At 39.6% G+C, this 72,089-nt stretch overlaps 1 protein-coding gene across 1 annotated transcript; it reads left to right on the top strand.

The window, feature by feature from the left end:
* Positions 1–32,075: 32,075 nt before the first annotated feature.
* Positions 32,076–61,475, top strand: MMP2 (matrix metallopeptidase 2). The gene is made up of 13 exons (XM_066327858.1): positions 32,076–32,651; positions 36,088–36,314; positions 37,750–37,898; positions 39,993–40,121; positions 40,853–41,026; positions 45,734–45,907; positions 47,782–47,955; positions 49,012–49,167; positions 50,914–51,061; positions 54,893–55,029; positions 56,814–56,973; positions 59,622–59,731; positions 60,458–61,475. The coding sequence occupies exons 1-13, from the start codon at positions 32,508–32,510 to the stop codon at positions 60,559–60,561; spliced, it is 1,986 nt and encodes a 661-aa protein (XP_066183955.1). The 5' UTR covers positions 32,076–32,507; the 3' UTR covers positions 60,562–61,475.
* Positions 61,476–72,089: the final 10,614 nt, after the last annotated feature.

The raw sequence follows: 72,089 nt of genomic DNA, 5'->3' as shown, positions 1-72,089 counted from the left end.
GAGAGATGAGGATACATTTTACTCTGTTCTGACACTTCAGTATATGCTTTCCCTATATATGCATTGGCTGGAAGCACTGGACTTCCACCAGTAACCACTTTAAAGCTGCACCCCTGAGAAAAAGCAAAATCAAATCAAACCTCAAGCTCAGATATGGCCCTGTCCTCAATACTGAACTTGTCTCTCTCCCCACTCAAGTCTATTTAATTCACTGCTGTCAGTTCTCAGACAAAGTACACTCATTAAACAGTTCTGAAATTACACTTTTCTTAATTCTACAGAGGTGGTGAAGTCCACCCTGTGGCAGTTCGGTGCTGGCTTTCCAGACGTGGCACCAGAGGGACACTTGCTCTGGTTTAGGCTCCCTGTCCTCCCCAGGTGTGCTTGGGAGCTGCTCCATGCACACTGCAGTGCCACACCACTTCACCTTCCCCAGGATGATGTCCAATTTCACACGCAAATCAAAGTAATGACTTTCTGAACTGCAGCAGAGAGTTCAGAAAACACAAATTTCTGAAGTTGATAACTGTAGCTTTTACTTAAAAACACCTTCCTCAAGAACAGTCAGAACAGGGCTGTGAGAGATCTCTGCAGCTGTGCTGCTCCTCAGAGTTTACACTCTGGTTGTAGTTGCACAAATTTCTTTAGGAGCTTCTTTTCAGGTTATTTCCTCGTATGCACAAACTTCCTGGGAAGAATGCCTGGCAAGTATTACCACATTCTGACTGACCTCTGCTCACCGTACTGCCAGAGCAGGAATTAATGAACTGGGGCAAGAAGGATCATTCTCAAAAGGTGACCTGGCTTTGAAGCCTACTTTTCTTCCAGCTGGCTTTATCTCGGCTGCCTCATCCAAAATCCCATTTGTCACTAGAGGGCACCTCAAACCAAGCTGTCATTTCATATTAGCAGTGTACAGATGTGGAGAGTTATACCAGCCTACAAAAAAGTTGCTCTGGCTCCATGCAAGCATTCACAGCGTATCTAATATAACTTTTCTTATGTCAGACAAACACGAGTTCTAACAAAAAAAGTTTCCTACGTTTAGAGAGTAAAACTGAATCCAGACCATGTCTTTTTGGGAAGTCTAAACCAAGCTGTAAGGAGGATAAAATAGCTTGCTTTGTTTAACATAATTTGCACAAAAAAACCCTCCAAACCTTTACAGTCATTGCTGTTTAACAGATTCTGTCTTACTACATTAAGCAGTGCTTTTTTGGTTTTTTTTGACTTTCTGAATTTCAGAGACCAAAAAATACGAATCAGATATGAAAACAGTTTGAAATAAATCTTACTGAAAAGAAATCCTAGAACCACTCAAGTACTACTAATCTGTCCACATTAGGCAACTGATACCCTGATTTACCACAAGCTACTCACCAAAAGCTGCCTTACTTCTTGACAACTCTAGGTCAACCAGTTTGGCCCCATGTATTCAATGTCATATTTGCCAAACCCTTTAAAAACCTGGAGTTCAAGTGCATGAATGCCCGACCCAAGGTGTGTCCCAGCCTAAAGCAAAGATAACTTTCAAAGTCAGAATAATATCTGACCTCTTGTCACTACATAAACAGGCAGTTAATTCATAAATTTGATTGACACTATGGGAATATTTGTCTCCTATGATCACCTATATTCTACGGCTATGTAATCACATAAGTCTCTGGTTTAGCTGTTGTTTTCAAGGCAGTTAAAACTTCAATATCTGCAAAAATTTTAAACTTATGAAGACCTGGACACAAGTTACAAAAAATATACTCTAAGTTCCTTTAGGATATTCAATATGACTGTTCAGTATCAAACTCACAGGATCTGTGCTTCCTAATACCAGTAGTTTACACTCAGGAGTAGATTTATATTAAAATAAGCTTCTACAAAACCTGCTGCTGCCTACACACCTTTCATCAAATTCAAAACCAGTTTGCTTCTATGCTGTCTGACAGTGCCCCTTTAAGAGCTGCCTGATCAGAAGTAGGAAACAATGAGGAATCCCAGGCAAGGAGACAGCAGTCTGCTGCTCTGACAAGGCTTCATTACAAAAGAGAGCTGCATTTTGCAGTAGAAAACCTAATTCCAGTTCCAAATTAAGTCATAAAAAAAAAAAAAAAAGCCCACAAACCACCACAACCCCACACCAAACTAAAAACATTCACATCAGGGGAAGATGTGAAATATTTTCAGTGTAATATCAAATAGCTCAAATGTAATTTTGTGCAAAAGTTTGCCAGTTTGCAAATTGAAGGCTGCTGAAAAGGGACAACTAGAGCTGCAACTGGAGGTGAGTGCTCCCACATCAGTGATGGAGTTCAGCACTGGAAGTGAGCTAAGAGGCGCTGCAGTGCCTGCCAGGACTGATATGTGCACAAAGGGTGTGGCCTCAGCTCCATCACACGCAACTTGCACTGAAGACACTCAAACAGCCCTGCACAGCCCTTCAGAGGCTGGGCCAGCCGTGCAGAAATCCTGACAACAGTAAAGACACTTCAAGCCAACAAAAACATCACTGTACACATTTAAAACTCCAGAACACATTGGCTTCTTGGACAAAGGCCATGAGCCAATTGCTAAGGATGGAGGAAACTGTAGTCTAAGAAAATACCCAATTCAACTCTATAAAGTCAGTTGCAAATAACAGGATTTTGGCCTTCACTTGTCCTCGTGAACAGGCATTTAATGAAGGGTCAGCTCCTCCCCATATTCTCTTTATTTCTGCTATGACATACCCATGGCATTTACAATTCTATCCTAGGACCCCAACTAGTGCAGTGATAGTTAACTACTGCACATTTTCAATCATTGCTAGAGTGATTGCAAAATTAACTGGTTTTGGTTTTCTATAATACAGAACAAAAGCATGTGCTTCTCAAGAGCTAATAACATAGAGCACACACTCAAAATATGTATTAGCTACCTCTCTACAAACTGCAAATCTGCTTCTGAGAGTGAGAAGGGAGATCCAGTGCAGCTCACGTAACTGATTTGTGCTTTAGGCTGCAGCTAAAGGCACAGGATTGTATAAACAGACATTCCAGATGGTCTCATTCCTATGAGATCTGCAGCAGTGGACATATGTTTCCATATAGCAGCAGGAGTTTTGACATAGACTTGTAGAGAAATTCTGAGAAATTCTGAAATCAACCTGAAAAAGATCCTAAGATTATTACCATCTCACACTTTTCTTCATCCTACCATGAACTGGTTTTACAACAATCAAGGGTCTCCATTTTTTATAAATTCAGGAAAATATCGCATTGAACATGACATAAAGAAATAATCAGACAGACAGACTAAGTGTGCATCAAAGACTGCAGGTATCACCAGTCTGGTGGTCACTGAGCTACCTAAGTGCAGAGTAAAAATCCCTGTGTAATTCATGTGTAAATACAACACCTTACACTTCCTACGAATAAAGTCTTATCAATTTCTAATATTTCAGCGTTTCTGGCTATCCACAGAGTGAGGAATTTTCCTGTCCCACCACAAGAGGAGACTCACTGCAGCTTTTTCTCAACAATACACTACATTCAAATCTTTCAGGTAGATTTCTTTTTTTTACATTTATATTTATACTTAAAAAAAAAAAAAACCAAAAACCAAACAACCAAACCTAGGCAGATACTCAAGGAATGTGAAGTGTGATTCTACCACACACATTGATCACAGATCACTGATTTTCCTGCAAAAGCTTTAGATCACACCCTAATCTCTGTTCAGTTCAAAGAAAGTAGTCTTTGTAGTTAACCATTTCTTATCTCAACAAAAGTGAATAGAGATCAAAAATCAAAAATTTTGACCCAAATTTGAACCAGACCTTATTTGCAGTTCAAAACTGTCCAGCAAACTACTGTCTTCAATTTCTGTTCCTGGTTGTGACTAATCTGTGAGAAAGAATATCAGGATAGACTACAGAAAATTACCAAGTTATTCTGGAAGATCAAATTGATGTCTTTCAAAGAGGAATCCCAAATGTTTGTTCTCATATCTTTATATCAGATATTCACTTGTCATTAAAGGAAAAATATCCCAGTAGATGAACACCTTGCAAAAGATGAATCCTTTAAGCAAAGCCAAGACCCTAAACCACTCCATGAGTGGCTTTGCAGATACATTTATGATCTCATCATGGCTATTTAAGCTGAACCTGTAAATTACCAAGTCCTTAAATTTCGGAAGGAAATCAAGGAACAATAAAAATTGATTTAGTCATATAAATACTGGAAGTAATAAAGGCTTCATGAGATATTTGACCTTCTGATAAACTGTGCTGCTAAATGAGCAGCATTTCCTAGTTTCCTAGTTTCAGAGCAGTGATAACGTGGTTTGGTAACTAAGAGATTGCTTCTATAACATTTCCATGGGTAAAATATTTCACTCACTGCTCAAAAGTCAAACTTTTGGGAGAGGAGTCATTAGACTTAAATGTTCTTTCAAGCCTGTATCTATCCAAAGGATGCAATGATTCCTCTGATGTGACCCAAGTATACAAACTGATAAATATAGTTGTCTTTACTCCTTTAAAATTTTACTTCAAATCCCTATGGCCACTAGATTTTTACAACACTCCTCTCTTATACACAATGGTCAAGTAGAGGTGCTTCACAATCTCTTGCAAGAGGTTCTATTATCTTTCTATTACAAGCCCTACATCATCATCCTGACAACATGAGCAAGAAAAATGTTGAAAATTTCTTCAGAGGAGGAAGGGATCAGTATAGGGAAAAAAAAAAAAAAAAAAAAATAAAATAAAATAAAATAAAATCCACTATCAAATACAAGTAAGGAAGGAACAGGACGGGAGAAATTGGAAGTTATGTAATATCTGTAATAAATAGAGCATAAGACTTGAGGGTTTCTTTTCTCCTTTATTTTTATGGGAACAGTAGTTTGTGTTTCACAGGAGGTCCAAAGCATTCCTTTCAATAGCCAATAAAATTATTCCATTTTCAATTCCAAAGGGGAATCATTTTAGAACAAAATGCAGTTCTACTATTGAGTGGAACACAACATGTGACCTCTTAAATGAGCTGGACCCAAACTAGTTCTCCCATGCCCACAAATCCTTTCATAATCCTGCTGTAGAACACAACTACTATAAAGGTACACACTGCAACCTCCAGTCAGGACGAATTTCTGGACAGAAAATCTCCCACTAGCCAGAACAAGCAACACTGATGCCAAACTTCTTCCTTGTTCCCAAATTTTTTTGTAATCTATTTCAACATTTTCTGCACTTACCTCCTATGCTGCCACTTTCTGCAGCTGCTCTTGAGAGCCAAACTCTAGTGAATTTCAACAGGGACTCTGAAAAGAAAATGTAAAAATGTATTTATCCCCAATAGAGGCAGCAGAAGCATCCTTAAAAATATCCCTTAAAGATTTCAAAATATTTTATTCTCTTCTGTAGCTCAATAAAGTAACAGTAGGGGCAATAGGGTCTTCATCCTCTTCAAACTTCTACTAGAAGTTGACCAGATCTGCCAGTTTGATACTTTATTTATTTGAGGGTTTGTTAACTACTTTGAAACATGTCATTAGTGAAAGCCCTAGAGGATGTGCAAAGAAGAAAATGAGTTAATGGAGGAAAAAAATGAAACCTGTACAGTTAACCTTCAGTCAAACAGTGAAAAACCTCAGCTTCATGATGTCGATTGAGGGATTACAGCATTGACATGTGCACACATCAAATTTTATTCCCCAAGCTGAATGACTAATATTGAATTTAACAAATGTTGTGAAGATAAAGTTATGCTGTGCTTTGATGTCTCTCTTTGTTATAATAAATTCCTTAAATTCATACAGATGACCTTGATTTCTTTAACCATAAAAAAGGGGCAAAGCTGCAGCCTTCCCTTGTCTTTTAGCCCTGGCACATCACCGTTTAACATGATGTCATTTCAGCTGGGAATTCTCAGAATACCAAAAAAAATCTCATTTACTAATTCAAGGGTGCCCTGACCAGTCACTTTTTTTATGGTAGGATTCAATTAGGCAATGCTCCACAGGAAGACCAACTTAAGAAATATTTTACAGCAGAGTTTTCTTCCCTCCTCAAGAAGTGTCTCCCATTTGGTTGTCTCCCAACCAACAACTTTGAGAATTGGTAGTAAGCCATCTCCTTTTCCCTTCCCTTCAGGATAAAGCTGACTTGTCAAACTCTAACGAAGCCTTGTGCACAGTTCAGGTAATTAGGGACAAAGCAAGAGCCTGACAAAGAGAGGAAAGGAAGCTCAGCATTGATGCCCCCCATGTGGGTGGGAGCTGTGAGCAGAGATGTTTGCCACAGCAGGAGAAACACACCAAGAGCTCCACCAGATCTGTTAGGGGTTATGAGCTTGGCCATAACCCAGCTCGGTGTGTAGGAACATCCCTCGTGGCGTGGCATTTCTACCCAAAAGCACGAGTGTCACAATGCTTCTTGACTGTCACTGAGCTTTAAATGCCACTCCCTCTCTTCCCCTCGCTCACAGAGGGATCCTCCAGAGCCACATGTCCATACAGAACCTCACAGTGAATTCACAGTGCCACTGACATGGCACATGGGGGGTTGGGTTAGTTGGGTTTTGCTGGGGGATCGAGCATCTCACATGGAGACAATTTGAAGAATGAGACGTTCACATTGCAAATCCTGATAAGAAGTGAAATCCTACAAACTTTTTTAGGACAAGAAAGTCTAACTAACTAACTCTTTTACACCATACCATGATGCCTGACCATCCTCATACTTGAGATCAAAAGCCTTCCCAAAACTTTGTTGCTTTTTCTAGTCAGGCTGTTTGCAGTTATTGGTGAACCCTGAAGATAAGAGTGGGAGAGTGAGAGCAGGCTGCTCATAGAAGGGTTTCCCTGCCATGTTTGGGGCTGGGATTGTGCCCACCAGCAGGGCCTGCTCCATCCTGCTGCCCTCTCAGCTGCAGATGCAGCAGTGCCACTTCTCAGCAAGTCCAAGTCTCACAGCTACTTACTACAGAAATGATCAACCACCACTTGAAATGCAACATCCCAACCAGCACTTAGTTCAAGATCCGTGAACACTTCCACTGTCTGTACCCAGATGGCAATTTGAAAACTAGGAGAGCTGCTCCTAGCAGAGTTAACCCAACCCCAAAGAAATACTGCATCACAGTTACCAGGAGTTACAACTCACTGGATCTACTGAGGCACTTTAAAAACAAGCCTTTGGTTTTTCACACTCATTCTTTCATGTCTGTGAATCACTCTGGAGCTGACTGCAGATATCTGACCTTAGCAAGGGCACTTTAGAGCATTTATGATGTGTTAAATAACACTGCACAGACCTGCCAAGCCATAGACTTTCTGTGCTGTGCTAGCAGGAAACTCCACAGCAAACAGCAAAGCCCTAACACTACTTCTTGTTCTCATTCAGCACTTACCTGCCTGCCTGCATTTGGTATCAAGAGGCTTTTGGAACAGAACCAACCACCATGACAAGAGCAAAGCAGAAACTGCTGCCTTGCAGCATTTGAAGCACATTTTACTTAGATTTTATTTTTTCATTTTAAAACAAGTTCACACAAAACTTTTTGCTTTTAAAGAGAAAATAAGTACACAGAAAGGCTGTTTAAAGGCCACAGGAAAATACCCCACAGAAAACAACTGTGGACTGTACATATTTACTCAAACAAGACTGTAGCTCTATAAGGCCTTTCAGCCTGGGATCTCAAAGCACTGGCCCCCATGGTGAGCATTGCACTCTGCAGTGTTTCTTCAAGAGCATCCCCATTTCAGCTGCCCAGTTTGTACCATGAAATACCTTAAATTTAAAATGTCTTCATAGCTGCTTTAATAGCTTTTTGAAACAGACACAAACAAGCTGCATCTACTGCTGGAAGTAATAACATAACATTCCAGCAGAGAGCCCTCTAAATTTTGAATTCCATTACAATCACTATGAAAAATATTTTCCTCTGTGTTGTAGTAAAGTATTTAAAGATGGCCTGTCTTTAAAATCAGGAATACATATAAAATAATTCTGCAGATAAACTCAATCCCTCTAGCCAACACTAGTTTTACACCAGAAAAAAAAATCCCATCTGACTTGAATTGTCTGCTGTGCAGAAATAAACTCCAGAAGCCCAAGAACAGGTCAAAATCACAAGATTTGGACTAGACATTAAGCAGAGCCAAAATTCAGGGTGCTCTTTACCGAACACCAAGCCATCATACACTGACATAAATTTCAGGGAAAAAAAAAAAAAAAAAAAAAAGAGAATTGTAGTTGTACTGGCCAATTTCTGAAAATTCAAAAGTATTATAAAATATCTCAATTCCTCCATCCCCTTCACACATCAACAGCCATGGCAATGTGTCATTTAATTTCCCTCTCCATTTTTTTTTCTTTTCCCTGCTGTTGATAAAACAAACTTTTAACACTTGTCCACTTTGCAAGGTCCCCTCCATGGCTCTGCCCCTCTGGCAAGCGTGGCCAGTTTCTCTCACAGACATTTATCACACATTGCCTAGAGGCTGCTTCCCACCAGGACATTCCTTCCCAATGAAATACTGTCTTATGCCTCCCACCACAAACTGCAGAGACAGCTGCAGGGCAGAGATGGTGACACCTCAAGCTGCAGCTGCTGCAAGGCCAGGAACCAGCCCAGGGCTGTGGCACAGGGCTGGTCTGCATTAACCAGAGCCTGGAGCACACCTCCACATCATCTACTCAAAAGGGTTTAAATTTCTCATGGACTGTTAGGGTCAAATTTAATTATGGCTTTCCCTTCTCCTCATTGTGTATGTGAGCAGATACATCTAGAGTTTAGATTCACTTACTAAGAATATTCAGACTTCTTTAATGAATATGGCCATTTGAGAAATTATCTTTTTTTTTTTTTTTTTTTTTTTTTTTTTTTTTTTTTTTTTTTTTTTTGTCCCACTCCCCATTTTTCCTTTTTTCCTTAAGGGAAAGAAAAATTCTACAAGACATGTCAGGGCATGTCATGGCCATTTAAACTCCTCTGACATTCAGACCAGTAATAAAACTGCAGTATAATGCTCAAGAGTGATTTATGTGTAAATCTAAATGGATTCACATGGAAAAAGCAAAAATTGCTAAGGTACCATACAGATAATAGAAATTGCACAGACTATCATGCAAAATACGAATAAACAACTATTAGTAGCTCAGCAACAGCAATAAAAAGATGCAAAAAAATCCCAGAGGTCATGTCATGTGCTCTGATGTACACGAAGTGGGTTAACTTTCCCAAACTGGGAAAAGGCCGCAATTAACCTTCTAAAACACATTTTTAGAAGTCTAAATATAGAAAAGCATCATAGGAGTGTTGGTTGGGGATTTTTTTTTTTCCATAAAGAATTATGTGATTTCAGTGGCCTTTTGATTAATACCATCAGCAAAATAATGCAGGAATACAGCACATTTATGTTTCCAAGCTTGACAATTTTGTTTGAAGAATTGTACTCCAAGGTATTTTTGATAGGCAAAATGACCAATATATGCCAGAGAACCTGCACTATTTGTAAACTGAAAATAAATGTCCACTTAATAAATCTGTAAATTAAACACAGGAGAAAAAAAATCCCCAGTTTTCAGATGAAAACTGAAACTCTGTGCTGGGGCATACCAGATGAGCTCAGGTATAAAACAGAGGTGAATCACATAAGCTGTTTGTATGTCTCGGTACACTTCCAGCCTGGAATGACCTTGGAGTGTGGGGTGGGAGATGACATGATAACAATAACACACAACTGAAAAAGTCATCCAACCATCAAATCTACTGACTGACTTCACAGATACAAGACTGGATCATTTATTGCCTCAAGAGTAAAGGATTTTATTTAGACTCAGAAAACTGTTTGCAACTGTTTGTCAACTTTCAGACCCTGGAAAACTCCCACTCCTGAATTCTCTCCCTCTCCACCAACTGAGTTTCGTAACTTCTGGATTCAGGCAAAACAATTTGAAATGAACCAGCAATATATCACATTCTAATCCTCTTATTGTGAACTGCATCTACTACCAAACCACATAGAGAACACCCCTGAAGTCACTGACAGTTAAACTAAGCAAGCTTAGCAGAGATAAATACTCATTCACTGTAAATGGAAAATGTAATAGTAACACAATCATTTTCAATACTATTTTTAAGACAATGCCAGAGGTACTCTCAAGACCTTCTGGTTTTCCAACTGAGCTGGCACAAAATACTAATTTCAGGTCCACAACTGTAGATATACAGTTACTGACAGTGGTTTGGGCAAAGTTGGCCTCACAAGTAAGCATGTCTTCCCTTATGTGTACACAGAAAAACTGAAAATAGAGGCAGAAATTCTCTTTGTTTTGCTTACCCAGCAATGTCCAATGGTTTTAGGAAGTTAGTCCCTTATAGTCATGGATAAATACACATTACATTTATGCTTTCCAAAATCCTGAAGTAATTTATTATCTTCTCTCAACAGAAATCTGAGTCTGGAAAGCCAAACTGGCTCATAAAGACACAACAGGCTGAAGGCAGAGGAGTCTATATTAAGGCTTGAAGCAGTTGGAAAAATAAATTTTAGAAGGCCTTTATCATAGTGTCTTTTATACTATCCACATAAGCAGCCTAGCACAGACACTCTTATTAATTCAGAAACCCAAATAAACCACTTAGAGAAAATGAGGAATTGTTGCTAATCAAAACACATGGGCTGCTTTGACTAAAGTCTGAACTTCTTTATGTTGAGATTACATCAATCCCCACTACAAGATACCTTTCCTAAACAGGAACAAAATACTGGAGACAATGTATTTTATTAGGAAGCATTCCATCCCACACATTTGTTTTCTTTTCTTCTCAAATGTTGAGGCCAGATACATTGCCTGAAGTACCTCCAGGGTCTCCTGGCAGAACTGCAATGCCTAAGAATAATAATCAGCCCAGGCTCAATTAAAAGTGCATTAAAAAAAAAGCCACAGTCATGACATATCCTTACCCAGGCATACACACCTCAAAAGACTCAATTAACCTAATGGAAAAGCCCTGCACATTTTCAAGTTGCCATGTGGGAAGTTTGGCTTTATTTTCAGAGGTTTGTTTAAGGTCATCAAATGGTCAGATCAGTTTATCAACAAGACATCCTAAAAGTACATAGGCCCAGAATTGCACAGTTAATCCTCTCTTCTCACGTATTTCAGGTTTATCTATGACATATAAGGCAAGAAAATGGTACAAAACACACACACAAACCTGACTCATAAAATACTTGCTGCTTTTTTGAGAGACAGAAAATTGCTATCAAGTTCCTTTGAGTCTCAAACACAGTTTATTATTCAATAGCCTGAAAGTATTAACTGTATTATTGACCTATAAAACTTATCACAGCCCATTTAATGAGATATCATGCAGCAATCCATTTAGGGAAGGATGGGCCTGCCTGAGACGACTGCACAGCTCAAAGTCAGAAGCCTCTCAGCCACCACAAGGAAGGCCAGAAACTGGAGTCATTTGTGCAGTTCAGGTCCTGGTCATGTTTGCTTTGCACATGTCTTGCTTGCTTAAAATCAATGCTTTGCTGCATTGTAAAAGAATTGTTCCATTTCTCCAGAGAACTACATAACAAAAGAAGGCATGGAAATTTTAAGCACATCTCAGCCCCCCCACTGAAAGCCAAGGATGCATTGCAGACACCACAACAGAATGTTCTAGGAGATAGAAAGCCTCTGTATTGCCTCTGGGAGGTTGCCTGGTCCGGTTTCATGCACCTTGCCAGAATTCATTGCTAGGAATGCAGCTGCCCTAGGCTTTCTATGATAGAAGTGACTCCAAAATTGTTTGGTTTGCTCCATCAGATAGCCCTGCTATCCCTTACTCTGAAAATAATTTTCTTGTTTTCTTAAGTGACTTCAGTGAAGCTCAAAACACCTAGATGGTTTTAATGCTTATATGAAACTATACAAATCAAACTAACAAAAGATGCTTTGTTACATTTCAATAAACACGACATCTGAGGCTGAGTGATCCATTCTGCCTGCAATTATCCTGATGTAGATGAAGGAGTTGGGGTATTAGCATGACATGACTAAATGTTAGCCTTGATCTGATCAAATGTAACTGAAAACAGAATTTGGCCTACAGCTACAAAGTGTTCAAGTTTAAAACCCCAGCTTTATCCTCCCAGGCAGTCTGCACTGCACAAATGCAGTAACATGTAGATTTGGCAAACAACGTACTGCTGGAGAGAGAAACGTCCCAGAGCAGCCTGCAATAACAAATTGTCACTGTTCAGGCTAATAAGAACAAGCACTTAACAAAGTTGACATGGAGAACTAGACTGATCTTTACATGGTAGCAGGTGACAGCAGCGACAGAGACATTTATGGAATTTGGAACAGTACATGGAACAAGGGGACCGCTGTTCCTCCCTCTGTGAGAGTGCCTTAGGCTGTACACAGAAGCATCAGGCTTTAATCTCCTCCATACTGCTCAGAACTGAGACCACAATCAGTATTAGATGAAGAGGTATTTTCATATTTATTTATATTCTGGATGGCAGAGAAACACATGCCATCATTTGAAGCTTTAGAAATTAGATGTACTGGTGGTTTTGTGCATGTGTCACCAAGCATTAAAGAAAAGTATCTCTCACTAATTTGATAAAAGCTATGCTAGACAGTTATAAAACAACTTTATAATCATCTGTTTGTGGTGACTGCTCCTTTTCTCTTTGATGCTGCATCCCAGATAGAACCCGACAGCACAGTACCTAGTGGGATCATCATTCTGCTGCATACCTAGAGTTCATCTGCTTGCTTTTCTCTCACAAGCAGCAAGCCAAGCCTTTGTTTCACTCTTTATTTACCCATGTTATCCATTAATTTCACTGGCTTTATACAGCAGAATAGAAGAGTCAGAACCTTTATTACCACAGAAGACCTGAAAAGACCATCACTCCTCAATGTCTGAATAAGAAGTTGAAACAGGAAAAGGATGAGAAAAAGGGATGGGGGAGGAATGTTTTTTTTTCATGGTTAACAAACACAAATGGAATGGCTAGAGATTATAAATGTTTGCATTTTTCTAACAGGGTGTTTAAAGGCATTTTAAAGGCATATTTTGAAGATAAATGCAGACATAAAACACCTGCTTTGAGGAGCACAAAATCCAAACATTCAATTTTGGATAACTGTTCAGGACAATGTTGAACTGTCCTTCGCATTTCTCCAGAATAAAAAGATCCTTCTTAACAACTGTTAGTATGTCCAAACATTAGGAGCTGATGTCCTGTGTTGTCCCTCTGGCCTGAGGTAGTGAATGCAGCAGAGCTGGACACAGACGTTGTACAATGCTCTCCCTCAGTGTGTCTGAGGAAGCCACACAGACTGGAACTGTCAGAGTGCCCTCTGGAAGGCTGACCCTGTGAGCCAGCCTGGAGGGGCCTGGTAAGTGCAGAATGCTGCTCTTGCACCAATGCAGTATGGGGTACCTGTCCTTTCGGGTCTGCTTCCAATTTACTGATTCATACAGCAGCAAATGATCTTGATCTAAAAAGACTGGTGTGGTGGGCTTCTGCTAAGTCTGAGAAACTGAATCTCTCTCCAGAGTGGTGTCATTCCCAATCACATTCTCTGGGACACACATAAAAAAAATTCCCATATTTATGCCAACAGGCAGTTCCTGTTTCTCAGCCCTGGTATTCACATTTCTTCTTGGACCAAAAGTTAAGTGTAGAGGGTGCCTTTAGCTTAAGAACATAAGAGAAGCCATAATAATTCAAAGCAAATGCCTCTGTTGGGGCTGTCCCTGCAGGTCAGGAATGCATGTCTAAAGAAGAACATGAGGCAATAAGCCCATATCATGACTTTTCTATGTATAAACTTTACAAGCTTATAAGAGTCAGTGGTTCAGGGGCCACCAGAGCAGGAGGATGCCTTTAGACCACTTTGACAGCAATGGATTGATCTCTAAACACGGTAAGTTTAGTATGAACTCAGTGAGTTTAGTATGAACTCAACAGGCTCAGTACTAGAATTAGGAACAGATCTGGCATTATTCATTGTATGTATATTCATTGATATTAACATTTTCTACCTAATCTGTGGGTTGCAAACACCAGCTGCAGAGTATTTCACTGCTTAATGCAAGTGAACACCAGATAGTTACACAGCCCAGCTTGACATTGTTATTTTGAAGTTGTTCATAACCTTTCTTGCTCAAGAGTTTACAGATCTGTAGCAGAAGAGTTTTCATCACCACATGGTCTTTGATGATGGTCTTCCCTCAGATGCTCCCTCAAGCATCTGAGGGAACAGAGCCTGTTTGGCAGTCCTGGAGAGCCATGACTCAGACCTCCTGGCTCAGTGACGTGGTATAGAGCACACTCAGAGGAAGCAGACTACCAACACAGCACTTGGGTCACAAGAGAGCTTGCAAAACTGAGGGACAGCATTTGCTGCTCTCCACATGTGTTTCTTTGGCTGTGTATAGCATCTGTATGGATTTACTCCTGCTGTCAGTTTAAGGGGCTTAAAGGTCATGTTTGCTTGGATTAATTTTAAGTTTGGAACAAGGAGAACAAATTGCAGTCTCCTACTTTCATGCTATTTCCCTGTCTCACAATGCCATGCACACTCAGCAGGTCTGACAACACTTAGCATGTTCCTCTCTCCCTACTCTTCAGCAAGGGAACTTGTCAGAAGAAAGCCTGACACAGGTACCTCCAGAGTGCAGGCACCAAAGCTGCTCACTTACACACTGTCCAGGTGATATGTTCTGCACAAGTGCCTGAAAGTCACTCACAGCTGGCTGTACCAAACTTTGCCAGCTCTTAGTGTCCCTTCAGATATTTGTGATGCCTTCATTAGCACTTACTGCCTGTAGAGAGAAAACTGCCTGGAACTGGTTGATACAGCCGACTAAAACAGATGATAATGCCAAACCTTTAGAATGTCTCTATTTCTGCTATTAGTTTAGATGATCTCTGAGACTGGAAAATATTAACTGTAACTTCAGCAAAATCTGTTGTAAAATAACAGAGATAACCCTTTCTACCTGCCAACTTCACACGTGTTGAAAGTATTTAGATGAAATTTAACATTCTTGAATTATTTGGGCTCCTTATTCTAATAAATATCCATCCTCAGCATGCATCCAAGAGAGTGTCTCCATCTAAAAATAGCATTCTGATTTGTGGCTTTGCAAATATGAGATGGGAAGTCAGAGCATCACAAACTAAATACAGCAAGTGTGTTTAATTATCCTCATTAAAACATTTTGAGTCAAAAATTTTCATTACCCTGGGATATAAGAGAAAGCAGGGCAGACATCCCCTGGATCCTGGTTCCAAGATATTTTTTATGAAGCCAACCTTAAACCTGCATTTCTAGCAATTTGCTCAGACTTTCAGGGACTTGCTTCCAGCCCTGAAGCTACAACCTGTTCATGCAGAGCTGAGGCAGATGCATGGCCACTTCCTGAGTAAATCCTCTGAAATTACTCCATAGGTTTCTAGGAGGCTAGTGGGGAAACTCTGGTCTGGGCTTGGAATTTGAAAAATCCTATGCTAAAACTCTAAGCAGGACATTTTAAGCTCTGGTGTTCCCCTACTTCATTGTTTTAAAAGCAATTTGCTTAACTACAAGCTGAGTCTTTGTTGTTTCCACTCAATGGATTCTGCCTACCAGTGGGATCTGGAAGCAGAAGTATCAATGAAAACATCACTATCCCATAATTGCAATCTGTCTGATATTTGTAGGTGCCTTCAGGAGAATGGACATTTTACTCTCATTCTCCTACCACCCAGATCAGTTTTTAAGCCCAAATCATCAGCACACATTTTCTCTCCTACCCATTTAGGCTTTTTACTTTTCCCCTCCAAACACCTTCCCAACGTTTCCCAGTGAACTTGGGATGTTTCTGCCCTACAATCTGACTGAGGGACCACAGTCCTTTTCACTTCTGCTCTGAAAGAAAGCACAGCAGGAAAACTCCTCTGGTAATGTTTATGCAGCTGTGAAATTCTCCTAGAGGGAGTTGCAGAATTCCTAACACCTAAGTCATTTTATCACCATACCCGAAGTACTGCAGAATCTATCCTCCACTACCAGAGTACAGCTGATCCTGCATTGTAAAAAAACTCCAAAAAACTCTTTGGCCTGGAGCAGAAGCAGAAATAAAAGATGGCAGATAAGGAATCCAATTCACATGGCTCCACAATGCCCCTTGCCTAACATTTTCTCATGTTCTTACCCATTCTCCACACATGCATGACAGCAATCCAAAGGAGGGTGCACTTACTGACTGCTCAGCCCTTGAAAGTGTTACTGCTCCTATTACTGGATTGTTAACACTGCAGTGGAACACATTTCAATTACCTATATATTTAACCTGTTCATTTTATGTTGTCATGTTGGTGTGAATGCATAAAGTTTAGATTATTGTTTGTTTGCTTGTTGGTTGTTTTAGTTTGAATCTTCAGAGTAAGAAACATCACCCCATTCTGTACTTGCTGAACCAATTCAGGCTCCAAATGGTTAAAATCTTACAGAGGAAAAAAAAAAAAAAAAAAAAAAAAAAAAAAGACATTTTTTCCTTCTGGGCTTCCTCACTATAGTTGAAACTGAAACCAGAAGGGCCAGAATACCACAATAAAGGGTGCTCTTACTGTATTTTTGAACTGCCTAGAAGAGACAGGAAGATGAAGAAATCCTGTGAGAGATAATAAAAGACAAGCACTTGAAAACTGAATTGTGATGTGGCCACCAGAAATACCACTCTGAGAAACAAAAATACTTACAAGTGTGTCCCTAGAGGATGCCAAGCCCTGGCTCAGCAGCTCTGCTGGATTTTTTAAGACAGATTATGCAAGAATCTTCTGTGAGACATGGAAGGGAAAAGCAGCAGTGGATTTTGTCAAGCATCAAGCTATCATGAAAATCTAGGAATTACCATATCAGATTAGGCTATGCCTCCTATTAAATTCCTCTTAGCAGTCATTAGCCCCAGATGCTCCAGAGGAAACTGAGACAGTTCCAGTACATCATGCTCCCCAGGAGACCTTCCAGCCCTGTTTCTCATAGGCAGGGTTTGGAAAAAGCACTGAAGCATCAGAGAAGGACAGAGTCTGTGCTCCAAAGAGCTCCAAGGAAATGCAAGTAACTTGGCCCCTAACTGGGGTAGGTCTCTGGATCTTTTCAGAATTATTCAGGGTAAGCTCTAGTCCAAAGAACATTTCATTCATAAATGTTTTCAATAAAGCAGTGGAAGCCACCCACATCCTGCTGGGACAGTATGGGTTTGTGTTTCTGAGCTCTTGAACCTTTTCAGAAAAAAATGATGCAACCTGTGTCCTTTTAAATGTCTTTTCAGGCAGTAAAGGTGTTTGACACAGTGAATAAATTAATTTTTTAATGAAAAGGACTAACCCAACTTTTTCTATGAACATACAACAGTAGCCCCAACTCAAATGTTTATGCAAGATGAGTACACAGCCCAGTTTTTTCCCCATTACCTTTTGAGAGGCAGTAAGGCAGCCTCAGGCAGGCCTCTGTCTCCCTGGGAACATCACTAGGGATCCGTACCACTTCAGACTCCTTCAATAGAAAAGCGTTTCAAACCAAACACACACTTTAATTATGGGCAATTAGAATTTCTTGGGTTTGTGTGTTTACAGCTGAAAAATGTTAATGTGTGCCAGTTGTGTCAGAAAGTTTGATTAAGCTCTTTAAACTGAATTTGAAAAACTTAAAGCACTCCAAAGACTCTGATCAGAGTATCTTGGGGGGCTTTCCAAAGTGACAAGTAGAAGTCAGAACGGCATTAATAGTCTCCTCACTGGTCCCAGTGGACCACAGCTTGCCTTGCAAAGACACACACCCAACATAGTTGGCAGGAGAGATTTCTATCTGGCAGTTTCACTAAGACTAAGCAGTATCTTAATCTTATCTAGGATCACTATCTAAATGGCAAACTGGAATCACAACTGAGGTCCCAGTGACTGTCCCTGCTGCCAGTGGGGTTCATAGGAGCAGCTATCAAAAACGGTGAATAAAGGTGAATAAAACCCATACATTCCACTGCACAGGTTAGCTGCTTTTTCAGCATACAGCAGAGCTGCTTAGAAACTTAAAGACTACAAGAAACACCAACAAAAGGGAGTGATGTTAGACCAAGTTCATAGGCAAAATACAAAGAGAACAAAAGGTACTTTTTCCTGGCCTAAAAGAGATGATATTTCCATAGACATGTAAAGCTGATGATGAATGCTTGCTACAGAGCTCTCCATGTGTCATAAAATATGAGCAATAAAATAAAGTCAAAGAATTGAAAAGACAAATGACAAGCCTCTGTGCATCATTAATGAATGATGAGGGTAGAAAGGCAGAAGATAACCCTCCATGCATATAATAATGATGTCTTTGACTGGTGGTGCTTCTCTATGCCTGCACGTTTAATAAGATGTGTTAGAATTAAAAATTTAAAAATCAAGTCCATGTGCTCCATAAAATATGAGGAAAGAAGCAACTCTAGCCTAAGTTAAGATCTTAGCATTGTACATCCTATTAAAGAAGGAGATGTGTTGATTTATGCAAATACTCATAAATGAAGCATGACAGTATTCTAACTCTGATAACAAACCAAGTCATACAGTCAGTAATCTCATGTTTCATCAAAGGAAGAATTTTGATATTTAGGAAAGAGTTGGGAGTCCACAGGAAACCATCTGTTATTGTATCAAGTGACCTTTCTTCAGCTGCTTTGTACCCAAAGCCACTACAGACCCCAGGTTGAGCAGTGGGGTTCTGTATTTTTCCCAAATAACATGAATGAGTTCCCTGATAACATTAGCATTAGTGAGAAGACACTAAGAGCTCATGTGTTGCTCATAACACTGTCCATTGTAAGGAACTGAACACACTGTTTAATGAGAGCAAGCCTACATTCTCCAGACCTCTCTGTAGGACCTCTCCTCTTCCTTGTGGAGAAATGTGGAGAAATGAAAGTTCTATAATCTTTTTTCTTTCCCACGTCTTCAGGAAGTGTCTTTATGCTGTGTTCTCTGTTACACTGTAATACAACCAATCCAACAGTCTAATGCCATCCAATCCAACATTCCTTTACCTGGATTCAAAGCTGTATATTAAACTTTTTCTAGAATTTTTGACATAACAGGATTAATAACTGTTTAACGCAACAACCTTAAAGGTCTTTTCCAACACGAATGATTCCATATTCTGTGAACCATTATGTTCCCAAAGGCATCCTCAGCCAAACATACAGCTGAACTAGATGGCTAAATGGGGCTGACAATTGTTTTGCACTACCAGGCACAAAAAAGCAAGCAAGCAAACAAGCAAATAAAACAAAAAATCCACAAAAATCCCACAACTTCCAGCTCTAAATCTGTGTATTAAAGCTGTACTGAACAGCAAAGAGACAGCAGATATTTTCTGCCATTTTCAGAATATGGGAATGGCTCATCTCCCTCAAAGTTCATTTGCTTATGCATTTTTAGACTTAGGTGTTTTGCCAAGCATGCAGCAGTGTCTGCTTCCCACAGGCTGGAGCCTCCAACGAACGTGTGAATTTGAGACAGATGAGAGATAATTTTGGAAATGTCACATCTGAATGAAACAATGACATGTTCTTTAGAAGCCTGGGATGAGTCTGGAGGGGCACAAAGAGGAGAGGGGGTATGTAGCCACATGATGGGGTGGAGCTGAAGTCCTGGTGAAGAGGCACATCATTAAATAGGCAACAGAGGAAGATCATGTAACAGCTTTTAAAAAGAAGAACCCACAAGCCATCATGATACCCCTATACCTTGAAGCATTTTTTTTACAAACACCATTAACAACTCCCTTTGCTCCCCACCAACTTTGTTTGAAGTTAAAAATAAGGAAACTATGCTTTAATGAAGCATTAGTGTCTCTCAATATCTTCCAGGCTAAGTCTACTCAATTTATGAGGCAAGGGGCTCTTTTTTCTCCTTTTCCCTTTCTTCTTCCATGCAGTCAGCTGTGCCAATGCTACCTGGAATCAGAAGTCTAATGCTCAGGGCTCAAATATCATCACCAGTAATAAAAATCAGTAACTGATATTTACCTGAGAGTGATGCTGTTAGTGTCCCAGACAGAGCAGAAACCCAGCTCACTTTCCCACAACTATTCTGTCTCTTAACTGCTAGCAATAATAAAAGCTCAATTCTGATAAGTAAGCAGATATGTCAGACATATGGGGAGCAGGTCTAGGAAGCAAGTGCCATTGTTTTATAGTCATTTCCCTCACTGTAATGGCATTTAAGAAGTTATTTGCAGCATGTAAACTAGAAGACATGCATGTGGGCATTGTGTAAGAGACAGATGGACTAAGAAAAGCATCTGGCATCTATACAATAGAAATATTAAACCTTAAAGCAATCAAAGATCTTTAAAGTCAGGAACCCTGTCTTGTTCCCCAGCAAAGTGAATGACCACCATTCCAAGGTCCACAAGAGGAAGAATCCACCATCAAAACTTCCAGGAGTAAAAGACCAGATATTTGGGGTTTACTGAACTTGAAAAGTTCTTGGTCAAAACACATAATTTTAAGGTTCTTAGGCAATTTTCCTTAGGATCTATAAATTCCAGTTTGCAGCATAATGAGAGGAACATTCTATGCAAAAAGACTGTAAATGATTCATTCTCATGATTCACAACTGGCTGAGGAGACCCCCAGGGGCTGGCAGAGAGAGAAGCATGCTGAGTTGTGTGATAAAAAGGCTCTGCCCATGCTGCAGGAAAGTACATTAAACATCTTCTAAATATACATTGCTGCACAGCTCTCACAATGAGAAGCAAATAACAGACTTCACACCTATGATATGCCTGTAGGTGGGAAACAACTTTTCCACACAACCCTGCCTGTTCTCACTTTATTATAGCAATGTCCTAACACTGGACAAGGTGACTTGGTGAGCTCAAACTTTTTGTTTGGTGGAAGTGAAAAGCAGAATGAATGCAGTAAACTTTAAATCCAAGGCTTGGTGTCATGGGAGACAAAAAGGCAAACTTCTAATAAAAGGATCTCGGAGAATGGCGAGCAAGAGCTGTACTGAAATCATATTTTTAAATTATTTTTATCCTGTTGAATGACAAAGCTTGTCACTTCTATGTAGTATAAATGATTGAATAGTTCATATGAGCAATAATACCATGGCAGATTGAGGCAAGCCAAGATTTGATTCTTAGCTCTGCTACCAATTCATGCAGATAAATCATTCAAAGTCTTTATGCTTTGACTTTCCCATCTGAGAAAGGAGATATTCAGCTTAGTTCACAGAAGTGTTGAAATGTTGATCATTTTTATGCACACAGCAATGTGAACTCATTGGGTGAAAGGTGCTTCGGAAGTATTAAATATTCTCCTTGCTAATATGCTTGCTTTCCTCTTCCCACAGTTTATGAGTAGTGCTATTCTTTTGAATGAACTTCAGCCCATTAGAATTTGACAGTACAGAATTTACATTCTTTGCAATGATAAATGCACTTAATTTTCTTCAACCAAATCCGTTCCAACCCAGTATTTAAGCATAAGTCTAATCTCTTTAGTTTCACAAGACTATTGAATAAAAACAACTGCTCAAGTGTTCTGTCAAATTGAGACCATAAAAGTTTTTGCAAGAATAAGCAGCAATTGGGAGTTTAACTCTGTGATTTGAAAAAAGTTCTCTTCCAAATCTTAAAGAAACTATCAATAGTTTGGTTGTTATCCCACCAAAATCGATGTGGTATGTATACACACAGGTTAAAAAAACACAAACAAGAAAAAAATATATTCATTTCCCATCATAGACTCAATTCTTCCTTCGAACTTTGATACTCCCTGTTATACCTTTTTCTGACTTTGGAGGGGAAAGCAACACTAATTGCAAGTCTAAGTTTGAGAGAAGAGGAATATTCTTCCCTTCATCACAGGGACCAGGTTTTCTTCTGCAGTTTTATCAGCTGTGGTGCATTTCCTACATCTACAAGAATCTGATCTATCAACAATGTCTGACCATTTCTGCTGTTCCTGTTTTACTCATCAGTAGTAGTTGTATTTCTTACATAATCAGGAGACTGATCTGGGACTTAAAGAGGTTTGTGCAGCATATGAGCTACAACTCCTGAATTCCTCTGAGTACACACAGAGTATCCATGCATATTTCATCGATTCTGATATGAACGTTCACCTTTAATAACAAGCAACTGCTGTAAATCAGTTCTCAGGCTATGTCACCAGAATGTAACATAAACTGAGCTCACTTAAACTGGTTTTCCTGAGATGGTGCATTAGGTCAGAGACTCATTGTAAGAGGGCTGCAGTTTGTAATCTGCAGCGTTACAGATTATTAGGATTTCATCTGACTTCAAAGGCAGAAGATCGTTTTCCCTTCTGCAGATGGTGTCAGGGGGTTCCTAGAAAGATCTTGCTAGCTTTGTTGTAAAGACAGACCTGATGAACTTCACTGAAACAAATGAAAATGGAAGTTTCTATGCAAAGGAGCTGATACACCTATGAAACAGCCTGGGACATAGTAAAACTTAATTATTGACCAACATACTTGTAAATATTTCTTGAAATAGTGAATTCTAAGAGGCAAATCTTGGGCTGTTCTGTCTGGAGCAGAAAACTAGAAGAGCCAACGTATAAAAAACTTCAGTGGACATGCAATGCAAAATCTAATAAAGCTGAAACACTTGAAGAGCCCTCCTTCCCTGAAACTTAGGTATTATTAAGGTAAGCAAAAAACTTAATTCTGCCAAGATGAAAGGTATTGGATCCATTCTTGTAGGAATTTAGTTCACACTAACTTACAGTTGGCAGCAGCAAATGCTGAGTGTTACTGTGCTCAGAAAGGGGTGCTGGAGAAGTAGGACTGCATCTCGGACCAAGAGTGTCAAAGGCTTCTTAATTTATGAGCTCTCTGAATTAAATAAATGATAAATCACATATTTAATTTCTCAAAGAAGGCTAAATGTCCTACCTCCCCCTTAGGAACTCAGAGGGTTGGGGGTTATAACGTTACAGATTTCTGCTCTGTGAATTACCCAAGAAAGATTCGTAGACTGCAGGTAGAAGCATCAGAGGAGTGGACAAAAGCTCAGTAAATCAACACCCAGACTGAAACCACTGTTCTGGATAAAACATCATCTCAGGTAAAATGTGGACTGACATTCCCAAAGTTACTAAGGAGATCAAGCAGGCAAATATAATTAGCTACAATTGTTGAGGCTGCAAGATTCCAAAAGCACTCAATGTGAAAAGCTGAAAGCAAGACAACTCAATGCGTTTTAAAATCTATCTCTTCCTGGAATAGGAAGATGACTCCATAATGGGTAGTAAGTTAAAAAAATACAATAAGGTAAACTTAGTAATACTGTACAGGTGCTGCAGCTCCACAGAAGATGTCATGTTTTCAGTAATGCCTGTTAATCCATCATTTTACATGGAAGCTCCCTCTACTTATCTTACTATCATCAGAAAAACATATATTGTTCTACTTACGATCATAATTCACATTTCAAATCTTTGTCTATTACATCACAGTAGACTGGGCAGGGAGAGAGCCTAGGAAGCACAAGGATAAAACCAAAATAAATATTAATTTAAATTTCAGAGTAAAACCCTAAGCGCTTTATTCTTTGAAACAGAGGGGAAAAAAATGCATGATCCAGATTTTGTGTGCAGCACTCATATTTTTTAATATCATCTTGAAATCAGGAATAAAACCCAGTATAGAGTTGTGCAAATTACCCTAGAATCAGTCTTCCTGACAGGAAAATGTAGACCTCCTGTATGGTCCATCAAGCTGCCTCTGGAAGTAGTTTAGCCATTTATTTGCCCTGTATTAATAATGGTCAAGTATGAAAGAAATTAACGGCTCATAAAAAGCATAGCAAGAGTAATAAAAACGTTGAAAGACAAAAAGTTGGAATTCAATCCCTTTAGAGAAACATTCTCCCTGCCCATTAAAATGCTGCCTTTATTCAGTCATTCCCATTAACAAGAAGCTCAGCCTGCTGCAGGACAGGCAGGTGGTGCTGCCTCTTCGCCCTTCCAGCTAATGGAAGTTTCCCTTTGAACTCGACACCACTACAGAAGCTCTGCAGGATTTCCTCGCTTCTCCCCTGTGGGATTCCCATGGAGCCCTCAGATTTGGCTCCTTTTTGGCATCTTTGAGGTTGTGATTCTGTTCCTGCAATCTCCATGATGAAATGATGACCTGGTGTGACTTGCTCAAGGAAAAGAGCTGACCTCAATACCTAATTATACCAGGAGGGAAGTGACGAGTCTGATTCCCTGAACAGCCTTGCTCCAGTAGCTCCTGCCCCATGAGCAGCACCAGGAACAGGCTGATCAGGCCTGGTGTAGACCCTGAGCATCCCTCTGCATACTGCAGATGGAAAATCAGCCACAGATTTTTCCAGGGTGATGCCACAAAATACTGCTCAGCCAGAGAAGAGCCTGCAATTCTGTGACATTCACTTTGGTTTAGGATTCTGAAAGCTCAGCCTCTGCTGCCCTAACGATGGTTAGATCTGCAGAAACTGCCCGGTGCTACCAAGACTCACATATAAATATATCTGCCATAAAAACAGCCTTAAATAATCCAACATGTGTAAAAATTTACTGTAGCAAATTGACAATAAAAACAAAAAAAAAAAACTTCAAATAAAAATCCTCCATGATTGTTCCCAGGAATTCCATTTTAACAGTTCACAAATTGTAGTTTTAACAGTTGGTTGAAGTACTACATGAAAAGTCAATAATACAAAATAAATGAACTTTTTGCAATATTACCAAGAGCAACCACTGAGGAAATCCTCTCCTCCTTTCGAGGAAAATTATTTTATATTTACAAGATTTATACCTGTTTTTATGTTTATGAATAAGAAATTATTGCTACTGTAAAGATGGCAACTATAGATGGCTGAATGGTGTTCAATATTTAGCAAAGGCATTTTTGAATCATATTTCCCTGCTGTTAAACCATTTACATAGCTACTAAATAAGACATTTCTAATTTTTTACCAGTTTGCAGTTACTAATTTATTCAAATGCTATTTTTTCCACTATTCATCTCCCCCAATGGCAATTTTTTTAAATCCCCTGACATGACCTATTGATTAGATTCCCTTAGCTCTATTAAATTGTACATTTTGTTTAATTTATTAGCTTTTGTATATGTGGCAGATGGTTGTTGGTTGGCTTTGTTTGTTGGTGGGCTTCTGATTGTAAGATCATAGATTGGCCTCCATACACACAGGAGGGGGAAATTTGGCAACTTCAGACAATCAACTAATCCCACAGAAAAGATGACCCATCCCTTAGTAAGCCAAATGAGATGATAAAATTTAAAATACAACTCACAGTTGTAAAATCAAAGCCAAAAATACCTTATAAATATTTACTCTCAGTAGTCAGAATAACCAGCAAGACCATGAAATCCATTCAAAGAACCCCATGGAAATCACAGCAGTAGTGGGATAGCAGTGTAAGTCTCCTAGATAAAAACTGCATTTTGTAAGAAAAGGTGGATCCAGCTAGACAGTAAGGCCAAAATAAAGTGAAATAAATTCAACTGTCATAAGAAAAACATGCTCTCTGGCACAACAGATTTAATCTACAGCAATAATTCTGCTACATATTTGCTTAAGTCCAGTTATCCCAGCACAGGACAGAAAGACATGTATTTGATCCGTGAATCAGGCTGAACTTCAAAATTCCATTAATTTCTCCTGCATTGTCCAAGAGAAAACACTGCCTCAGTTTGCCTTTATGTGAAATAAGAGTTCTCCTACTGCTTTGACAAGAGTCCTGGAATGAGCACCTGAACCATGCACAGCACTTTTACACACCAGCTCTACAAATAATGAGTATGTAAGCATCACACAGAACTGTGTCCTTTTTTTAGCACTTACCAATACAGATATTTAAAATACATGCAGATTCCAGAGGAGGAGATGGGGATCAGAGAGGGGAATCAAATGACTTCAGTTCTCTTGACCTTACCATTTTTCCAGTCTATAACAGGGACCTATCCATTAAAAATATATATAAAAAATAAAAGCACCCATTCTGTTCTGAATCTGCTGTGATGAAATGGAATTTGCATTCAGCATCCATCATCAGTGGTCAGAGGGAATCACTGTCTCCATCAAAGATTGTGCACTTTAAATCCTCTGCTAATTCAACTGCTATATATTTGATTTTAATTAAAGTTCTGTCATGAATTATAAAAGACCATATCTTCAAAGTCATTAATTAAGGCCCCTTGGTGTCTGAATACCAACACTCTAATGACTAGTGAGGTGTACAGTGACTAGCAACAAGCAGCTGCCCAGCAGCAGCAGCAAAGCAAGCAGAACTATTATTCTGACATGTTCAGGATTCACTTGCCCATTGTTACAGCAAAGAGATCTCCCATGAATATGAACAGAACAGCAGTGGGGAATAGCCAGGCTGTGGTGTGGCACTGTTTGTGAGTAAAGTGCCTCTTCACAGGATTTGAGAAATGTGTCCCTCAGTGCAGAATTCCTTAGGGAACAGCAGAAATGCCACAGCTCTGCACGATGGGCCTGGGAGCTGATCATGCTCTCACATCCATTTTGCTCTTGCTCTTGTGAGAGTTTGGGGTGGCCACGTGGCTAGCAGAGAGCTTGGTGCCATCATCTTCACTCACATTTTACACTGCGAGGTGCCACATGGAGCTCCTCAGGCCCGTTCACAACACATGGCACAAGGCAACAACAGTGTAGACAGCAGGATCTGCTCCCAGTGCTACTGTGGATCATGCTGAGTTTGCCAAGTTTAACCAAATACAGCATCATCAGGACTTCTGAACCACCACTATGTGGAAGCACCAGTAGGGCCCCACCTGTATATCTGAAGACAAATTAGTTCTGCACATTGTATCCACAAAATCGAGTTCATTATCAAATTTTAAAAAATGATTTCTTATTTAGTAGCAAGCTAACAAATTATATCCATGTGTCAGTGGAACTTCACATCCTTAGGACCTAACTTAGTAAAACAGAAAGGAAGAGAGAAACAAAAGGAAGAATATAATTTCTACCTCACATGCTGAAAATCACATCTGGTACCAACGATTGACCCTTTGTACATTGTTCCACTCTCATCCCTCCATGCACACAAACACTGATTTCCAACAGTTTAAAGACTCCCTCATGTGGTGGTCAGATACGGTGAATTAGATCACTGAAGCCTGAGCCAGCTGCTGAGCAGACAGAGAGCACATCCAGATAACAAATGATGTGGATGTTTAAAGCTTACGTTCTGTTAGGATCAACCCTTCAACATACAGGGCTTAGATGAGCTCACTTGTCTGCAATATACATTAGATCTTGCTGAACTGATTAATCCTTTTAAACTCAGTGAGGACTGCCGTGACTAACCATTGCCTCCTAGAGAAAGCCTTACAAAAACAGATAAACTGCTAATACCACACCTTCCTCTGTTCTTACAGGAGCACACATCTCCTTCAGCCAGCTGCAGCAGGCTCCCACCATTTCTGTTACAAGCACTGAAAGCCAGGTGCTTGGAGCTTAGTGACTTGCCATTGTAAAACCCCAGAAAGAATGTAGACCCTGAGTGTGTCACTGTTGTTCTTTGTATAGATGGTCCATCTTCAAGACAGGTAACACTAAGAAAGGGCAGCAAGCAGATACATGATTCCTACACACCCCAGGCTCAGGGGAGCCTCAGTCTGGCACCACACTCACAGCCTTGCTACTTCTGCCACAGTGTCCTACAAGTCAGACATGTGGTAAAAGGCCTCACAATCCCTTTTTTAGATAGTCCAGTCCCATGCTTTCTTCTGTAAGGTCTTTGCTTTCTTGGTACTTATAAAATTTTCTTCCCCAGACAAGAAGAAAGAAGTCTTTGGATGCTGATCGAGGAGAAATTGCAAAATGGGATCTCTGAAAAGAGAATGAGTCACAAGGCAACCCTGGAAAACCAAAAAGTAGCCAAAGGTCTGGCTAAACTGGATCTTGGGATATTTTCATTGGCACCTTTCCTGAACTTTAGGCAAACTTTTCCATTATCTGAGCTTTGGGTTTTCCAGTTCCTTAGAAGTTCTGATTGAAACACTCTGAGAATACTACAGTAGCTCTGACAACTTTACTGAGTTATTTCTTTTCCACAAATCCTGCTAAAGTCAATGCAAGTTGACTTTAGCTACAATAGCTACATTAATAAATTGTTTTGCTCCCTAAACTAGAAGCTATAAACTGATAGCACATGACCTAGAAAGCACACGAGAAGGGGTTATATCCACATGGTGCAATAGTTTACTTGCAGACTCACATCCCACTGCACCCAGTTAGAACCAGCTGAGTTGGTAATCAGAGGATTAGCTGTTTTCTTAAGACCTGAATTGTCCTGATGATTATTTATTTCTCCAGCCTAGCAACAGGTTTCAATTTAAAACATGAAACCCCACCAGGAATAAATCCATCATCCTCCAATGGCCTCTGCTCATGACACTCTGCCTAGCATACTTTTCTGTAACCACAAGGAAATCATCAGCTTTTGACAAAATTTTGGAATTAGTGACAGTAGGAATTGCTACAGTATGTTTCTGGAGGGATGACTCCTCTGTGAGCAAATTATCTAGGACACCATCTGAAGTCTAATCTTGAAACTGCTGAGTGCTTCTGAATCATTTCAAAAATCATTTTCTGAACAGAAAAATCCTTTGATAAAAGCAGCACATTAATGCATGCTCGTGTTTCTCTTATCACAGTCAGAACTACCTAGATATGTAGCTTACAGCTCAAAAGTCATCATGATTCCCTTTTTACTGTTATTATTGAAGTATGCCCTCAAAAGAGGTATTTGCCTTCTCAGTCTGTGTGGTGTCTGCCATACAGTAACTATTAATACACAGAAGTAGGCATTTATGAAGAAAATTTGGCATCTTACTCACAAATTAGATGGTTTAAAATTTTCAATATGGAGTGGTTCTAACTTGAAACAAACTCAGTAACTATAGAGGAGCCTTTTATTGCTCAGAAGAGATACATCAATGTCTATATTAGAGAAATACCTAATATAGAAACTATATGGAACAGAGAGATTAATTTTTTCCACAAATGCATAAAGGCAGTAGTAGGAGATTCAACGCTGTTCATTTTCTGTAGCTAATCCAGAGGTAGCATCTGTTTATATAGACAAAATACCTTACAGAGGATTAAGATAAAAGAAAGGAGATGTAGATTATTGCTTCAGCTCTTCCAAAAAGTTGGTAGATGGCCTTAGGTTCTCTTCTCAGCAGGTTTTTTTCTTCTTTCCTTAATGTTTAATTTTTAGGAAGTCAACCCAGAAGTCACTAATTACTGTCAAAGGTAATCTCTTCAGAGTAGGGAGGGCTGAGGAATGTCTGTGCACCAAACACTAACAGCAGTTAACCCATCAATCTGTCAATGTCAGAATACATCATTTCAGACCCTTCAGAGTTTGGCTCCCTGATCTGGAGCTTATCTAGTCTGAGATAAGAAAACACATCATACCGTGTCTTCAAATTCAGCAAGAGTGGTAGGGTGATGGGGTAATTTGGGCTGTAACAGACCTCAGGAGTCAATCACCCCAACCTCAGACACAAAGCAGAGGGCAGCCAGCAGCAGAATGTCCCAACTGCCAGGCCTGAGCACCACTGCATTCCCAACCTGAAAAAGCAGCACCTCTGCAGCACACTAAGAATAGACTATGGCATAGACCATAAAGACAAATACAAGGAGATAAGAAGAATTTTACCCCAAATATAGCCTCAGTACAATAGGACTTCTATTCTAACAAAGTGTCACCAGAATTTCTTTTGCTTTGCCAATCTGAAAGAGGGCAGCTCAGCCAGTATCTCTGATGTCATGTGCTAATGAAAGAGAATGTTTTCACTGACTGCTCAGAAACTCAGTCTATTGGTTCACCCAATACCCATAAATCCAATATTCCATTATGTATTATGTTTCCTAATTGAGCATAACTTGCTTAACTGCTCACACATTGAAACAATATCAGCAAAGCAATATACCAGCAAAAATGCAAAGGTGAGAAATAATGCTTCACTGCAGGTCTGCATGGTTTCTGTTGCTTTGCCAGTTTATTTACAAAGTGTCTTTAAAAGGTGATCTCAACCTACTCTCACTGCCAGCAAAGATAAGAAACAAAATACAGTGACATTTTCAAACTGCACAGACCTCACAGTCTATTCAAAAGTTTCCTCATCCATTTCTGATCCGATATTCATTAGGACAGACAGAGAACAGAGCATTCATTAGTTTTCAATGAGGCTTATGAGTGCAACTGGAATGTGCCAGGGCACATTTGGCATTAAACAGCTTCACCACAGTCCCCTTCTAAATGCAAGCTGCTAAGCTGTCATAAATTACATTGAAATTCTTATGAAAATGACGTGGTTCTCATGCCTTAAGATTTACATCAGCCCTTGACCTAACACGGAGCACAGAGATAACTGCAGAATTTGCAACATGATACATAATAGTTTTACTTGCTTAATTAAGGAGACCTAAGAGTAACTTGGCACATGTAGTGAAGGCTTCCTTGGCCTTTGTTCTCTTACAGTGTCGCATGGCCAGATACAAATATGAGCTGTCATCCCAAAGCAGAAGAGCCATTCTCTACAACCAAGTACCAGGCTCCGGAAAAACTGGATCATACTTTCAGAACTGCTGTTTACTAAGGCAACACTTCAAATGACCATCGATTTTTGCTGATGGGGAAAAGCTAAAAAAGAATGTGTCATTTCAAAGCTGAACCATTAGGGGAAAGTTGTTCACTGTAACTCAAGTCAGTCGGATTCGCTCCTGAAAGGATGAGCGGGGATAAATAAAAAGCCACTTGCTGACAAAGATAGCTCCACTCACGCACAAAGTTCCCGTAACTCCTCCTTCTCTCCTGAGCTTCAAGTGCTGTTTCCCATGGCTGATTCACCCAACAGCTCTGCTTACAGCTGCTGTGTTGGGCTCTCAGTAGAAGTGTATGGGCACCAAAAGCCTCTGAAAATGTTTCTTTCTGAGACCCTCAGTCCCTCCTTTGAAATTTTTGCCTTTTTGTAAGACTATCCACTTTGTGGACAATGGGGTACAGTTGGCAAAATAGTTTGATGTTAGCATAAATCAAACAACTGTTAATATTAGCAATTTACAATCAATTATCAAATATCATATAAATACCAAACACTAAACATCAAACACCTGCAAAGTATTTTCATCGACAGCCCTATTTATTAAGAGGGGTCATATATGGAAAACTTTCATTTAGCACTCACTGGAAAGCTGTGGCAACATTTACAGTGACATACAGGTCAGAGGAACTTTCATAGCTGGATTTGTGTTAGTAGAAACTGTAGACCCTTGGCTGGCCAGAACAGTTTGCAATCATGCAGAATTGCCAGCCTCCCATCTTGAAAAGTCACAAGCCAAACCCCTAGATTAGGAATATTCAGTTAAAATAATATTCCACTTGTAAGAACTCCCCAAAGCCAGCAATATTATGAATGACCCAATAAATGGACTGTCAATGACAATGGCCATATTTACACCAAAAGTTCAGATTAAGGCAGCTGCACCAGGTGATCAAACCTCCATTACAAGCAAACACTGGCTTTTGTACAATTTCCCTGACATCCTTTACTGAAGTTCATTTCTATTGCTGAATCTGCCTAATTATCTTTTATGCTGTAGGGGTGAGGTGATACCCTGTGTCTGTTGGTGGTCAAGCTGGTTGTGAACCCAAGAAGCCACAATGATCTTACTGAGAGCTTTGCACGTTGTGCAGAGAGCAGGGAGAGAGCGAGGCTCACAGTGAGCCCTGAGGACAGACCCACACTCTGTGTAGCCTCAGCAGGAGGGGGACAAGAAGCCTCACTCAGCTGCACTGCCCTGGGCAGGGTCTGTCTCAGAATCCATAATCAAAATGTTTGCTACAAGGCACTGTGGGGGAGCATAACCACATGTGACTAAAGTATATCATTATATCTCTGACACAGATTTTCAGTGGGCTGAAAAACAGTAAAAATGCTTAGCCAGGAAAATAATGTTTTGTAATTTCTTTCTCTTTATCTTTTTTTTTTTTTTTAATTGAAAATATATGTAAGACACTTTGTCTTCAAGATTAAGTCAGGTTTTGTTTTTTCCTCTTCTCTGGCATAAATAAATGCTTTCATATATTCAAATGAGGAGAAAATGTGGCCTCTTTCAGCAACAGTAACTATCTGCCTGTTGCTACCTTAAAATCACAGCAATCACATCTGGTAACTGCCCTTTTCTCATGTTTCCACTAGTTTTCAGACTTCCTCTTGTGGTAGCTTGAGACTGCGCATCTGGATGTTTTAAACATACAAAGGAATTGCTAGAGCAAGCAAAAGGGAAAACGGTGCTGGGAGTTAAGATGTGCAGATAAGCAACTGGTGCACTTTGCAGCTAAAGTAACGGAGAGAGACGGTGGGGAAAAGTTTTTTCCAAAGAGGAGAGCACAAGTACAGGCAGAATGAAGACCCACATTGGCTGTGGCTTCGTTTTTAAAGTACTATTCATCCAAGTATATCTTTTTTACAAAACTCTAGCAGCACCATCACCAATCATCAAGTTTCCTGGAGACAGCACTCCCAAAACAGACAAAGAACTAGCAGTGGTAAGTGTTTCATCTTTGCTTCAGATTTATATTGTTGTTTCATAAGCAGATGTTTCTTTCTTGTTTCAGCTGAGGCTAAGGAATGACTGTAGCATTCTTTCCCTGGAGTCTCTGGAAGTGCTAGCTAGCTAGCAAAGGTATCAGCTTTCAAAAGTTAAAACTGGAGCCAAGTAATGTTTCCTCTCTTAAAATTTTTTAAGCCAGCAAAAAAAGTCAGCTTTTTGGGGATTTTTTTTTTCCCTGAAGTCTCATGATACAAAATATTTTCATTAAATCATCATGATTATAGTCAAGAAATTGTAATGGTAAGAGGGGAGAAGGGCAAATAAGAGACATCTAATTTTTTACTTAAATCAAGTAGAAGTGAGGGCAGTAGAGACTCCCTTAGTGCATGTATCAGAAGTGTGTTTTCCAGATTGTTTACCGTGCGTTGCATAAACACAACTTTAAGGGACACAACAACTGAAAGCTGGCTCGAATTTCAGAAGCCATTGTGACTAGTTTTGACTTTGGAAAACAATGTCACAGAGGTTAAAAGATTTTCTTTTCCCAAATCCAGTATGGGACAAAAAAAGGAGTTTGGATTTCTGTGATATTAGCAAATTATAGCTATAACTATAGCATTTCAGTCTAACCTTTTTTTGGCTCTGTGGACTTTCATAAAAGTGACATTATGGGGAAATCCATTTAAAAGAAGATTGAGATGGATTGTCCTTATTTTAGCATCTAAATTATAGACTAAATTATTTCTCTTCTTCAGCAGTAAATCCATTTTAAGGAGGATTGAGATAAATTATTCTTATTTAGGACACAGAGACTTGAAAGTTGCTGACTTTTCTTTAGGAGTTTGTGTGCATCTTGGGGAAGCTTGCCAGGTTAAAGAAGGTCTGGGGGAGGGTAGAGAGAGAATTTCCAGTTGGGAGCTGTGTCAGAAAGTTAAGGAAAAACAGACAAACTGACCCAAATAGGGCATTCCTCAGTCGTTAACAAAACAAATTCACCCAAGGTTTTGCCTTAGCAGCACAGTAGCCAATTGCTGGGGGCAGGGGCAGTGCAGTTGGGAGAGGAGAGTGGGGTCCCACGTGTCTGAGAGCAATTTAACCACTCTAAGAGAATCTATTTTCTTAGACACAGCCAGGCTTTTATTCAATAACTGCAATCCACATCTCCCCACATCTCTGTTTCTTTCAAACAACCTATTTATTATGTGCACTCAGAGGGAAATTACAAGCTGGTTAAACACTGCAGCTCTTCTTTGTCTTTCTTGGGGTATTCTTGGGCAATGCTAACTGGCTGCCTTTCCTCACACCCTCCATCAGAACAGCCCCAACACTCAGCATCAGAACACAAATTGCTATGTTGCAGCTGGACCTTGTTTCATTAATGGGCTGGATCAAAATTCCAGATCACCACAGCTCCCTGCTGACTCTGAGGAAACTGCATTTCACAGCCTAGGCCAAGATGTGGCTTGCACAGACATTACATTTTCTTCAAGATTCTCTCCTCATAGAACAGCTGATCATGGGCATTTCTCATCTTTAGTAAAATCTCCATTTTAGGAACAACTGAAAGGGATTAGCTTTCTATTTAGAATCTTGGCAAGTAAAATTCTTTGCCACGCCTCAGTTTATATTTTTAATTGTATAGCTTGCTCCCAAACCTAAAATGGCAAGAGCAGCAGCCTGGTTCTTCAGTAAATGTCTGTCCTGATGTACAGTCTGTATTACACCACGGGGAAGGCAAGAAGAAGCATAGGAAAATCCATCAAAGTACATGAAATGAAAACTAGGATATGAAACAAACTGGCTTGTTTGATTGTTTTCTTAATGCATTTCACATAATTTCCAGGCCCCATTAACTACATGTGGAGAGCAGCTCAGTGGAAGCAAAGATTAAACCACTCTGTGTCCTTTATTTGCTAATGCCACAGTCCCCACTGGAGAAATACCACATCAGAAGTTACAAAAATCACAAAACTAGTCATAGTCTTTGCTTAATCATGACGGATGGAGTACCTTCTGAAGAAAATGGTGTAACATCTTGATTAAATCCTTTTCTGAGTAATCCCTGAACCATTTCCTATGCTGGGCAGATGAGGTCAGGATGGAGTTTGTGAGGAAGGTGGTGAAAGCTAGGCTTGACCAACTGCAGTCATCAAATATCCCCTGCTTTATTTTGCTGGTGTTGTGGTTTTATTCTCAGTCTCCTGGGTGAACTTGAGCAATTAATTAGACACATGAAACAAGGTTTCTCTTGGGAACACTCGCTGGCCCAAAAACTTAAATGTGCAGTCATTTTGTCAGGCTTCTTGTAATCCTCAGTTTGAAATAGTTCTCCCTGATATTCCTCATGTATTTTTGACAAATATACCTTTATCTTACTCAGGTGTTTTCCTCCCTTGGACTCACAGTTAATATTTAGGATACAATACCTGAAGGGTGTTTCTTCCTCAGCTGCAGACTGGTTTTAGTGGAAAGATCAGTAACTTGGAACCTTCCTGTCTCACAGCACCATTGGCAAGGGCATCTCTCAGCTCTGTGTAGGGCCAAGCACCCATTTGGGTGCAGTCTGGGAATATCTCCCATTTCACATGGCTGTAGCTTTTCTTTCACAGAGGGGCATAAAACGCTCTAAACCCATCCTTAAGAGAAGGGGAAGAGACTTTCATGGGTACTATTTTAGAAGATGAAAATAATGTGATTTGTGCCATTTCTTGGGTCCCTTATGACCACTCTTTTTTAATGAGAAAGAACTTTGTGAACCACCACCATGGCTGTATCAGAAACATCAGTCTGGCCATAATGTGCTGGAGCATTCAGTGGAGTTTTAAGTATGCAAATATTGGTTGGATGCAGTGTCCAAGCAACTGAGATGTTACCAAATACTTTCTTCCTCAGGTCTTTGCAATGTTTGACTCAAAACCAAACACATCCAACATTTAAACAACTCTGTCTGGTTTGAATAAAGTATGGGGTTTTTCTTTGCAATCATTTGTGGGGTTGCTTTGATTTCTTGAAAAGTTTCTCAATAATGCAGATTCTTCCAAAAAATCATTGCACAAAATCTAAAACTGTAAGCTGATTTATACATCATATAGAAACAAAAACATGGACAAGCTCATTTTTACTTTGTAGTTCTACGTTAAAGCTCTATGCTCTAATAACTAAAAGCAATTCATTAAGTAAAGGTGATAGCTAATAGTGGAAATGATTGTTTAATTAGCAATGTCATGTGATCAAGTATGCTTTGTGTCAATTAACAAGATTCTGCTGGTCCCTCACTTACTTGTAATTGTAATTTTGAAAAGAAAGCTTGCAAATTACAGGTGAAAAACTAACATGGAATTATAGTATTTATTTATTTATTTATAATTATTACCTATTTGTTTTATGAATTTTAAAATCTTTGTTCTGTGCTTTTTTTTTTTTTCCCCAAGCAATACCTGAATAAATACTATGGCTGCCCAAAAGACAGTTGCAATTTATTTGTCCTGAAAGATACTCTGAAGAAAATGCAGAAATTTTTTGGGCTGCCTGAAACAGGAGATCTGGATCAAAATACTATTGAGACAATGAAGAAACCCCGCTGTGGTAACCCTGATGTAGCCAATTACAACTTCTTTGCAAGAAAGCCAAAATGGGAAAAGAATCATATAACATACAGGTACAGACTGGTAATGGTGGGTTCTGTTCACATATACCCCTAGCACTTCCAAGAACTAAAGAAGGCACTTAGAAATGCAGTAGCTATTTAGGGGGCCAGACAAGATTCCTTGAATTATAACCCCCTGGTGTTTGGATTACTACCAAATGCTTTAACAAATACCTCTGTCATTTCAAATTGTAATATATCAGGAAGAATCATCTCAACATCAACTTCCTGGTTCTAGTTGAAACTAAAAAGACTTGAGGTTTAGTCTTTGCTCTCCAGCAAGCATCCTAAGGGAACTGGAGCAGGAGTATCTCACCTGCCCATCTGCTCCAGGAGGACCAAAGTACCTATTGATTGCAGAGGTCAAACTCCTCTTCATCTTGCAGTCCTAAAAAGGAAATTATTAAATAAATTTTAAAATCAAACAATTGCATTTCAGATACATACAAACATGAGCTACAACAAGCCTACTGCAATAAGTTTGGCTTGTTCTAATTTCATCTTTTTCTGAAGTGTTAGGAACGAATACAGCTCTCATTGTGGTAAAAAACTCATTACCTTAGGTGGTCCATGAACAAATATTTACCACCAATGAGAAAAAACAGATTTGTCTTAGCTGCTTGACTTAGTCTGCTGTTCCCTCACAAGTTTGGACTCAAAGCATCCTTTGGGCTGCAACTAATCTAATAAGGACTGAAAAAACCTGTTGCAGCTCTTGCAACTCCTACTTGCTGATGTGCTTCCTCTGAATCTTCCTCATCCTCCTCAGGCACAAAGTAGTTTCCCTCACTATGCACAGCCCCAGCAGCAAAGAATTGGACACTTTTCTTTAAATGGATTATAGCTGGCTATAATATAAGAACTAAGAAGTCCAATTAAAACATATGAAGAAGAAGAAAGCAACACACTTAAGAGTTTGTCCCTTTCTCAAGTCAGGCCTACACCTTTATCTTGCATGCTTTTTCCTATTTTCCCATGTATCTTATTGCCAATGTATCCCACACACAGCTAAAGGATTAGCATTCCACAGGGATTAAACAATATACAGATAGCAACACAGGTGAGGGAGAAGGGCTCCTTTTCTGTTCTCATTAAAGAGCACAACAATCCACACTTGAAACTTTCAGAATGTTACTGAGCTCCTTTTCTGGTCTCAGTGCTGATGCAAAACCCAGAATGTTTTGTGCAAGGCCCACTGCCATCCAGGTTTTACAGCATCTGGATTTATCATTTTCTTCTTGCTGCTGAGTCAATTCCAAAAGCAAATAAACAGCAAGTGCCACATCTAAGCACTTCTCTGAATCAAAAGGAGGTGTTTAGATCTCAGGGGCAGCAGTGTTACCTCCTAGCTGATATCACTGCTGGGCCTACTCAGTCTGTTGAGCAGTAAGCAATTCATACAGGGAGGATGTCTGTGTGTTACTTAACTGTTGCTTTTACCCCTCAGGATTATAGGCTATACCCCCGATTTGGATCCCGAGACAGTAGATGATGCCTTTGCTCGAGCCTTTCAAGTCTGGAGTGATGTCACACCACTGAGATTTAACCGAATAAATGATGGAGAAGCAGACATTATGATTAATTTTGGACGATGGGGTATATATTTTTATTTTTACTTATGGTTTTAGTTTTGTTCCTTTCATTAATGCTCAGTTAGAATGATCCACCCTCAATAAGCAGCACCCAAAAGCCTTTCTGGCAAACCTTGTTCTAGCTCACACTTGGCTCATGCAAGCTAAGATCTAATTTCACTAAGAGTTTTTCTTGTAATAAGAGAGAGAGAGAAGTATTTATACAATATCCTTACACTATATTTATCTTTCCAAAAGAGAATTGCTAGGGGCAACATTTTATTTTTAAATTTAAAAATTAGAAATAAAACTGAGACATATAGGTACAGATCTTCAGATGGTGTGAGCTGGCTTCCTGCCATAGAATAGAATGGAATGCCATTATACCATTTATTTATAGCTCTGTATGCTATTTTCCAGTGATAGTGGTGAGGGTTCTAACATATTAGAGCTTAAAAATGGATTTGTGACTTCCAATTTTGATTTCAGAGCTGGTTTCCATTCTTTTAGCATGTCAGAATGCAAGCTTTCAATGCATGTTTTGGTCTTGAAGAATTTAAAAATATGGATCATAACTGAGTACAGCTGATGATGGGTGACTTGATTCATTTTCATTATGCACATCTTCTCAATTAATTTTGGTTTCCCTTGAAAGAATGTTTATGACTTCTTAGTGTAAACATGGGGCATTTCACTTCTCCTGGACAGTCGCAGAATTTTTAATACTAATGAAGATACTTGTGCAGCCAGTTACTTGGGAGGTAGACTTGGGAAGTTAAGTGAAGGGTTCAAAGAATAACTGAACTCTTTGTAAAAGCCTTCATTTCAAGCTAGTTTTTCTTGCTTTAGCTACTGATGAGTTGACCTCAAAAGCTGCAGAGATTCTGTATGCTCAGGACTTCAGATCCTCATCCAGACGGGCTCAGTTTCCAAAAAAAAAAAAAAAAAAAAAAAAAAAGTCTTACAAAAGCAGAAGTGTTTCTGCTGGTTTTAGTACTTGCTACAGCCAGCTAAGAAACTGTGGGCAAAGATCTCCTTCCACATTCAGTCATTCCTATCACTTAACTGCATGTCACAGGGGCTGAGGTTCCTTCATTTTATCCTTTCTTTTAAGTAAAGGGTCCACTTTGAAATAAACAGGAGTATAGCACCTGATAAATATTCAAATTTTGCCCTTCACAACTGAAATGTCAGTCTCCTGAAGGGAATTAACTGAACTAGTAAACTAGTATTAGAGGTGACACCAGCCTGAAATCAGTGTAACAGAGGCCTGTGTATTTAGGGTTTCTGTTCAATGCCAAGACATCAGACCAAAAGACCAGAAATGATGCAACTGGAGATGCTGGCAGCCAGCTTTGATGCACAGGTCAGTGTGGTGGGAGGGCTATGAATACCAGGGCTATGCCCGTGCCAGCCTGCCTTACCCACAAGTGGTGTACTTCCAAGAAAAGCCTACAGTGTAATAACAGGAGAGCTGCTTAACCTGCTGCTGCCCTGTGAGCTGCCTGAGCCTTGGAGTGCCTGAAGTGAAGGAATAGGCTCCTTCAGGGCTCAGAGCAGCAGCAGCAAGCTGGCTTTCCAGAGCTCACTGCTGAGACACCCAGCTGTGCCTTCCTGCCAGGGTAGTGAGTATCCTGCACAAAGGAAAGAGCACAGCAATCTGAGGTGCAGCAGAAAAGAGCAGCCTGCAAAGTGAAATCTGCCTTCACTTTCCACTTTCTGTGTTGGAGAGTGATACGAACTAGCTGAAAATATCCCTCATCTACAATATTTAAGTTACAACTCCCAATAAGCCTCCATTGAGAAATAGCACTGTGTATGTTGTCACACATCTCATGTACAATACTTCACTATTCTTCACAATTTCTGGTTCCTTTCCACCATACTTACGAGACAGAAAATACCATAACAACTGTGGTAGTAACACTTCATGTCCTTTGTAAGAACTGGCTGCTTCTCTTCTGGATCAGTCTTGCTAGCACAACCCAAACCATTAAATTCCCTCACTAAAGTATTCTGCTGCTGTCTTGGATGGGAAAGCACACATGATAATCATTCATGTATAGACTCTGCCTGAGGTCATTAGAAGCTGCTCTTTTGTGTCTGTTTGCTCTTGCAGAACATGGTGATGGCTATCCCTTTGATGGCAAAGATGGTCTCCTGGCTCACGCCTTTGCACCAGGGCCAGGAATTGGAGGAGACTCCCATTTTGATGATGATGAACTGTGGACTCTTGGGGAGGGACAAGGTACCAGACTTCTTCATATTTCATGTTTCTGAACATATGGCCTGCTGGTTGCTCTATTTTAATGCTGCATTAAATGCTTTCATTGTCAGTAAATATTAGGAGGTGAAAATTCATTTAAGCAATTTAAAATTTCTGCCATTAAAAAAATGTTATGAGTAAGTGATTTATCTATGCATTAGTCTATATATTCCAGTCCCAATACTGTATGCATATGACTACATGTGACAAACTGAAATAAACCCCAGGGTCTGGGTGTGTCTGTGTTTCCACCCTGTCCCCCCATGCTACAGCAAATGTCATGCAAGCCCCATTGGAAATACCAAAGTGGTTTATGAGGCACAAGGCATGCTCAGCTCATGTTCAGCTGCTGCCTGGAACCTTTGAAACTATACTGAACATTTTAGATCATATTACTTAAGAAACTGCATTACTAAATGTATTAACAGCACGTTTTTAATTTTGCCTTGCCATAGTAACAACATATATATTTTTCTGGGTGATTCTAACACTGCACCATGAGTAATATCCATGTAATTATTTTTAAATCACCAGTTTATAATTCAGCTATGATCATCTTGCCAATAGAGAGACCAGCAGCATATTGAATTTCAAAGTGAAAATTCAGGCTGCATTTCTATATCAGTATCTTCCAGGAAAAGAAGATGTCCAGAAACTGTATTTTTTATATCAGTTGGTGGCTAATTTCATCACTGCATTTGTTCTCTTTATAGTGGTCAGAGTGAAGTATGGAAATGCAGATGGTGAATATTGTAAATTTCCCTTCTGGTTCAATGGCAAGGAATACAACAGCTGCACAGACGCAGGACGCAACGATGGGTTCCTCTGGTGTTCCACAACCAAAGACTTCGATGCAGATGGGAAATATGGATTTTGTCCCCATGAGTGTAAGTAGACCAATGTTTCTACTGTTTTTTTCCTAGCAGACTGTTCCCTTCTTTGCTCATCTACTTCTTGTGCTTTTCCCACATTCTTCCCTTTGAGATAAAGGAATGAATGTCTTTCAGAAATCATAACAACATATCAGGATCTGTACAAAATTATTAGAAGTCCATGACAACTGTCTGCACTTAATTTCTATCTTCTTGAAATAGAAACAGAAGTCTCTTTCACAAGAACTTTATGTTATATTTGGAAACATTCATTTGCAGATCAGACAAGGTGTATAATACCTTCATGTAGCCATAACTTTTTAAAATTATACACAAGATTATCATTATTATCTTTCAAATGTATTTATGACTATATGTTTCCTGTTAAAACAAAAGGAACATGTATTTCTGTGCTTGAAAATCTTGATGAGTCTTTACAGCTTGAGGATATAACATTTCAGACAATTTATTGGTATGAGTGTTAATTTCATCTCCTGTACATCACACAGCAGGAAACCTTTAGAGAAGCAATTAAGTATAATTTTCTGTAGCCTACTGAGGTAATTTATCATTAGTGAGAAGAGTAGAGAAGGCCAGGTGCTTTCACCCACTCATTCCACCTCCTGTTTGCTAGTTCCTGGCACATATATTAACAGCCAGTCTCAGTACTGCAGTTTCCCACATTCATTTTTTTCCCTTTGTACAGAATCAACTATTAGCTTTGGGGAGTGTATCATCACTCTTTTTACCTTTCATATCAAGCCCTGGGTCACTAAAACTCCTGTCTACTACTCCTGGGTCATAACAAATAATAGGAGAGTCTTGAAAGAGAACAAACCAGAAAGCAATGGTGCTTTTTTCAGATTCATGCTAATACTGCTTGAAACTATAGTACTAAACCTATTTATAATATTATTGCTGAAAGAAAAATAATGATGCTTAAGCCTCAAGCTAACAAAACATGTTGAGTGGTTTGCTAGCCCAAGATTGAATAAATAGAGCCCATCATATCCCAGCACACAAGTATTGTCACATATGTACATGTAGTAATATGTACATGTCTGAAAAGAAACGCATTTTTCAAAAGGTATGTGTACAAAGGAAAAGTTCAAAACAGGATTCTCTGGAATCCTGTTGTAGCCAAACACTAAGTGAATTCCTGCTTGGCAAATTTTCAGCATTTTTCAAGTAAGACTATCCAGTTTCAAATACAAGATTACATATTTTCTGCATCAGGATGGTGGTGGTTTACAAAGACAATCTGTTGTAGTACATATCAGTCTTCTAGCCCTAATGAGACAAAAAGTTATTCTGTAATTTCCAAACCCCCAGCTGCCTGTTATAGATCACATATAGAGCTGGGATCTAGCCTGGTGACAGCTATTTAAACAGCTATAGAGAATGAACAAGAAGGACTATGAACTTTACACAGACTACAATTAATTTTTTTTAAAGTTATTGTTAATGACTTTCAGAATATTTACTTCAGCAGGCTGTAAGTGTGCACATGCCCATTACTACACAATTTACCTTTTTTTTGTGAAATTTTGAATTTTGCCATCTCCTATATTTCCCACCTTTCCCCCAATCTCCTCTTCCTCGGGTTAATTCTTTCAGCCAAAAAAGTGAAAAATCTATCTCATTTCTTTAAAATACTGCCAGCACTCAGATGCAGTCAGAAGGAAGTACAGATTATAGGCAGCTGGAGAAATGGAGATCCACCTACTCTGACTGATACACCTTCATAACATCCTAAAGTTATGCAAGGCTGAAAATGAGGAGTGAAGCACTGTCAGGGAGAGCTGGTTCTCAATGTGAAGTTCCTGGAAATGCCAGTGTCAAGGTTTCTGAAATGGAACAGAAGGGTTTCAGCCTTTTGTTTCTGATGTAATTGTTTTGCAAGATCCATGCACTGTTATGCACAGATGTTTCTTATTAAATGCAGAGTGGCATTGTTCACTCATTATTCCAAGGCACCATTTGCTAAATCCCAGCTAATAAATTCAGATAGGGGAGGATTTACATCAGAGAGTCTGTGTCAGGGGCAACATTCCTGGTTGTTGGCTTTGTTTCTCGCATGTTTAACTCACTGAAGTTTCAATTCTTCTCATGACAGAGCCACAGTGCATATGTGGAATCATCTTTAATGCTATGGTGTTGGACCAAGCTTTTCTAAAGTTAATCCCAGATCTGTACTCCAGTTTTGTAAACTGATTGAACTATAGTTTGTCAAAGTAGAAGGTAAAGCAGAGTTATCTACCTACTACACAAATCTCACACACATGTGCTGAACTTCTCCTTTGCCATGTGGGATCAAGGGATCTTGATATGTCTCATTTCCAAACTTCACTGGCACTACAGGCAGTTTAGGCTCCTAACTTTGGTCCTCCAATATCTAACAATCTCTGAGTGTGTACCTCCTTCACATTCACACCAGTTCCTGCAGGCTGTTGCCCAACTGCTCTCCCAGGCTGAACCCTCCTGAAGCTGCAGCTGCCTCCACCTTGGATCTGTGCCACAGGGCTTTAGCAGCCTTCCAGCCTGAGGTTTCCTGACATCACAAGTGGTTGATTTTTCTAGGAAAAGCTAAAAGTGAAGGTCACATATTAGTAATGTCCAATCTGAATCTGCTCTCACTTCAGTATATCTTCACCAGTTTTTAAATTGCTGTGCTCACCCTGATTCAGAACAAGGCCCTTTAAGATCCCCTTACAAGTAAATTGGGCTTTTGTTTTGGGGAAACTGCCCCAGTCTCCAAGTTTCATTCACATTAAAGCAATTTTATAGTAAGGAGGGGGGAGATTGAAAACTTAGTAAACCATTGTTACCATCACATGATGTAGCCTCAAGCAGAATGAAAAACTGCATTCTGACTGTGACTCAGAAAGACTGCATACAAAGTAAGAGACTGGCTTTCCATATGGTTTTTGCAACTTAGCCACACATAAACCAATATAAAAAAGACTATTAAAATGTGGAGTTTGCCAGACCTAGAGCTGGAAGCAGCTTATGGTAAATGAGTCATCTAAACAACTCAGTTTAACTTTGCTCTCCAATTCTATCATTACATTTTTTTAAATAAAGTCCTTCTTCAGTCACAGTAGCCACAGTCCTAGATAATGCACCTTTCCTACGTTAGTACAGCATCTGAGACAAAACCCAACCTTCGCAGCTTGCTTTTTTGGGGAGACACAGTGTGTGCTGCAGACAGGACCCCATCCATGCCCATAATGCAGACGGATAGAATCACTCTCGCAGGCAGAGCAGTTCAGCAAACCTGTGTGTGTGAGCCAGGCCTGCAAAGCTGCAAGTCCTCTCATTAGTGGGACTGGAACTTCTATAACTTTCTGCTTCGGGTCCCTGATGGTGTGGCCAAATACTGGTTTAAGTGTAAAAGGCAAAATGGACCATCTGTGTCACAATACCCCATTGTATTGTGGAGCCCTTTCCCAGTCACCCTTAAGCAGAAGAGGTCCGAGGGGTTTATTTAGTGCTACTCTAAAGAAGCACACACATAAACAATGCCTCTTCCCACTGCTGGAGCAGACTAAGCAAAAGCAAACCCCTTCACATCCTACACAAACACTGAGGCTTTAATGACCATTTAGTCATAAAAACAACAGCAAAGTTAGAAATATCCTGCCATGCCTTCCCATGCACACATTCGGGTTTTAGCTGCAGCTTTAACTGGATGAGAGACAGGGAAAAGGCGCCCTTGGACACCTTAAAAAGGCCAAATCATGCATGCTGTACACTGAGAATTCGAATAGATAAGTCATACTACAGTACTGTTCTTACAACTCCAGGGGAATAAGCATATGAATGCATTAAGTATTTTTTATCTCTGTTCAGGGCAAGGCCTAGAGCAATTTGTTGCTTTTACAGTTTCCTCTCACCAGCACGTGGCACAGCACATTGTCCTACCACAGAGGATTCCCACTGATAGAGCAGCCAGAAGACACAGTCAGATTCACAAGATATCTGATACTCCAAGCCACCTGCATTTTCATGGAATTCAATTTGAACACACATTTTTTTAAATATCAGCATGTGAGATTGTATCTGTCCTCCTCTAGATATTCCAGAAAGTTTAGTAAAATCCTAAACCAATCCCAGAACTCAAATCATTGTAATCTGAATCATTTTAATCCCTCATCCATGAGAAAGGACAGAAGGAGCCTCCAGCATTTAGCTGGAGGACCAGTCATACTTATCCTCTCCTGTTTCTCTATTGAGCAGGGATTCTCAGAAATGAGAAGCAAACATAGAGGAAGAACCTACAGGTTATTATTCAATTTTACTATTATTCAACTGTACATCAGCATTTTAGAGAAACTCTGCCCAAAGTCTGCCATTCTAGCTAACGTCTCTGACCGAAGGTAAATGAATCAGCATAGAGCTAAGGAACATGAGGGATTTGCTCAGAATCCTCTTTCTAAATGCTGTTTTAAGAAGGAATATCAAGTTTGTGTTCTGAGTTTGTGTTAAGATCAATCTTAACCATTCCCCTCTACACACTTGTGAGACTGTAACAGTCCTCGTCTCTCTTGCCAAGGCATTTCAATGCTGGTGTAAAACAGAGGTTCTGAGTGTGAAGCACATCACATCTGATGGGTGTCCAGTATCTGTCCAGATCCAGGCACATTCCCACAGGCACACTGTGATTCCCTGTTGATACTGAGCTTTGTGTTCTGACATTTTCCTCTCTCATTCTCCCTACAGCACTTTTTACAATGGGTGGCAATGGTGATGGGCAGCCATGCAAATTTCCCTTCAAATTCCAAGGCCAGTCCTATGACCAGTGCACAACAGAAGGCAGGACAGATGGATACCGATGGTGTGGAACCACTGAAGACTATGACAGAGATAAGAAATACGGATTCTGTCCAGAGACTGGTATGAAGAAAGTTACTTGCAGAACATTGTCTAATTGGTCATTGTTTTAACAAGTCTCCTCTGTCGCACTTTCACCAGAGCACACAAAAGTTGATGAGTTAGACACAGTTTCAACAGAGGTGGCCAAGGATATAACTGGAACAAGAGCAATCAGTTGGTGTGCCACAGCACAGGTTTGCCAGGAATACACAAATGGCATTGAACCGACAAATGCATGGCTACCATTGCAGGATAATTACAAGGAGACTACAATTTGTTATCAGCCTTGGAAGGGAAGCCTCATGAGACAGAAGAGAGTATGAATAATATTTTAGCTTAATACTCACCATGTACACTTGTAAAAAGAAATCCTGCTTAGTATGTTAAGCTTGTGTTAAAGATCTTTTCAGCAATCCAAAAGAACTAAGTGAAATGATTCAGCCACAAAAAGAAATTTCAGCTTTCTTCACACTTTTTTATACTTGCTAACTTAAGTTTTACTACATAAAGGAACAAAAATTATTTTATAGTGTTGAATAGCTTGGCAGGTGTTCATTTTTAGGTGTTCATTTTGTGACACTAGAGTCATAAGCACAGAGACGAACAGTGAACAGTGGCAGTTCTAAAATCTGGCTTTTAACAGAGCCAAGGGGAAGCTGCATTCAAACCTACATGCATCCTGCTTTTTGATTTTTTGGAGTCTCTTGAAAATGACCTAACCATTTGCAATACAGCTTTAATGTACTGATATTTGGCTTTCTGTTACTTTTGATAACCAGGTGTAACCCTTCCATTTTATATTACAGATGTAAAAAAAAAAAGACAAGAAAAGAAAGGATCAAATTCATTATAACTTGCTATAAGGTTAGGAAGAGAAAATTCTAAAGAATCATTCAACAGACAAAAAACCCAGTATATCTAGAATCAAAGTCCTAGTTTTCTAGTCACTATCACTAGAAGTATGAAATATGCTTAGATTAAGATTTTTTTCAGCATTAAAAGGCTACTAATAAATAATAATGAATGAGAAATAAATACTTACAAATAATTAGGGACACAACCAGCTGTGCTTCTATATTGCTGTCATGTACCTTTCCAGAAGACAGAGCATAATTTGAAAGGAACTGCAATTGCCAGATAGCAGTGTAAATGAATTTAAATTTTAAATTTTCACGTTCTGTTCATGATACCCACTTTAAACTATTATTTTAAATACACTTACATGCTCTTCCCTCCAGAAATACTTGTACCTGCACATACAAATGTGTTATTCTTATATATTACTGCCATATACTACACAGATGAGAACACAGGAAATTTTCTCAAGGTTTTGCAAAAATACTGATTAAAAAAAAGTTATTCCCATTTAATAGATCCTTTTCTTTAGAAAATGTTGAAAATCACATGATTTTAAACTGTACCCTGCTGTCAGGGTATATAAAGCTTATTCTTCAGTGGGACACCCACCAGCCACGTGGATATTCGACAGCTCTTTAACCTTTCTGACACAAACCCTACCTTCCTCCTAAACACTTTAAAACACTTAAAAATAACACAAGGAATGAGCATTAAGAGATACTTGCTGGGCAATCACCTTCTGTGAAACACTGTTAAACTGCTGCTTTCCCTGAGCTGTGAACATGAGTTCAGGGCTCCTTCTCACCCCCACCAAAAATATCGGTAAGTCCATTGCAATGGGAATGTGTAGACTTTTTCCTTTTTAATTCTGTCAGACAATTTTCAAATATTACTTTTAATCTTACTTTCATAGAAGGAAGTCCTAGAAGCCCTTCCTAGAAGGACTGCAGTATTTCTGCTTCCTTTCTCTTTCAGCATAGTTAAGAAGACCCAAAAGGGATCCCCTTCTCACTGTGTTTTCCTGTCATTTTCCACAGCCATGTCAACAGTTGGTGGAAATTCTGAGGGAGCTCCTTGTGTGTTTCCCTTCATCTTCCTTGGGAACAAATACGAGTCATGTACGAGCGCAGGGCGCAATGATGGCAAGCTCTGGTGTGCCTCCACCAGCAGCTACGACGATGACCGCAAGTGGGGCTTTTGTCCAGACCAAGGTAACACCTCCTGTCAGGGCAACACAGGGGCCACGGAGCAGTGCCCACACCCATGGCAGCACACTCATCACTCCTGTTGGTTACAGCACTTCTCCCAGGCCTGAAATCTGAGCAAAGTCCCTATACCGAAACATGAGACTACAGCTAGAGAGTCATACCCAGAGCTCGTCTGAAATATTCAGATTTTCTAAAACTATAGTGGCTGCAGGAGCCTTCCAAAATACAAAACCATTAAATAAAGTAATAAATCAGTAGATTTTTTTTTCTCCTCACCAGTTTTTCCTTCCAAGGGTAAAAGTCACAAGTACTACAGTATCTCACTAGTATGCAATAAATTATACACTGATACAAATTAAGAACAAATACTAAATGTAAAAAATTAATACATCTGTAGCTGATATTGTGCAGGACTAAAAACATGTTTAAAAAGTGAGTGAGACAGTATAAAATTTATGAGGTGAATATTACTATTTAAAATTACTTTGGTTAATATTTGCCATATTTGATCATGGGCAAAAGGCTTTTTACATATTTACAAATAAATGCTAGATTTAAAGGGTTATTCTAGAAAGAAAGAAACCGGCCAAATTTCAGAGACTGTTTGGATATAATTGATAAAAGGTCATCCTATGAAAAAAGGTTATTTCTAACCTAACAATACACCAGTTTTGATTCAGAGTCTGTTCTCAGAGACACATTTTTACAGACCTGTTTATCACTTACAAGCCATTTCATGGTGAAAAGGAAGATTTGATATCTAGATTGCAAATTCAAATCTTCTGTACCTAAAAGGGATTTCCAATGATATTTTCTACACTTCCTTTTCTCACACAATTATTAAGACTATGCTCAGAGTCACTTTGATGGGAGGCAGCAAAGACCACCTCCAAAGGAAGGTTTTAGAATCACTCCAGTGAAATGTCGTTATTGGCAATTTGTGTGATGTCCACCATGGGAGGCTGTAAATATTAATCATTATTATTTATTGTGAATAACCTATGTGGCACAATTCTATTTAAATGCAAGCAGCTAACACTGTCTTACTGTGTTATTCAGGGTACAGTCTCTTCCTGGTTGCTGCCCACGAGTTTGGCCATGCAATGGGATTAGAGCACTCTGAGGACCCGGGAGCTCTCATGGCCCCCATCTACACCTACACCAAGAACTTCCGACTTTCTCAGGATGACATCAAAGGGATCCAGGAGCTATATGGTAAAGTCTTCCCCCATCAGCAGAACCCATCAGAAAGTCAGGAAGCACAGGCTGAAATCTGGGACTCAGAATTTGCAATTAATCACAAATGGCACAATCCCACCAACACCAGAAACATCCTCTGCTCCTTTCACCCTGCTTTCTTCATATTACCAGGCCTCCTATTTCAATCAAACATCACAACTTAAGCATGGAAAGTCACCGAATTTACTGAATGAAAAGGAGCATCAAAACACCTCATAAACGAAATTTGAGATGAAAATTTCTAGTGCCATTACTGGGAAAATGAAATGCCATGTTTGTCTCTAGCTTGAAATACCTGAGGTGGGTGGGTTTGCATGTTACTTTCTGCAACACTCTGAGCTTCCCAGATTGTGACTCTCTGCAAGAGGGGAAGGATATTTCTTCCTGTGTCCCAGCTTGGAAACAATTCACATTGCTTTCTCACAATTCAAGCTGTATCATCACAATAACATTTGCAGAAAGCATGTGGGAGGAAACTTCAACGTAAATGTATTAGGCAGTCTCCTAGAGAAAAAGTGGATTTCAGTATTTTTATGTAGCTACATCTTTAACATTTGTTATTTCCTCCACAGATAGTCTTAGTAAAATGCATAAGTAGTATCATGATTAAGATTCCTTTCATGTAGACAGTTTCTACCTTGCAGAGGCACCAGTATACTACAGTCAATTAAGCAGTCATTTCCATATTCCATTTATCTTTCTGTGCTTTTCACTTTTCTACTGAGAGATCATTTTAACTGTGACCATATTCTACAGTATTCCACACCTCAGAAATTTTAATAAGAATATGCCAAAAATATTATCACATGAGACAAAAATCTGATTTGAATCTTGATTATTCCTTGTTCTTAGCTGCTTTAATTAAGAATGGGAATTGAGACATGGTCAAGATTAAGCGAGTTTCTGAGCCCATACTGTGTATCTTTGATAAGAGTTCAAAACTTAACCCAGCTGTCTTAAAGCATGCTTTAAGATCCAAGACGAAACTATCTTTCTTCCTCTTTTTAACTGATATAACCTTTACAAACTGGTTTCTATGTAAAACAAGTATTCGAAAAAACCTTCTTTTCTTGCTTTATGTCACAAATGAGCTACACTCCATTTTTTTCTCACACAGTATATTAACTCAACGTCTGAGAAAAAGAGTCAAATGCCTCAAGACAAACAAAAGCCAAATAATAATAACAAATAAAGTAAACCAGATGGCAAAATGCATGTTCTGAAAAGCACATTTTGATTCTTGGTGAGGGCAGAAAGATCATACAAATGGCTCAAAATGTATCTTTGTAACTTGCCAAATATTGGCACTTCTTTAGAAAAGAGAAATCCACTTTGACATTTTTCTCAGCAGAGCTGCACATAATTCTGTATACAAGGACTTTGGAATCTTTATCCTCTTTTTAGAAGCCAGCAAAATAAATATTGTAATGTTCACTTCTGAACCCAGTATAGGCACTTCTAATTATCCCTCAGGTTAAACAGGCAGCTTACACACAGGCACCACATCTTGAATGAGGCCACACAGAGGATTAAGGCAGGAGTGGAAGTCAAGGCTTCCTCAGCTGTGCTCCACCCTTCTTCTGAAGAGATTTTATTATCAGTTTTTTCCTCCTTCAAGAATCACAGCAAATGATTACTCTTTCAGAAGCCATGGCAGCTCCCCATGTAACCCCTGCAGACCCTGATTTCAGTGTAACAGAATATCTCTGTTCCCCACCACAGAAGTGTCACCCGATGTTGGACCAGGGCCAGGGCCAGGACCAGGACCACAGCCAACCCTTGGACCTGTCACTCCAGAGCTCTGCAAGCACGACATTGTATTTGATGGAGTCGCACAAATCAGAGGAGAAACGTTTTTCTTCAAAGATAGGTGAGTGAGACAAATTGCTTACCAAGAGAGCCTCAAGTGAAGGAATCTGTGAGACCTATTCACCAAAATTTAGAAATTTATTATCAGGCCCAACATCCATCCTTTGTTTTGTGTATTCAGAGATAGGAAAGTCCTAATCAACTCTTGAGGAAAATGGAAATTGTTTAATTCAGGTTGAGTCCAAAGTCATTAAATAACAGCATTATGTGACTCATGGCTGCTGTAATAACACATCAAGGACACTAGTGATTGGAATACATGTGTGCAAAGCCTCCAAGACAGAAGGCACCAAAGGCATTTTTGATGCAAAAGCAGAGACATTGCTCATAAAATGAGGTGGCTGTTTAGCTGTGGCTCCCACTGCTTTTGCCAGGGCCTGTATTACCCAGCTGCTCAGCAATGCAGAGCAGCTCCTAAGGAGAATGGGACTTGGCAGCACCATTGTGAGAGACACTAAAGCTCCTTTCTTCCCTGTCATAAATCAATGCCAAATTCGGAATCATTTATCCTCAGCTACCCTGATCATTCTCCCAACACCACTGAAGACCTGGTCCACACACATTCAATGAGTGTGCCTAAATCAAACACTGTCTTCTATCATATAAAAACATATACAAGCATCTCAAGCTAAGGGAAGTATTGAAACCCATTCCTCCTTGCCAGTTGTCAGTTGAAAGTTACAAGGAAACAGGAACTAACAAACAAGTTCCTCTCACAAAATAGCAATTTAAAAATTATTTGTATCTCTTGGTGATATACCTGAGTATATCAGGTATCCAGCCATCTACTCCAGATTCAAATTTTCAGCTAGATATATGAAGTATTTATTACTGTGCTGCATGGTTTAACTCTACTCATCAGCTTTTAGTAACAAAAAACTCATGGTTAGTCAGTTGATTTTTAAGGGTAAATACAATGATTCATGTACTTCCTTCCAGATCCAATTATATGCTACCCAGAATAATGATGCTTTAGGTTTGAAGTTGGGCTTAATGTTTATCACAGGCTTTGTGTTTTAGCAGTGCAGAAAAAGAATTTAAACCTCCTGCTTGTAAGAAGCTTTGATCTGGTCTGTGGGGATCACCCTGATACCTTTTGTAGTCTTTCTCCTTGCCCTGTCAGCAGCAGGCTCAGAAACCAGTGATCTCTCCTGGCAAAGTCCATTCCTTCCCTGGCCACCAAATGGCCCCACGGTGTCGACAGATCAGCCTCACACAAAGCCTCACAGGGCTGGCCCCACCACCCCATACAAAGTTCACCCCACTTTTGCTAATTTAGACATCAGAGTGCTGAAGTATTCACCTGAGCACAGTGCCTTCAAAGGATAAACATTCTCACAGCATAAAACCAAGTCCCACACCATACCCAGCTGCTCTTCTGCTCCCTCGTGGCCCTTGGTTTGCAGCCAGACCTCCACCTTGCCTCTCCTCCTGCAAAGCAGAAAGGAACAATGTAAAATCTACTCCTAAGCCAGCAGAGTGATCCAATATTCTATTTAATCACAACAAAATAGAAGTATTTTGCATTTAGATACACTTGGTCTAAGAACTATGCAAATACCAAAACAATGTGTTCAAACTGGCTCAGCCTTCATCCAGCATGCAGCAAAAGCAGACAACTGTTGAATTGTTTTGCTCTGGAATGGCTTTGCCTGTCAGTCTTGCAGCTCTCCAAGTATCAGGCAAACAGCATTGTGACTCACTTCTGGAATTCAAGAAACAACTGCCTATCTTGTGTCGTGTGACTTTTATGATTCATGAAAATTACCATAGAGTCCAACTGTCACATGGAAAAGAGAGTAAATAGCAAAAAGGAGGTCAGATATGATTAATTCTTTAAAAAAAATAGTGTTTTCTCTCCCCACCTCAAATCAAGGAAAGGAAATTACCAGAAAAGGGGAATTATGAAGGTGCTGTCAGAGAGCACCACAGAGAACAGTTGAGTTTTTCTATTGGGCACAGAAAGCCCAAGAATTGCATTTCCACAGATGGTTTTATTCTGAGAGTGAACAAAAGTTCACACATTGAAATTTATCAGGACACTAAAAAAGACCCACTTTCAATAACTGCATATAAAAATAACAATCATTATCATTGTAAATATAGATTATATTAAAATACGATGTAAAATACCTAATGCAACTAAATTGTTAAATTTATCTATAAATGTGAGTTTTAATATGGATGAGTTAAAACATTTTATTGTGTTCAAACAGAAATGAGAAAGCCAAATAATTAATTCCACCATTTCCTCAGTAAGATGTGTAGAAATAAAAAAACCTTCTACCCAATTCAAAAACAAAATAAAACTCAGCTTTGACAAAGTTTCCCTTTCCAAAAGAAAACCTCACCAATTTAACAAGTCCCTTGAAATGTGTGGTTTATTAAAAACCTAGTGTTAAGTCTCTGCTGGCCCTGGAAAGTTTGAAAGTCATGCAGATAGCAATTACTGGAGCTGATTCAGCCATAAATCAGGTCCAAACTTGAGTGAGAATTCTGTAATTTGGATTTTTAAAGTAACTACTTATATGAATGTGGTGTTATAAAGATTTTCTATATGAATTTCCATTCCATATCATATTGGATCTGCTTTTCTGTCTAAAAAGAAACAGAAACGAACAGTATTATTTATTACAGCAGTCATATGTGTTAACACTTTCAAAAGGAGTAATTAGCCACATGGCTTATTCTTTGCCTCTTTTTTGTAAATTAAAATTATGAGTCATGCTCAGAGATATTTTTGTATATGTTAAAAATACATCTATGTATACAAAATGAGGATAGGATAAGATATTACTATCATTATTATTGATAAAAATACAGCAATTTTTAAAATCAATTTAGGACTGCTCCTCCAAATTTTAGGCAAAAAAATGCAGTTTAAGATCCTGGGCCTCTCTAAGGTATAATTATTCTAGGCAGGAATGGGTAATGACAGTTTATACTCTGCAAAAAATAAAATGTCAGTAGCACCTTGAGCTTCAGAAACATATTAATGGTAAAAGCAGTTTGACCTCAGAATTCAACAACTATAGCTTGGTGCAAGAGCAATTCCACCAGCCTGCTGATTTTTCATTTTATGACCACATCAAAACTTTTGTTCTGTTGGGGAAAAAAGTTCTTCGTTCTATGGAGGATGAAATAGCAGTGCCATTTTTAATACCAAAAGCCCTTAGCACAATGCTCTGCCATTTAAACATAATTAGAGCTTTTTTAAGCTTAAATCAAATTATCATCCTACTTATACATAAAATAGGCTATAAATTACCCTTTGCATTTCTCTAATGAACACTTTTAGTGCTAGCAGTTTCTTTTACAGCCAAACTCACTTCCAAGCACCATGATATACTGCTATTAAATTTGAACTTTTAGTCACTACAATAGTAATTGCAAGAGCAGTTCATGGAATACAAAACTCTGCTTTTGTCAAACGCTCATCCATCTGCTCCATACACAGCAGCAGGAGGGCTCTAACAGTTTACATGGTGTGCAAACGAGTTTATTTGTACGCTCAAAGCATTTTATTTGTGTACTCAAAGCATAGGATAAATTTTGCCCTGATGCAACAAAAGCAACAGGAAGCAATCAGCACAGCAACGTCACCTGCAGTCCAGCATGCAGCTTAGGGTGCAGCTCCTCTAGCAAGATGCCTCCAAATAAATGAGTTTGCTTTTCAGTCAGTGAAGAGCAGAGTTACAAGTGCTGCTGCTAAGGCGTGTGTGCGCATGCGGGTGTGTGAGTGCTCACGCGGCCTGTGCCAGAAGTGATGAGAAACAGATGTGCTGCTGAATCAGTTCATTGTAAACCTTGTACAATTTTCTGTTCTGCCCAGATTCATGTGGAGGACTATAAACCCCCGAGGAAAACCCACAGGTCCTCTTCTTGTTGCTACATTCTGGCCTGATCTGCCTGAGAAAATCGATGCTGTCTATGAGGCCCCTCAGGATGAGAAGGCTGTATTTTTCTCAGGTATTGGTTTTAAAGGCTATATTTTTTTTACAGGTGTGGGCTTTAGGTTTCAAAATGTAAGTAGCTATTTGCATAATGTTGCACTCAAGCTCACTTTCCTCCAAGTTGTACCTGGGACAGGAACACCTTGTCTGAAAGCCAGCAGAGCCAAAGGGTGGGGTGACAGATCTCCCTATTCCCACACTGAGGATTTTAGGACAAAGGCTAAAATCTGAAAGACTCAAAACAGCACTCAGCCTCCAGTACAACAAAAGAACTACAAGCACCTAGAAGGAGACATTCAACAATAAGCAAAACCAAACAAGAATCATTACTCAAAATGCAAAGCAACAACAACAGTGGGAACTCTCTTTCCTCAGTTACTGCTCTGTTTTTCTTGTTTCTCTCCATTTTAAGCACATGTTGCTTGAGAAGAGTACATTTTATTTTTTTCTCCTCATGCCTCTCCTTGTCTCCTTCTCTTCTGCCAAAGACTGACATCCACTTTGGCTTCCAAGCACCTTCCTTGGTGGCTCATCAGGCAGAGGACACAGGCGGCTGTGCGAGCTGCCTCCATGGGAGAGGAGGAGGACAGGAAGCTCTGCTCTGTCTGTCACATATGGTTCAGCTGTAGTGGCCAAATGAGCAGAGTGTGAGACTGTTTTCAACTTGGAGAACTGAGCCAGCAAAACCGAGGCTCCAGTATCTACTAAAAACATGACTAAACATCTCCAGTCATGTAAAAACCATATGGCAAAAGCTGCTGTGCATTTTCTGTACAGGAGAGAAAAAAGTTATGATAATCTATTCCACATGCCTCAGAGGCCATTTGCTTTACATGGATGGGGGGAAAAAATACTAAAAGAAGTCAAGCAAAGAAAAACACTTTGAATATTGCATATATTATATATAATCCTATCACATCTAAACCTCTCCTTTTCTTTATAAATTCGAGGGAAATGTAGCTAACCTGCATTTAAAAAAATAAATAAGAACTATCAAAAAACAAAGACTGCTTTGAAAATAACACAACTGTCTTAAAATACTTACTAGTTAGTCCCACCCTTTGCTTCTGAATAGTGAATCAGTAACTTCCAAGAATCTCAAATGGTACATTTTACACTTTTCTCTCATTAATACTTTAGTTACTTACTTTCCCACTAGCACAGAATTTAAGAAATGTCCTTTCATGAATAAATCTTTCCATGGCTTTCAGAGAATCCAGTGAGGTTATTTACTAAGCAAACTATAATTCCATGTAAAGAACATGGAACACTGTCCACATAGTACATATCTGGAGTACATAGTCCACAAGTACATATCTGGAGAGACATTAGATAATGCTGTGTGATAAAAGACAACAGGAACTCTGAGCAAAGACTTCCCATTAATCACTGGTTAACAAAACAAATAAAGGGTGAACACAAGCTGCTGCATTTGTACATCAGATGCCCCTGCCTGCTTTTAGACAATTTTCATCATACAAAAAATCTTCTGTACAAACTACCTGTTTTAGCGTATAACCCCAGTGTAACAGGGCAGTGTCTGCCTCAAAGATGCATCAGCTAAGAAGGGAGGAAGCAAGAGAAAAGAGGAGATGTCCTTTTCTGAGGCAAGGAGCAACTCAGTAGCAAAAGCAGTGGTAATTACACTTGGATTGTAATCACAGATGCTAAAATACTAGAATGACTAGTGCTACAGTGGGCACAATAAAAAGTCACATGGCAAAGCAAAAAAGAAGAAATACCCCTTTGTTAGTGATTAATAAACAGTTTTTGTTTGCTTTTTTTTCCTCCCCTTCTTAGGAAACGAGTACTGGGTTTATTCAGCCAGCAACTTGGACAGGGGCTATCCAAAGAAACTCAGCAGCCTGGGATTGCCCCCTGATGTGCAGCGTGTGGACGCAGCTTTTAACTGGGGCAGAAACAAGAGGACATACATTTTCGCTGGAGACAGATACTGGAAGTAAGATGCATTGAGTGGTGGTAGGATGCTGTTAGCCAAGCTGTGTCTAGGGCTGAATGCACCCTGAGCTTCAAGAGACAGGGACCAAACATAGGGCACATCCTCTGGGAATACAAAACAAGGGCTGCCAGGACAGTGCTGACAGCAGGAAAGTGCAGCAGCAGTACAGCGACAGGAAACTGGCACACATTTGAGAAAAAAACAGCCTCAAAGACAGCGATGCAACAGGGTGTCTGGGAGTGTCTGTCAGGCTGCCCACCACTGTCAACTCATCCCTATGCCCCCATATACCAGCAACTGCCCCATATCCGTCGCTGGCTCTTAAGACGGGCAAGTTGTCCTTACTGTCAGCTCACAAATGTTGGGAGAAAACTCTCCAAGGAATTCCTTAAAAATACACTGAGCTCCAATCACTTGAATGCAAAGACTAACCAGATTGCCTAGGAAATTCTTTCACTAAGCCATCAGGTTTAGAGGCACTGGTTTTAAAGGAAACAGCAGTGTGACTACCAAAACATGCTGGGGATGACTGTAAATCCTTTCAGCAGCTGATCTACCATCACTTACACCTTTGCTCTACTAATGTAGTTGGCACTGAGGAAATCTGAACAGAACACAAGTGTATCTGTAAGTACTTTGAGAAAAATCTTAGCTTCAATTCATTTTGACAGTCTCTCAATCCTTTTCATGTTTCCAGTGAAACTCAGGTGACCTGTTACCATGCTCTTATCGTCTCAGATTAAGAAAGAATGTCCTTAAAATGTCTCAAGGCTATTACTGTGGTAGAAATAAATATCCTAAATTACACCTGAAGGGGCTGCTAATTGTATGATTGTATTTAATAGAATTTCATTTACCATTATTGCCAGGGAGATCTGGCACACAAGACCATCTTAAAAAGCAGAGGAGGATCTTTGTGAGTTACCTCTGTGCTATCAAAACTGCATCAGAACAAAACAGAGGCCCTGACTCCTGCAGTCACTGTCAGAACCATGGTCCAGGAACAGGACTTCACTTCAGGAACGCAGACATTACAAACAAGCTGAAAGTGGACCCATTAACTGACATTCATTCATTAACTGACAATTTAGAGGAAAGTCAAACATCAGAAATAACCACCAGAAATTGAAATGATTCCCCAGCCTTTAAGGGTTCGTTCTGAGAGATATTCTACCTAAGATATCAAAGGAGGTCTCAGGATAATTGAGTCCATTTTATGTGAACAATAATTTCATGGCATGATTAAACCAAATGACTTTCTTTATTTTATCCTAATGGCTGTGGATTCCTGTAAGTAAATAAAATACTCTTTCCATACAATTGCCACTCAATCATAATTTTCAATTACTTTAAGGACAGTAATCTTCTCCATTATCTAAAGAAAAAAAAAAAAACTTAAAGAATGTTATTCATTCTTTAATGTCATATTGTAGAGACCATTTAAACACAAGTAGTTCTAATACAGCCATTTGAAACACTTCAGACTCCTACTAAAACCTACAGACTATGGGTTAAAAAGCTGCTGATATCTCTGTACCAACTATTGTTTTGATTAATTGTACTGCAGGGCCTCCAAGTAATTCATCACTCCAATCACAGACAGTATTTCTATCGAAGTACCTTATCAAGTGCAGTCACTGCAGAATGCATAATTTATTGTTAAGGAAACAAAATAGGATTAAGTGATTTCTATCTGTGTAAAGAAGAAAGAAGGCAGAAAAAAAATGCATCTCTGTTGAACAGACGCTATAACCCTTAAGTATGTGGCTGTTACATTTTATACAAGGACTCTGTCAATGGAATCAAAATAATTACATACCATAGTCCTTCCTGTGTCATTATCACACTTACTTTAAATGGATTTTTTGGAAGCCTACTCTCTCCTTCATTCCAGCCACAAGCTATTTTACTGTTATTATAACAAGACTGTTGAGCGTAGCAAAGTTTTGTGAGGGAGAGGAAAAGAAGCTGGCTCAGATTCCACAGCTGAAGTTTTAAAGCTACCCAGCAAGGTATTAGATTTTCTCTAAATAGTCCAGGAAAAAAAAAAGGGTAAGGAATTTAAATAAATCATTTAAATTGATTTGACCAACCTACTGCTCATTAGTACTCGTGTAACTTTGGTTATAATCCAGGTAGTTCCATAGAGCAATGAGGGAAAAGTAACCTGAGATACCTAGAGACATGGGTAAATAGAAATTGGGAACATAAATGGTTTTCTCCCTCCAGTACTGTCAAAGACAACATCTCTGAAGTCTCCTGCTCCTGAAGAGGTGCTTGAGCACCTGAAGAGTCATTGGGGCTGTACTTGAAGCCAGGTTCAAACTGTATTGCACAAGACAATGTGCTCAGGACACCTCCACACCTCCTGCTCAGCACTGATTCCCATCCAAATTACATTTCTGGAAAGAACTTTCCTTAGAAAGTGTATTTTCAATTCAGCATCGCATTTTTGAAGGAAAGATGTAAAACTTCACAGGGTTTTAAAGGATCAGCAATAATTCTAATGAAATAGAAACCATATTACAATCTCAGTTACTACATTTGTTTGTTTCACATAGTCACATTTGCTGAGGACACCCTGAAAAATTTTATTACGATCTAACATTAAATGCAGACTTGTAATGTAGAGATATAATTTCCTTCAGGTACAATGAAGAAAAGAAGAAAATGGAGCTGGCATCCCCTAAATTCATTGCTGACTCTTGGAATGGTGTTCCAGATAACCTCGATGCTGTCCTGGGCCTTGGGGACAGTGGTAAGCTGACTTAAGTCACTAACTACCTTATTTGTTTGCTCCAAAACTTATTGGAGACTTTAATTTCTTGTGATCTGTGAGTAGGAGCCAAATGGAGCCACCCAATGCCTGATGCACAGGATGTCCTAACACCAGGGTGCATGACCAAGCCAGCCCTTGTGGCTTGGACATTTCCCAGCTCCTTGATACTCCCCAGGTTCCTCCACACCAGCACACAGTCCCAGCACCATTTCAGCACATCCTGCCCTAGCACAACCAGAACTCAAGTATGATAATCTCCCTGATCATAGGCATGAATGGGTTTTATGTTGCAATTTTTCTTAATTTCCTATGCACTCCAGCTGAGACCCTGGCCTGTGGTTTTAAGGGGCCTTAAATTTTGCACAGATATGCACTAAAGTCTGAAAACAACACTGGTGTCACATGAGTCTTGACTCAATCACATTCGCAACATCTATTTTGCCAGCAAACATTTCATCCCAGAAAATTCTGGCTCACAAAGTAGTGACCTTATTAAGGGTCCATTTAACAAGAGCTCTCTTCTACAGGATGGGAATTTTAATGTAGTTTTAAAATATATCTAATTTATAATACAAATACAGATGAATATTTTGGGAAATAAGTCATTCAGTTCATTAAGCTTCATGAAATCAGAAGGACAAAAAATCTGTGATCAAGAATTATGTGCTCCATAATCTGACCATTTTTATTTGTTTATTTTAACAGGATATACCTACTTTTTCAAAGATCAGTACTATCTACAAATGGAAGACAAGAGTTTGAAGATTGTTAAAATTGGCAAGATAAGCTCTGACTGGTTGGGTTGCTGAACCACATGAGATATCCATAGCCAAATATTTACTTTTTTGTTATATGCCTTATCTGTAATTAGAAATAGATCTGAATGCTAATTACTGGACCAGTCTGGTACTGGCACCAAAACACAAAGTACCAGTACTGTACACATCAGATAATTTAAGAGTGTTTGCCTCCTCAGTATACAAAAGATGTTTACGTATATATTCTGGTACAATTTTTCCATTGTCACGTTAGTCATAATAATGCTATGAACAGAACAGCCATCATTCTTTATTCCCTTGGTGCTTAAACAAAGCCTTGGAACCTTTGGAGACTGGATCATGCCCCCCTCTTATTCACATACCAGATAGGCTCAAATGAGATGTACCAGCAGTGCACTTTGATTTTTTTTTTTTTAATACAGCTCTGTTATAAATGGATGGTTTGTCTTGATGTTTTTCACCCTCTTACGAGTTCGATCATTACTTCCATTTATTTACATAATAATACAGAAAGACTGTCAAAGGCACAGGTTGCCTCAGGATCTGCTTTGTGTTGATGCATGATAGAATCATGGCAAAAAAACTGTGTTAAAGTATTGTTTTAAAGTACTTTTTATTTTAATACCTTAGTTAAATTTAGCAATTTGCTTCATGCACTTTGTTACTACTATATAACTTGTTTATATGGATGGAAACGACTCAGATTTTTGAAGACAATGCGTTATACATAAAAGTCAAGTATTGTTTAACGTGCTTTATCTTTCTGTTCTTTATAATATTGGGGGGGTTTTGTCAATTAGGCTTTTTGCTTATGCATTTGGCAACAGAAAATGTTCTTTTCACAATCTGATAGAGTGTTTCTCATTAAAAATAAACCAAAAAAGAATGTCCCACACATGAAGTGCCAACAATACCAATAAAATCAAATTACACTGTCAACACTATTCATGGCCAGGCTCCCTTGTATCACTTGAAATTATAAATTCAGTAGCATGTTTCAGCGCATTACCCATCAAAAGCAAAAACATTACCCCAGTATATAAACACATAGGGGGTTTATTTAGAAACACAGTTTATTTTCTCTGTTGGTTCCAAGGTGCAACTGCAGCAATTTAATTAAAGAGATGATATGGCCCCGTGTCTGTACAAAGCCCACTACTCTCCCTGAACAGTTTACATTCCTGTCTGCCATCCACACTCTATCTCAGGCTACCTCCCCACAGCCCAGGCAGGAAGAGAGGGCGTATGTATCCTATAGGGATGTCAGCTTGAGAAACAGAGACATAAACCCTTATCCTATCCATGAGATCAGACACCATCTGGCCAAGGATCTTATCCAGCTCCACGCACACGAAACACTTCAAAATCCTCTATGGACTGCATCAGGCAAGGGGTCAGCCTAGGTCCTTCTAAAAACATCTCTCACTTAAAGTCCATGATTCACAGAGCTGGCCAGTGACTAATAACTGAGGCCATGATCCATTGGTTTCTTTTCATTGGTACTCTACAACTTCATGATTTTTATAGTAAGTGCTTTCCTGTTCTAACCAGAGGTTTTTTTACTATGATATTCTGAAAATATACTTCTAAAATTCTGCATTTGCCACATCATCTTTTAATTGCACCCATACTGATAAAGCTCCACTTTAAGAAGATGTAAATTACTATAGACAATCACCTGGATGAGCCAGTACTATTTTTATTTATACCGAAAAAAAAGATGCCTTATCTACTCCTCAGAATACTCATTCTTGTTAGAAATCATTAGTCACTTTCATAATTAGTCTTGCACCAGAACCAATAAAATAAAGCACAAAACAAAGTGACACTAACTGAAAAACGTTAGTGTTGTAGTTTTTACAAACACCTGGCAACCTCAGGATCTATTTCAGGTCAGGGATGACCTGTCCTGACCATAAACATCTTCCTGCACTAGTGCTGAAAATATTCTCTAGCTTTAAGGACTGCCAGGCATTACTTTTGGGCACTGCAATAATTTAAGCTCTGTTTTAAGAATCCTCAATAACCATCCCCGGAAGATTTTTATGTTCTTATGTCAATACTGCCCCAATGTGCCTACTCAAGCATCTGTATTTAACAGGGAAGGGGTTTCAAACATAGATATAGTAACCCATATTTGCAAAGGGCCTTCCAGCTCTGAACTTGCTAAATCGCATTTCTACTGATTACTGAAATAGTTTCCTTTTTGTCTGCAGTTTGCACATGTTTTGCAACACTGGCAAATCTACCATCTTACTTTGGTAGTTCTATAGTTCTGTAGAACCATCTTAGTTCTGTAGTAATAGCACCATAATCCTACAAAACTCTGCACATCTGGTGGGTGTAAGGAGTTCTGCTCAGCTTCTCCTTTTATTCTTGCCTATGTAAACCCATTCTCCAATGACTAAATCACTGGCAGAAAACCAGAAATAAATTTTCTATCCTTAACCCGTTGCACACTTCTTTGGGTTCAGTTTCAGGCTGGCGACTTCAAGATTAACACAGGTCATTTATAAACACATCTGTTTCTGTTCATCAACTGTAACATTTGCCAGTAACATCACTAACATATGACAAGCTGGGGGAGTATGCTGACCTTCTCATTAGCCTTTCACATCTGACCTGGGAACACTAAGTCACAAAGTGTGTCCTGAAAGAGTCTTTGGGTCTAATTCCACTTATTGAGAGCCACTTCTAAAACCTCCCTCTTCTTTCCTGTTTGTAACGTGTTAACTATGAGATGGAAAGTCCTTACCTGAGAAGCACTGCAGCTCAGCCTGTACCTGGCCATGTCCCATGCAAATCCACCCCACTTACTCGCTTCTCTGTTTAACTCTAGGTCTGCCCCAACACTGTGGACTTTTTTGATGATCCCTAGACCCTTGGATGAACGGGATTACTCTTCCCAAGCCTCTTTTTTTCACCTCTCTTTGAGACTGTGCCCTTGTCAAGGGGGACACTGCTCTTGTGTCTGTCCTCAATTTTCTGCCCTCAATACATTTCTCCCAAGACATTCTCAGAACAGAACCAAAAGTTTTTACCTACCTCCTTTAAAGAGGAAGAAACAAAGGTAAAAAGCATAAGTGTTTACCTCAAAGCCATACAAAATCCAGCACAAACGTTTATCGAACTTGTTCTACTTCTAGAGTTTTATGAAATTGAAGTCGGGTTCACTTAGGACTTTCTGGTGTCAGGGTAGAGTTGCACACATGTAGCACCAAAGAGAGAGAGTTCAGACTCTTGCTCCTTGAGGTGGAGGAAATCTACCAGTTATGAGCAGGATGGGCTGCAGGCCCCAGCACGGCAGCTCCAGTCCAGTAGGGCAAAGGGCAGTGGTTTAGCAACTGCCCCGTCACAATACATAAAAAGCAGCCAAGGCTATAACGAAATACCACAGCTTAAACAGTCAATAGACACAGCAGCCTGAACTGTGAATCATGCTTAACAGTTTGTGTCTCACTGACACTTTTTATTTGCTAAAAATACATTTTCTTCCTGCTACTCTGTCTTGATTTTGCAAAGCAGCAGTTACCCATAAATTTTAGCAATTGAATGCAACTGTGCTGTTCTTAAAATCAGGAGGAAGTAGGCCCTTTGGGGCCATTTTGGACAAATTATTTCTATTTGCAAATTCAGACATGCACGTTTTAGCAGCAAAGACTAAGTGAATGAACATAGTTCTGTTTTGGGAGAGCTGAAATCAGCAAACAAGCAGGCTCTGGGCTCTGTGGAATCACAGAGATTGGTACATGAAAGAAGAAACACTTGTTCCAGACTGGTTATGTAAAACAGTGAGAAGTAATAAGGTGTTTCCAGGTAGGCAACTGTAGTAAGAACAAAAACAGAAAAAAAACCGTACTCAAAACAACAACCAAGGCAACAACTATGTTTTCAGATCAAGACTCCTACCTTTTCAGAGAATATCCTACATATGATATATATATCTGGTGTTTTTTGGGAAAACAAATTCCTGGCCTGAATCAAGTGGGGAATGGATTAAGTGAACTAATAGTCTCTTCTAGTCTTGAACGGACTTAGGCCATGAAATTAATTTATATCATTTAAGAAGTATATATAATAGCTTTTTTCTAAATTACCTATTAAATATATGCCTGCATGCATACACGCATATGCACACACAAAGAAATAGCACATGGCTATATTAAAATATTTTATTTAATACAGATGTCAGAATAGAATATTTGGTTTGACGAGACCTATGATAATCATCTAGTCCAACTGACTGAAAGCTAATTGACCTAAACCTGCTTAGCACATAACCCCAGTTTTTCCCTTCTCCAGAAAACATATTACAGTATATTCCTTGAGCAAAGAACAACACAGAGAGATAAAGTCCGAGTGTTCAGCCTGCATGGTGTCCTTCCCTGGTAGCACTACTAGAGATAACAGCCAAGAAATCCAAGATAATCAGTAGTTCATTTGTTTTATTGCTCAAACCCTTTCTCCATTGCTTCAATTGCTGTCTGAGAGGCCACACCAGCACTTATGGGTTGGTCAGCCCAACCAGCACTGGGAAAGTTGTATCCACACTGCCTGCTTATGTCATCACTGGATCATTCTTTCACCTCATTTTGCAAATCCCCAAACTCCCAGGAAGCTTCTAAAGTTCAGCTTCAGCTGTATTCAGTATACTCATGCTCAGAATCTTCCAGACAACCAACAAGCCAGCCCGGAAGAGGGACACAAGAATAAAAGGCTTCATGACACTACAGGTCTGCATCTCCCTTGAAAACCCTGCTGCAGATGCTCGGCACAATGAGCCAGAGGGTGACAAACAGAATCTGCTGAACTTTCAGCTGTCTTTTACTGCCCAGTCCTTTCCTCTGGGACTTCTCAGAATTATTCCCAAATTACTAACTTTGCTGTGAAGAATTCGTTAGCATTGCCAAAATAAACTAAAATTGTAAGAGGATAATTGTTTTAATTTAGATTAGCCTAGATTTTGGCAGTCTGTCTCTGGAATTATGTGGAGGTGGTCTCCACTTTCTAAAAGACAGGAATTCACAATATTAAGCTATCCAAATGGGCTTATTTTCCATGTCTCTTACCACTGCTTCAGCCTTGGACTGCTTCATAGCTACATCCTGCCTCGCCTATGCCTCTTAGAGCACAACACTGCTGCCAAAAGGGCTGAAGCCTGAAAGCAGCTTCACACTCAACAGTTGGGTGCCAGGCAATGATGCAGACCAATCACAAAGTTTCTAATCACCACTAGCCAAGGAATTGGGAAATTCCATCACAGGTCTCCCATCCAGTGTCACACCATACAGTTACTTCAGCCATGGAGACATTATTTCTACTGTGGTTGCACCTAATCAATTGTGGCCACCGCCAGCTCCCCAAATGTGACTCAGTCAAGCCCCCTACAGCAGAGTTCACTGCCTCAGGACAGCAGCAGTGGAGTGAATAAGGCAAACTAAGTCAAAGGACTTTACCAGAGAGGAAAGTCCTGCATGCAAAAGACAAGGGCTCTGCTTCCTCTCTGTGGTCGATGCATTGACTGCTGAACCCAAGCCTCAAAAGAGAGAGAGCTGTGGTGGTGTTAGTTTTTGTCACTAGCTGAAGACATGGCAAGGCTTATTAAATTCTAGCATTTTCACACTTTTCTTTTCCATTACAAAAATGTACTTTTCAAGGCCACTCACAATTCTATTCATCAGCAGCTCAAAAGAAGGAAGTAGGAGGACCTACACTAAAAATTCTTTTTCTGTTGTTTCTAATGTTATCAAAGGGGCTTCTAAACCCCTCATTTGTAGGACTTGCATCCATTCTCACATTTAGATGCCTTTCTATGTAGCATTGCACAGCACTGTATTTTTGTATAAGATTGTTTGCCAATGCTAAAATTCTTCGGAATTATATTTAAATAATGGAACTTGATCTGAATAACTGTGACATGAGTGAGGCTGCTGTAGACACCACATGGCACACTGTGAAAAGACAAAAGGAGTCTGCAAAAATTATGGTGGAAATAATACAACCAAATTTTGTGAGCCTTACTTTCTCCTAAGTTTGGAATAAGCTGCATCCTCGCTAGCCCTACATACAATCCCAAAGTAGGCTAATTCAGAAGGACATTTATGAAATGTGGATGTAAACTAGAACCAGTCCTGGAGTTCAAGGGGATAAAAGCCTCTGCAGAGCCAAGTGTCTCTAGAAAAATTGACGGCTTTAAATCAAACCGAAGGAGAGTTATTGCAGTTGACACAGCATTGCTTCCAGTCGGATTTTCCTTCCAGAGCCAGCAGACGGGCTGTCACAGACACGATGGGGAAGGGCAGCTATTTCGAAGTTCCTGGCTGTGGTCGCGTTCCGCGCTGCCCGGGCTCGGAGCGGCCCCTGCGGGCAGCGCGGCCGCACCGCGGAGCGCCGAACCGGCTCCGAGCCCACCGACACCGGCACGGGGCTCCCTGAACCCACCGACACCGGCACGGGGCTCCCCGAACCCATTGACACTGATACAAGGCTCTGAACTCAGTGACACCGGCACGGGGCTCCCTGAACCCAGTGACACCGGTACGGGGCTCCCTGAACCCAGTGACACTGATACAAGGCTCTGAACTCAGTGACACCGGCACAGGCTCCGAGCCCACCGACACCCACTCCTCCTGCCCAAGGCCCCACAAGAACCGCCTGCCCCAAAGGCAGCACAGAAAACAGCTGGGGGCCTTGGAGTCCACGCTGCACTGTAAGAGACTGCCAAGCAGGAGGCTTGAAGGATTTTGCTGTCTTTGGGCCAGTTATTTAGGAGTAGTACCAATCAATTTAAAAAGATAAAGAGTATTTAAACATCAAAAGGAAAGCGAATTTTCTTGGGAACAAGTGTGAAAATTCTTTTATGGAAGCAGCTCTGTAAAGAGAGGGAGAGCTCTTCTTCATCACGTTCCACAACTCCCATATCCACTCTGCCATAGGCACACTCCATACTCATTTCAGGGAAGCTTTCCCTGAGTTTGTCTGTCTCTCCTTCCTGGATGCCCCTCAGGCTCTCCATTTTAGTCACCATCCCTTCAAGCCAAATGAGGAAAGTCATCCAAAGCCGCACAGCCTTCAGCCAGGACAGGCTGGGAAATGACTGTGCCGGGCTCAAGGAATTTCCTCACTGTAAGAGGTAAGTCCCCCACAGCAATTCCTGCCAGTCTGAAGAGCAAATATTGTCTTTACAGCAGTACAGTGTGCTGCCAGTAGACCTCTGGCCACGTCTCAGCACTATCTCTGCCATGCACTATGGATATTCCAACCTATTATCTATATTTTTTCCAGACTTCTTAAAGTCTTTGTTCTTTAAACTGATACCACCTGAATGTAATTTTAACAGGTCACCTTGGTGCAATTCTCTGGTATAATTCAACACCTGAAACTGTTTATTTTACATTCTAAGTGTTCTGTAAAAAGTAATTCTTTTTAGATCTTGGCATGTGACTAGTATGTCAACTTCCCCTCTCGGAGAATGGGAAATTATGCAGGCCTATCCATATTCTGTGGATAAAAGGTATGGCACAACTATGGTGTCACAGTGAAAATATAGATTGAAATATCCTGGTATGCTTGAGAACACAGCAGATAGAGTGAGAAATCTTGCTAATTAAGAATGATGACTGCTGAACACTCACATCTCTAAGCGCACAACTTTGGGAGAGAAACCAAGGAGGATAGGCAGCAGTACCCAGACTCACATTAACAGTGCAAATACACAGCTAGCAGCCAGTAACTCCACAGGATAACCCAAAATGTGAGAATGGCTACAGCAAAAGAGCAAGGGAAGTGGTAAATGAGTAGGTAAGTAGCCATGTGGTTCATCCTCACAGAGATGCTGGTTCTGTTTCACCCTTGGGAAACCAGCACTGGCCTGACCTCCCCCGAGCCATCCCACCTGAACATCACTCAGTACTCAGTGTTGGAGGGGCAGCAACACAAAGCTACACTTTGAATCCAAAAATTATTATTATTCTTGAGCTGTTACAGCTGCTACTGCTCTTAGGCAGATGCCAAAACTTCAGGCACCATAGAAATATTAACAAAGTATTGACAGTAAAAAATAAATATGCAAGCAGCTCAAAACTCTGAGATGAACTGACTTGTCATTAGAGGGGCAAAGCAGAGGTCTTCCTTCTGCTATTATTTATGGGGGGGAAGGGGAGGGATCACCAGAAGAGGAATAATCATAAGCAAGGTAACAGATAAATTATTATTAGAGACAGAACTACTGAACTCCATTCCAGCACCTGGACATGTTTCACACAACTATGGAGAGTTATCAGGATATAAAATCAATTCAAAACATAGACCATGCTCCTGACAGGCTCTTTACTACAGCAGATGTCTGTCAATAAACAGAAATTTAACTGTGCCTTGATGGCATTTCATTTTCTGGAGCAGAAGAATAGTACTAAATATTTCACATTTATATAGATTAATCTATTCTCACTTACTGTCTAATATCCATCACAATCTAATCTATGTTGGCAAGACCTCTCCATTTCCCTGATGGAATGGGTGTGTACCATTAACATGAACAGGCTTTATCTGTATCTCTATCACCACAGTACTGGTGGCTACTCATAAAACTCCTTCATTTTATCAAAATGCCAAATGATGGTACTATTACCATTATTTAAAAAAAAAAAAAAAACAACACTTGACCTGGACTTAAACACAACACCATTGCATTGTGGATAAGGGAGGAATGTTCTTTTCTTATTATTTGCAAGGCACTTTAGAACAGCTCAGCATTCATGCTGAGTTTGGGGAAGGGAGGGTTAAAGTGAAGGCCTCTCCTCCCCTCTCAGAGCGCTTTAAAACAGTACTCATTTCAACAAAACGTGGTACATAAAATTCTGATTGTGCATGTGCTCAGTAGTGCTTTTGTAGCTTTTACTTTTGAAGGAACATTGTGATAATTTAAGCTGATCTCTTCAAATGTCCCCTCAAATTCAACCGATTGATCAGCCACTTTTACCCTTGATTTAAGGGCTATAAACAACGTAAAATTTACCACATTCAATGACTGCCTTAAGTAGTTCAGTTTCCACAATGCCATGAATGACAGCTTATTTTTCATCCACCACGAAGGATATGAGGAAACCACAGGACATGACTGTTTATGAACTATGAGCAAACATACAAACCCTGCTAGCTGAGCATCTCTCCAAAGCCCTGTATCAGACCTCCAGGGCCCAGGAATTGTGCTGCTCATCCATGTGCACAAGAATTTCATATCCATTATAGAATAGGTTTTCAACAAATTTGTCCATAACACTTCTTACTCTTCAAAATTATTGACTGCAGATGTGTTTTTTAAAACATGCTTCAGTTTATTCACTGATGGAAACTTTGTTTTATAATATGCAGTAACTCAGGCTAACCCTGGTGCCATAAGTAGAAGCTAGAACTACTTGGTCTTCCTAGAAACAAAGTATTTAAGAAGGTTAAATTCATATTTTCAGAAGTTAAATTAGAATCAATGAAATAAAACAACTATTTGTTTAAGTGTTTCCATGATATTACTGTGTTCATCTTTTCAGGACACGTATGTGGCCTGGACTTGTTAAGTTCCAGTAAGACTTAGAGCCAATGAAATGATTCCTCATTAGAGGAAGAAGGAAAAAGCTCTTGTTTTTTTCAATTTGCAGTGTTGCATGTGATCAATAGATAGTGGAATACAGAACTTTAAAACAGACAGACTTCATAGTAACATGGCTTCATTTCACCAGTTACACCATTTACCCACAGCAAAAACTACATCTAACCTATTCAAGGTTTCTGACACAAAGCACCTCAATAAATGAGAAATAATACATACCAGTTCCTTTTTGCTTAGAATTATTTGTGAAGGCAGCAGTGTTTTCTTTCCAAAGTTTTTATATCACATTTACTCTAAAAAACAACATAAACCATTTTCATTAGGTGCATTATAGCCAAGCAACAGAAACAGACAAGGAATTTCCTGAAGAGCTGAGCAAAAATACAAATACAACATATTGGCATGGGTTTTCTCAGTCTAAATATTTTCAACCAAAGCAGCACTGTATGCAATTAAAAATAAAATCAGAATAAATCTAAATATTTTAATGTCAGGCAACTTCCATCCTAAAGTAAAAAAAAAATCATTTAAAAATTACTTGTTCCTAAAAGTCAGCTGAATGGTAACAGGAAGTCATGAAGAAAAAGTCACTGGAATTCAGACAAAGGGATTGTTATTCTCAGGATATACATTTTTTGTAATTAAAATTCTTCTATCTCTTAAACAAAAGGATGTTCAAGAGTTTTAAGTAATAATACCAGCATCAAGACATATTATAAAGATGAACTAATGAACCCATGGGACACTTCTGTAAGCTGAGGAGTTTGTTGTGGAGCCGGGGAGTCAGAGCTGGCACAGGAAGAGGCACCCGATCCAGAATGTCACCTTCTCTGAAGAACTGCAGAGCAACCACAGGCATCTGCTAATTCCTCCCCCCTGCAAGATTTGTAGGGCAAATAACAGGCAAGGCAGAGTAGAAGAAAGCATGACTGTACTCATAATTATGGAGCTTCCTAATTTTGGTGCAATTATGGGCTGCTAGTGGTTCACTCCTTGTGCTAGATGCTAGCAGTCCTACCTGAAAAACTGCACAAAAGCTCTCCAAAGATATGTGGAAAAGAGCAGTACAAAAGAATATGCAGAATATAAACTGGAGAGACTGCCTTTCATTCTGAAAATATTCAAGAGAGAGTTCTTGAATGGAATCTCATAGGATGGAGTCACAGACTGGTCCTGTTACAATCTACCCTCTTACCTCTGAGCAGTGTTCTAAGTGATACCTCAGGGTAAAGTGGATAAAAATGCTATCAAGGAAGATGTGAATAGAAAGCTTTCTTATGGAAAATGTAAATGCTTTCTACTAAGGGGTGATAAACACTCAGAAATAATTCCTATGCCATACCATTTCATTTGAGAGTGAAGCTATAGAATCTGTGGCAAGGCATAAAACAATGAAGAGGCAAAATGAGCTTATTAGCACCCTTTAATGGCTTTGGCTTCCTCCCTTCTCTCTTATTTTCAAAACTTGAACATGTATGAAAACATTATGAAAATCAGTTCTCTAAGGCATTCTTTCCCTATGGCCACAACTGGCAACCCAACAAGCACAGAGAGAGGTTTCAGAGATTTTATTCCATATCTCAAGGCCTAAACTGTGTCTTAGTTTGCTTGTAGGATTTACTACTGCAGTGGAATACAGCATTTAAAGAAAAGGCAAACACTGCTATTTACATAGAAAACACATCTCTATGCCTACTGAAGCACAAGCTCTTAAGAAAAGTGTTTATTGAAATGTAAGTATAATAAAGCAGTGGTTCAGTAGATTTCAGATATTCATGGCAGTACATTTTCTTTCAGAGTTCTTGGGTTTGCTTTATCGTTCCTGACATTTCATATAGCACGTTATAAGCTTCTGCAGGGGAACAGCACTTTTACTAGAGCAGCAAATTGCACAGGTGGGAGAGGTTGATGCTAAACATTATTAAAAGATCTTCCTTTCCAAAACACGAAATGA

Source organism: Sylvia atricapilla, chromosome 12 (assembly GCF_009819655.1).
Source record: "Sylvia atricapilla isolate bSylAtr1 chromosome 12, bSylAtr1.pri, whole genome shotgun sequence".
Classification (NCBI taxonomy): Eukaryota; Metazoa; Chordata; class Aves; order Passeriformes; family Sylviidae; genus Sylvia; species Sylvia atricapilla.
This window is presented reverse-complemented; position numbering and strand designations above follow the sequence as displayed.

Bases quoted from the DNA above. Each gene is read 5' to 3' on its own strand.
- MMP2 (XM_066327858.1), top strand. From the start codon at position 32,508: ATGAAGACCCACATTGGCTGTGGCTTCGTTTTTAAAGTACTATTCATC. The intron at 37,899-39,992 runs GTATATATTTTT...TTGCTCTTGCAG, and splicing joins GATTAATTTTGGACGATGGG to AACATGGTGATGGCTATCCC. The intron at 45,908-47,781 runs GTATGAAGAAAG...CATTTTCCACAG, and splicing joins CGGATTCTGTCCAGAGACTG to CCATGTCAACAGTTGGTGGA.